This window comes from Pungitius pungitius, chromosome 13 (assembly GCF_949316345.1).
Source record: "Pungitius pungitius chromosome 13, fPunPun2.1, whole genome shotgun sequence".
Classification (NCBI taxonomy): domain Eukaryota; kingdom Metazoa; phylum Chordata; class Actinopteri; order Perciformes; family Gasterosteidae; genus Pungitius; species Pungitius pungitius.
This window is the reverse complement of record NC_084912.1, coordinates 16,619,736-16,690,005: the sequence shown is the minus strand read 5'-3', so window position 1 is coordinate 16,690,005 and position 70,270 is coordinate 16,619,736. Positions and strand designations below refer to the sequence as shown.

Sequence of the window (70,270 nt, the reverse complement as noted above, 5' to 3'; positions counted from 1 at the left end):
AGATTCAGGTCACGTTTCAAAGGGTCGAGCCTTTAATGCATTTTCAATGAGGATTTGGGGCTCGCACTTACACGCTTGCGCCATACGTCACTGAGCAAAGGGAGCGAGGGGGATGGGGATATTTTCGATCAAGTAACTACTTAGAATCACAATCTGTTAACTTGTTAGAATGTTAACTTGTGTATAATTCCCAATTTTTATCGATGTATTTAAAAAGGAGATGTTAGGTATTTATTTAGAGACGTTAAACATCGAAATTGACAAATTGACCCCAAAAGTAATAGGAGGGTTAAGACCATCACACCACATAAACCTAAACATCTATCTTTATGAGGACAACGACTTACGTTGACTTCAACAACCCCTACAATGGCAATAAATACTATATCCGCATATTCTAACCTAAACCTTAAAACATAGTTTGAAATCTTAAACAGCTCTTTTAAGAAGTGTACTTTCAAAGCGCACTTGTCCTCACAGAGATAGAATTTTAGGTACACACACACACATACACACGCACTCACAAACCACATTCATTGTTACCCAAACCAAAGCCAACCCACTCCTGACCCTAAGTGGTCAGAAAGAGAACTACCCTACCAATCCCAGTCTAACAAAGATACACATGTACAGCTTGAATAGTCTTTATAGACAGTGGTAACCTTCATGATCGTGCCGCCTCATTGCATGTGAACGCAGAATGATTTTGAGATTTTCCTGGTTTGATTCGATTCTTTATAATACAGATTAGTGTGCTTTATCAATCTATACTACTATGTTCACACACACACCTCCCCCGTGCCCTGCGCTCCCTCACACACACATATCTCAGCAATGTAATTAATGGCAGCACCAGCACTCTAATAAGCCTTCTTGTGATATTTAATGTAGCGTCCTCCCCTCTGCAAGTCTCTGTGTGTTAGTTTGTGTGTGTGTGTCTTGCCAAGTGGCTGTCAGCGGTGCTGAAGGAATCGCAGCAGGGAGGCGCAGGAAAGTGACAAATGTCTATTATCAGGGAACAAGGCCGGTGACAGATCGAGGGGCGACAACATTACTGGGTAATGAAACCAGATGGTTGATCCAGCAGCACCAGTTCCACTACAGCCACTCACAGCTGCACTAATTTAAACCAGAGAGAAGGAACAGGAATAGAGGGGGGAAGACAAAGCTGAGAGTGTAACAAACGCTGCAGCATGGGCATCGGTACCTGCACATGAGCACAGCCAGTGAGACAGTCCAAAAGGGTTTTAATTTTAAACCTGGCAGATGACGACATTATCATTTACAGGATCTGTTCACCTTCAGAAAAAAAACACAAGCAGAGGCACATGGAAATTCAGAATGCATAGAAAATGGGGCTCAGAGGATGGAGGTCAATGCAGCTATCTTCATTTAACCTCTAGAAAATATATAGAAAATATTTTCTCTGTATTCTGGACGTCCACCTTAAAACTACCATCATTCACCCCTCTAATAACAAAAACTGTTTTTGTGTTTCCCGGCCACATGTGTATTTTTCTCTGACTTCGTCCCCCTCGCTCCTCCCTTAGGTCCCGGCCTCTCGGGGCTGTTGATGGTGGCCGTGTAAATGTTCTGGCAGATAGCCGATGAATTTGGCACTTCTCTGCTACAGGCTGTAAGTGTTTTATCACAGAGAGCGTTACGACTGGGCCGGCCCATTCTTTATGCTGTAGCACAGCACTGCGACACAGACAGACATGGGAGTCATTGGAATGTTGCTTCCTTACTTCAGCACTTCCTTCTCTGGGATTACCTCTATAAGACTGGACCTGCTTGTACACACTGAAGAGATGGTTGAAATAGAAATTATAAAAGGTCACAAGATGATTGCAAAGTTGGGAATTTTTTTTTTTTCTTACAGCAAGCCAAAATGTGAACCTTTGACCATGTGAACATCCACTTTAAAGCACTTAGAAGGAGGTTAAACGGCCTCCATAATTTAGCGAGACCCTCAGTAAGAAGAGTGGCTACTTCTAATATAGTCATCTACCTAAAAACAAGACAAAAGCAAAAATACAGTTTTCATGTGATGAACAATTTAAATGCTGCAGTATTGTTGCTTATCCCATGAAGTAATGATTTGGCTGTTGATAATGTGTATGTGTGTGCGTGTAGCAGCACCTTATTTACAATATCACTAATATTACAAGTGACAAATTGGCCAGCAAACATTTTTTTTTCAGATGAGATGAAATTTTAACATAGTAACGCTTGACAGAAAGGTCAGGAACAAGGTCAGACATACAATGAATATTATGCACACAGAATATACCAACAAAATAAATGTACACAGTAAACAATATGAGGGAGGCATAGTCCTGTCCAATCTTTGTTGGTTTGTGTCTTAAGAAATGAATGTTTGACACACAGTTCATTTTTGTAATCTACTGGTGAAAATACTACATAAAGTTTTAACATACAGTATTTTACAATATAGAAATATTTGAAAGCAGAAATGATTTAATAACAGATCAGTTAAACAGTAGAAACATGGCGTTGAGTCTGTAAATTTGCAATTGGCAATGGCAGTGTTGTGGTTAAAGCTATTTGTTGTTTTGTTTGTTGGGTTGTGTAATGAGCAAGTGTTAAGGGTTCAGTCTGAATGTTTCAATAAGAAAGCAAAAGACCAATCGCCGATTTGGTAGCTACATTAATTGTAGGGGACTTCTGACAAACAATTAAAAGTTAAACTGTCCCATTTCAATATGTTTCATTATTCTTCAGAAAAAGAAACAATTTCAACAGGATCACAATAATAGTCATTAAGCTTGTTGCATTTCCACCCTACTGAGCTGTTTTGTGTCTTTGAAACATTGCATGATAAGAGAATGTATGAAATAGATATTCGCATTTGGCCCTTCTGCAAAGTCTACCGTACTGCCATAGGTCAGGTATGAGCTGTTGTCCCAGTATCATTTCACCAGAGATGGGACGGATGGTGCGGGTATTTGGGGGTCCTGGGCCGGTTTTAAATGTAAATTACCACTACCTTGCCCTGGGGGCCACAGACATGGCCACAAATGTCAGAATGCTAATGCAGGCGAGCCAATAAGCATCCGAGGCCACTCCCAGAGCTCAGGCTGGTTTCTGCCAATCGCTCCGCTACTCACATGTTTATTCCCCCACATCATTAAAGGCAGTCAAATGTTGATTGTGACCTTTCAACCCTCAATGTGTATGTGTTAGGGCGTTTCTTCCACCTGTTGGCTTTGATGTGGATAAGCTGTGTGCGTGTGGTGTTGAGTGGAAATGTAAGGCAGGTCAAAAGTTAATGATTAACCATTTAATAGTATCCTAACTAAAGTGATTTGCATTAAAATGCACTTAATAGTTTAGTAGCCATTTTGATTTGTCATAGCAGCAAATGTTATGAACATCAACAAATTGAGTTGTTTAGGCTAAATGACTGATGAGAGGATGCATGTTACTGTATGGCACAAAGGCATTTGCTTTGTACATTCATTTTTATTTTACCAGATGTTTTCCTGCGTTACACAAAGACACATCCCGAATGTTCGCTGATATTCTAAGCTTTAGTTTCTTGTCTCCTAATTCTATGTGTTTATCCAAAGAAACAGTGACCATATCTACGTAGAGTGTGTATGACAAACCTTATTCTGGGACAAAATGCTCCTTTAGAAACATTTCAATGAGCCACACTGTAGATCATTTGGAGTCAAACCCACGCTCAACGTACTGCCGCTAATAATCACTAGTGCACCAAAGTAATCGGCCTGTGGAAATAGTCCGGAACCAACCCACTACTTTGGAGTTGACAGCTACAGAAATGATTTGATGAAAGACACACCGTTGGCTTTTCACAAGAACTGTTGACAAAAAAAGAGTATTGAAATGATCTCTCTATTCTATTCCATACTGGAAAAACGTGTCTTATAGCATCATCGAACCATACTGAACATAATATTTTTGTGGGCCAGGAAACATGAACTCTTGAATTGTGAGCTCTCCAGTGAGTATTTAACCAAGTCTTTACTACTAATTATCATGATGCAATGCCTTGCCCTTGCTTCTGTGGATTGATTGTAAGGGCCTCTGTAGACATCAATGTGGTTGCTTCACTTTATAAAGTTATTTGTAAGTATAGAGTACATTATTAGGTTGAGGTAGTGTACTGGACTGCACTTAAAAGAAAAAGCCACTAGGGGACACTATCGATGTATTGAAACCTGCTTCATGACACAGAAGAAAAGAGCAGGTGGAAGTGGTACAAGATGTGGAAACAACAGTTCATTTAGACTGTGGACCCCGTCCACACTCCCAGACTGGCCACAGGGCTCCTGTGTAGCGTCCTTCTATTTGATTTCACAACACTGCTTTGCGGGGTCACAAAAACATCACCCCGACCCTCCTCCAGTTCAATGCCCTTTCACTGGCAAATATGGCATGGAAACGTCATTACTCTGTTCATTTACGACTTGAGCAGGACCCCGGAAGAAAACAAATCACCAATACGCTGACCAATACGCAAGGTGGCCCTCAGTGTCTGTGACCTGACGGGCCCGAGCCCTTCCATTGTGCGAAAGGGAGTTTACCTTGAAACTCTTATTTGAAGTCATTGTAACTTGCTGCGGGTCATTGTGTTATAGGCCCCATCTTAACAAGTCACAACAATTCACAACTACCTGTAATGGCGGCTCCCCCCCCCCCAACGGCGCTCAAAAGGGAGACCTGGGTGTCTGCCTCTACGAATAACAATACAACTGTTTCCCAGTTGTGGGGCCTCTGTGCTTGGGACATGAGATCGCAGTGGGTCTATTGGGCCCTGTGAACCTGTGAAGCCTCTTTACGGCCACTAATACACAAGTCACAACAATAGCAGCCTCTCCCGATGCCACCCTGATTGGCTGTGCTGGGACTTGAGCCCAGCTGTAAAAATACCATCATCTCTTTTGGGGCTTTGGAGAGCAGAATGGCCATTTGATTGTGTGTTAATAGTGGTTATGTTATTAGAAGTATATGTTTGAGCTAATTGTCCAGAATTTACTGTGAACAAACTGTGGTTTGTTGAATAAATGGCTTGTCGTTGAATGGTTGGCATTAACACATGTATTTAATGTGACACCACTAAATACCTTTAACCACTATTTTAGGGAGTTCACGGATGTTCTTCTGGTTGTTTGGAAATCTGGCTGCATGATGACGTCATGATAACAATGACAGTTCTGACAGATCTCCTGTCCTGCTCCTATAACCAAAAAGTTATTCATGACTCAAATGGGTGCTGAAACTTCTGTGCCACTTTTGCCACTATTGTGATATATGCCAACTATTATGTCATGCGTGATGTTTAACCCTGTCTCTTAAACTGTCTCTGTAAATTCTATGTTGCCAAGGTGTAGCGCAAAAGTGCTGCTTGGTGCCATTTGGGCTTTTTTGCAAAGGTTTCAGTTCAATGTATTGATTTATTTATGAACAGCAAAAATCATTCATGCCAGCACACATTTTTCCATTTCTAAACATACCGCAAATTCCCATCAGCAATAACGAAGCTGCGTCATTATTTAAGAAAAATATATTCCATCCCCTTCAAAGCACAGTTTGTCTCATTCTCGTGATTCCTGTGAGTTTATATATTTTAGCTTGGGCAAAGGAAATGCTCCTCCGGTCCTCACTGACTTTCTGCTGTCTTAAAATAAACAAAAGTCACGCATTCGAAATCTTAGTAAAAGCGAAAGTGTGTACTGTAAGTACTACAGCTAAACTGGATTTATTCTTCAGCACACTAAAACGTTTCCTTACTGGAAACTAGTAGTGAAATGTAATTTGCCTTCTGTAAATTATGAAAGTTTAACTAACAACACACACCATCGCTCAAGAACTAGTATCTATTCAATTGATAAGTAAACATTTCAGATGAATAAAACATTAACGCAAGTATGTTTCACACAAACATTTGCTCCGTGCAGGAGCTCAGCCACGGTGATAAGGCATAGGTCGGACAGAGCTTGGCCATGGGTAGCTGTGGTCAGAAGGTGTGTCCAACCTCTAAGGGGAGGAACACAGGCCGCATCGAGAGCCTAGGACCAATCTGAGACTGTGATTCCGTACTTGGCCCGGGAGATGCTTCTTTGATCCATGAGTTACAACTAGGTCAACTTCATTCTCTTCTCTTTCAGGTGTACTGCACTCCCATCAATGGACTCTAGGTCAGCAAATGATAATAACAACATAGCAAAGTTCTCAATGACAACAGCAAATGAAGTTAACTTAAAAATAAAGGGTATAGCCAATGATACGTTGTATCGCAACACAGTGTTGTGTTGTCAGCAGAGTCAGCATGCACCTGCAGACAACTTGTGTATTCACAACAGGTATGACGTCTCAGTTGAAGACTCGCAGGTCTTGGCAGCAATCAACATACCATAGAATGCAGAGGTGTTGAGAACAAACATGTAGATACTTCACCAATGGTGGGGTATATTATGTTATCAAGCTAATTCCTCCTTTATATCAGTCTTAGGTTTCGTTCATACAGGTTGCAGGTTGGATAGCAGACCTACATATTTTTTTTCAAATAGGTCTGCTACGTATAGGTAATGCTACAGACACAGGCCAATATAATACTCTTTTTGTCCAACACCTGACACAATAGGCGAGGTTGATGTCAAATTGCGAGGCAACAGACATTGGAATGGGTTTAAAATTGTCCTGCACATTGTTAAGCGAAAAAGACGTTGCTTCACATTGAGCCCCATGACCATAAGGCTCTTTTGCATAAATCAGGTAATGCTTTCAGATTTAAACAGTGACCGTGCAGAGTGACAGTGTGGGCCCATGGTAGTTCTGACTGCCTGATGGAATAGCAGCAGGCCTGCTTGGATAAGCCGGTCCTGCGACAGAGAGACTTGCTCCCGGTGCCTTCCCCCATCTGGAACAGGTGATTGAGGTAATTGCCCCTCGCCACGCAAAACTGATAAAAGATGTATTAGTTTAAAGTTATTAGCTAAAAGATATTTAGTGTTAAAATCCTGGTAGTGGGTTCCGAAATGTCCTCTGTAAGCTCAAGTCCTGTCCGACTGCAATAATCAGCTAATATGGAACAGCTGTGTGGCACAGACAGAGATAGAGTGCAGTGCATCTAAGTTACCACGGTAACAGCGCATCAAATCCTGCAACATACTTAATGGCAGGTTGCAATACACTGTGGTTAGGCATTGTGTTCAGACACCAATGATACCATTTCACAATAAATTTGTATGCTTACCGATCTTCCAAAAGTGGATGTCTGTGAACTTAAACCAAAATGAGTCATTTTTAATGCAAACAGGTAAATATAACGCTCATTGTGACAGTTAGATGCTAGAATAGAATTAGGGTGGAAATCTAAACTTTCAATCACAAACTATTATTTTAAATAATAATAAATAAATGGTTGCACATACCTACAAGTTACAGGAGGAAAAACTCTATTACATGACAGATGCGTAATTGCACTGCTGCCATCAAGGTAAAACCAGACTAATGACACATTTAACTGGCTCATTGACATGATTGCATGCCCGACCGAGGATCTCTCCATCACCTGACTCTGTCCCTGTCTCTCTCCCTGAGGTTCTTCAGGCGTGGCCCTTAAAATGAGGGACAGGTAGGTCGTGCAGCCTCTGTGGCTTCATATGTGTCATACTGGAAAGGGATTTAAAATGTACGGACATGGTAAAAGGACGTTACAGTATCCTGCACGGGCTGTATTGAAAGAAATTAAGCTTTTACCTGATGTAGTGTTGGTGATAGTATCGATGTAATGTTTGAGTGTAATCATTTAATTTAAAAAAACAAGAAAACGATTAATAACTTTTGCCTCATCTTACCTACATGATAATGCTAACTAAGCTAACATATCTATGTAGTTAGAGTCCTCTTTGGAGACACAACATGAGCCCACATGAAAGGGGGCTTCATGTGAACACAGCTGCCTTCTATGTCACTAACAACATATCATTTATTCTCAGTTTGTATATTTTTACTTACAAACTTTATTTTTGTTTACAATGCAAGACATTTGCTCACGAAACATTTTTTTGTTTGCATAATAAAGACACAAATCTACCTTCATACTTGTTTTGCCTCATGATGGCGTTTCAGCGGGTTCTGAGCATATGAGACACTGGTGCAGTACTGCAGTAGGATGAATGAACAGAAATGAGTGCGTCCATTGAGGATGAAAGGCTCTACTTTTGCTGTCCTCTTTTCTTTTCGTTGCAGAGCGCCATTTGTTTCTCACTTTTCTTACCCGTCCTCTCTTTCTTTTCTTCCTACCATCTTTTTGTTTGTAATTTGTCGCTACCTCTCTCGTCTGTCCGCAGTATGGAGACAATATCATCCTGCCTGTAAGACTTGATTGGTCGAGAAGTATCATGTGGGATGGTTTAACTTGAATAGAACTGGTCTGTGCTTTAAGCCACTACCGTAAAGACAACCAAAGCTGCACCAGTTGAAAACATTTAAATCACAGGTGTCTGTTTTTAGCTTTTGTTCCGGGTCCGGATGGGACAGCTTCTGGGTCCGGATCCGGACCGCCAGTTAGTGACCTCTGTACTAAAAGCTTGGAGTTGTTCAAGAGACGCTGGAAATTACAAAGAAGATCGCAGACGAGGGTGAAGAGTAAAGTGGCACAAGGACAGAGGACGGTGCAGGGGGGGTCAACCAGGACACAGAGGCTCCTGGCAGGGCTCCACGCACCTCATACACATTCACACACACACACACACATGCATACACACCCACACACACACGCTACGAGTGTGTTTGTAACTCAAAATGCTGGTCTATGCTGTGTGTCTCTCCTGCTTCACACACAAACTGCCTCAACTTTTTCATTCTCTCCCCTTGACTCCAACAGATCCTGTACCACCTGTTTCCTCATGTCCACTTCAGAGGGATGTCCAATGACGTTGTGACTTACGCTGCCTTGCTCCTCCTTGAAGTGAAGTTCAAGTACGACTTTCTTTTCAGAAATTTCTTTTCACATCGTGATGTTTTGAAATACATTTTTTGGAATGCAACTTTTCAAATATCAATCAAAGATCCAGTCGCTAGATTTTCTTACGTGCATCGTCTTGAAGTAAACCTCTTACGTAGGTTATATCTTTTTTTAGGTTTGCTTTGTTAGGTTTAAGAAATGATTTGACAAACTACGTTTCCTTCGCTCATTCTGATACTTTGCTTCAAACACTTCCATTTTTCAACATCCATCCATGATATCCAGAAACCCATAATTCCAACACTCCCCCCTGGCATACATGAATACATCCAGTAGATTGGAGAGCTTTATGATAATAATATGGTGATCACATTAATAAGTTGAAAGTAATTTGGTCTTGATTACCTGATTTGATTTGTTCATTTTGGTGGAACATTTTACTTTCAAACTTGTTCATAAAAAGCCGTAATAATTGTCAGGACACACTAACTGTACACACAGAAAGTTAGAAATGTCACAAATTCTGCAAAAGAATTGGTTCAGTGCAGCGAACAGCAGGATAAGCTTAACATAACATCAGATATAAGAATACGCACGTTCATTGACTTTGTCGATCAATCCCAAAAACTTTTCAGCCAGCAGCTGAAGTGTGTGTGTGTGTGTGAGCGGTGATGCAGTGACTCCTCCTCATTAGCATACATCTCCAGCGATGGATGGATTGTTCCCTGTGCTGGTCTCATCCTACAGGTGATTGATCTGTTAACAACTATTTCCCTTACAGACCTTTGATTGAGTGCTACTTGTCTTTTGCCTGAAAGGACCAGTGTGTGTTTGTGAGCATGTGTGTGTGTGTGTGTGTGTGTGTGTGTGTGAGGCTGGAGGACGGCCTAGAGCGGCCTCAGCTGGGTGTCTTTCAACTCTCTATTTATGAGCTCTTCTTTACATATTCATTCCGCTACTGTTAAACAATGGCCACACATGGCCTTTCTCCCTCCATGACAGTAGTGCAGTGTGTGTGAGTGTTGAGCAACAGAGATGAGAAGAATGAGGAGGAAAGAGGGAAGATGACTTTTTTGTAACTTTGCTGCCATCATTCATTTGTCGATCAACAGATACAGTCATAGGATTGGTTCCCATCCAGGATTCATGTTGTGGAATAGTTCAATATTAGTTCTTTGAAACATTTTAACCAGATCAGACTTCGCAGGGTTGGTTGTCTTCTTGTTATGTGGGATTCGCTGCAGGTTTTGTTTGATATAAATATGTTGTGAGATCTATCTGACAGGGCCAATAACAACCAACTAATTTATGCACATTTGTTTTGCAAAAAGGCACGTACGCTGTGAAAACACCTCACAGGGTCAACCCGGTCAGACTGGGCTGCAAGTGGCGCTGGGAGTCCAAGCTGGAGACAAGCGCAACACAAAAGCCAGTTTCAAGTTTTCATGCAAATGTTTAGTGCTGAACCCAAACATCCAGAAAATAAAGTGTGAATGGATGTTGTGGTAAGGGGGATTAAAAGAGGTCCACTCAATGTATACAAGAGGATTTTTAAAATCAGAAAATAGAAGACGGACCGAAATTTTTGGACCATCTGATATATCAATTTGAAGGAACTGCATGGGTTTAAGCCCTCCTTTGATCATGGACCCCCGTAATCATATCCGTTGTATCTTTGTTGTCATCTTCTATCAATTTACTTTTTAATTGAACCTAAAAATCTGTTACTTACACAATACTTTTTTTTCTCCAATGAAATGAAAGATTTTATGAAAACCTATTTCATCATTTTATAATATTCATCAGCTCTGACACAGTTGAACTCTACGTATGTTGAATATTAAAAATGTTCCTATTTAGGCATAAAGGAGATCAATATTTAATTCCATTCATTCCATTCATTTTCTTAAGCTTTATTATCCTAAATGATTGATATGAGATATTTGCGTCATTCTCCATGTGACGCATCTCATTTCATCCCAGTCGAAACTCATTGAAGAGAGAAAGAGGTAGAAAGAGAGAGAGAGAGAGAGAGAGAGAGGGAGAGAGGGAGAGAGAGGGAGAGGGAGAGCTGACAGCTGGGAAGATAACAGGGCCCTTGTTGCCATGGTGAGGGGCTTTGATTGGCGGCTGGAGGGGGTAATAGGGGTTGATGGATAAGGACCCCCCTGCTATTTCAGTGACAGCTCCTGTCAGAGGGCCAGCTCGTCTCACATCAGATGTATCAACTGGTACAGCCCGCTCCCACCCCCAACATACACAATCACAAGCACACACTGAGAGAGCAGCCAAAACATTTAGCGTACCCACCCTTAGCCAACCCATTAACTCCTGCCACTGATGTAATAATTAATACCGCTTCAATATACAAATGTTTCACATACTTCCTCACACTTACATAAAAGGGTGTGCACTGAACAGTTTACGTGAACACATGTATTTTTGAACGTTTTGCATTTAGACCATCATGGGAAACTATCAGACGTTTGCATCAACTTTCCAAAAACGTCCAGCACATTGGATTAGCTTTAAAGTTCAGATAGGTCAGGTGTCAGACTGAGCTCTGTGGTGGCTATTTCAGTCTGCTGATAGGATAAAACACAGACGGAGGGCACACATACTGACCGGACTGTAATAACTCGTCTTTACGTTGGGCTTGAAGCACAAACCATTTGCAATTCGAGTTAAACCATCCCATGTGATACCACTCAACCAATCAAGTCTTTGCATTACAGTCTCATTACTGTGGACAGATGAGAGAGGTAGTGGGAAATTACCAATAAAAAGAAAGAAGAAAGAAATTTGAGAACAAGGAGAGTGAGATGGAGAAAGGGAGAGCAATTGTGGCGCATGGAGTATAGTGGTGCACTGGGAGCCGCAAGGTTGGTGGTTCGAATCCCGGCTGCCCCATGTGCCATGTCGAAGTATACCTGAGCAAGACACCTAACCCCTTATAGCTCCCCAGGCAAAATGTAACGCATGGGTTATAATGCAATGTAAGTTTCTTTGGATAAAAGCATCAGCTAAATGACATATAATAAAATGTAAAAGACAGAAATTTGAGAAAAAGGAGAGTGAGATGGAGAAAGGGAGGGAAAGGGACAAAATGGACAGCGAAAGTAGAGCATTTAATCCGTAATGGACAGACTCGTTTCTGTTCATATCTCCCCTTGAACCAGTGTCTCATCTACCCAGAACCCGTTAAAATGCCATCATAAGGCTCAATGGACCCTGATGCATTAAGACCAGGTTTAAAATCCTGGCAGGAAAAACCCTTATTCTCCCACTTACCAAAGACATCCCTGAAAACAAAGAATTGGACAAAAAACAAGATTTTATTTTGAATAAACGTACATTTCCATTCATTGTAGGTAGAAATTGTAAAATACATAATTTTAAAAAGTATAATGCTTGACGTATTAAGAAATACTACCTTTGCACATGTTCATTGCATTAAAGGCATTGAATAAACTACCTGTTTTAACGCGAGCAACAGATACTCCATATTTTGAAGATGTGACTGCTGGTTGAACCTTTCTCAAACCACACAGCTTGGCACAGACTTGTGTTCAGTTCGAGGGCTTCCAACACTGAAGAGAAGAGAAAGATGAGAAGGTGTGTGTGGAAGGAGTGAATGTCCTGTCAGTCTGTCTAACTGCACAGTGAAGGCTTCTTCTCGGGTGGGTCCGTGGGGTTATCAGTCCTTCTCAGATATGAGCGACCTTCTCTGTCGCCACCAAGGAGTGACAGGGCGGAAAGGAGATAATGGATCCGATTGACAGACCCGTCTTCCCCCGCTTGACTGTAAGCGCTCGTGCCCTGGGAACCTTCCCACACCCTTCAAACCCCCTTGTGCTTCCACAGAACATTCCAACATGGCTCTCTTAATGCCAAAATACAAATTGGTGACAAAAGAGTGCATCAGAAACAAATAATTTTACTTTAGGGCCAAGAGTATGTATTCTAATGAATTTGGCCCCTCGGTTCCCTGTGTGTAACACCACCGTGTAGGTGTCAAAGGTCAATGTAGCATGAAATACACTGACAAGGCCCTTCATCTAAACATAATGTAAAATGTAAAATAACACATCAAACATTAAGCAAACGTTACATTTATTTCAATAACCAGCTTGTTCAAAATTAGGCACAAAATTACTCAAATGTGTATTTTGAAAGGTCTTCATTATAATGGTCAATTACAATTAAAATACGTAATACTTGTACTTAAATTACAATAAGAAAATGTACATCTTGAATGAAGAAAGAAATCTCAGTACCTGAAACAAATTAAAAATTGATTTCTTTCTTAGGAAAGAAAACATGAACTTTGCGTCCAAGAACAACAGAGACAAATACACAGTTGATATATATATATATATACGTATATGTCATATTTCTATCGACAAAGGTGTCTGTGTAAATCAAATTTGAGTTTGGAGGATACTTGGCCGCTGTCCTTCCTTGACCTCTAATCGAGTGCCGTTAATTTTAACCTCCAGTTAAAATGCTAAAAGATGCGCTCTATTAGAATTCGGTTTTAGGTACAAACAAAACAGCATCTGTACCTCAGTGCGCTTATTGGTGACCACTGCTGTAAACTGTGTGTGTGGGGGAGGAGGGTTAAGTTCTATTGCTTTAAATTCCTCAAGGGAACAACTAAAAAGTCTGGGCTTCATATTTCAAATCCTTACATTGGCTGCAGATTCACAAAACCCATTGTGGTGCACCTTATTAGCTCCTCACGCCGGGGCTTCACAAGCACGCACTTGATCCACAGTCTGTCAGACTCACTGTCGTCAGCAGGTTCACCTGGAGTGCCACGCTGAAGCCGCTCCTCCATCCCCCGATCGGGGGCGGTCCTGCAGCCCGGCTCCTTTAAGAGCAGCGCTCCAGCTCCACCCCGTCAGAGCAGCGTATGGTAAAGCCATCAGGGCTCACCGTCCCCTTTGAAGAGGGGGACCCAAAGAAACACAACAGCTCTGAACACCACGCCGTGTCTCGCATCTCCCCTTTCCAACGGCTGTTTTTTCTTCTTTTGAAAACTTTTCCTTTTCACAAAAATTTCAGCAAGACCCTGTATTACTTTCTGCTTTTTCAATTTCTTTTCCCTTTCGCTCCCTGCCTGGTCTCTCCCTCCCTCTCGGGCTCTCACTCCTTTTACTTAACCCCAACCTGCCTCTTGATTCTGCTCTCACTTTCAGTTTTTGTACCTTTCTTTGTCAGCACTAACACCTACGTTGTTCCTTTTTTCTGATCAGTGTAAACGGTGGAAGAAGGCTGTACATTTTTGTCACAGTGTGCCGCTCTAAAACAATTTCAATTAATATCTTTCGATTTTCTACGGATGTACTGGAACAGATAATAAAACCAAAGTCAAAGTAAATTCTCCATTCGAACTACTTTCACCACCGAACATAAACTGAAAGATTAATGTGATTATCATCTCGTCATGAAACATTTGGGTCAGTATTACCAGTGTCTGTGTTTGTGGTGCTTGTGTCACACATGCTCATCCACTCAGTATTAGGCCCTTTTGGTGGTCGTCCTCTCAGGAATGCAGAGACTGCCGTCGACCTGATGTGTCCCTGTGAGCCTACTAATGTCATTGTCATGGCAAGCAACTGCACTAATTGACACTTTAAAGTGTCAATAAGGACAAATCTCTATCATCGTAAATCATGTATGTTTTTAATAAGTTGAAATGAAGTGACAACTGAGCGTCATACTGTGAGTAGATAACCTTTGCTAAACAGTTGCCTCAGGTGATTAGGGAATTAACATTACACTCCCTTTCATATCCCAGTGTGTGTAGAACAAACAATCATGGTTATGTTTTAGAAGAAATCACGTAGTAATATGACCCTAATCCGAGCCAACTTTGCCATAAGGATCACACTAGTTCACATTTTTCAGTGAACACAAAATCATCAAGCGTTACAGATGAAGCAGCCATGCAATACTACAGTTACTGGAAGAAATCAAAGATGATATTGCATTCCATTCCATTCCAGCAGTTGTTAAACTCATCACTACATTACAATTATTGAATTCAGAATCATTTCGAAACAGCCATAGCATCAGCAGTGGCGATATCGTAGTCTGCACTCAGCCGTATCACAGTACAGGTACTTTGCTACAGCATTTGATTTGGACGAAACATTCACTGGTTCAACGACCATCATAAGACGCTTTCTTACAAAAAGGTTTTGTTGTTGATATCTGACCTGAACAGGAAAAAAAATTGTTAGGTTTAGGCAACACAACTACGTCTACCGTGAAAAACCAGTCCTCGGACCTGATCTGTGCCGCGATCTGTTTGAGAGTGAGCATCTTGAAGATCAACTCCGGAACAGCGCGGTTCAAACTGCGGAGATCTATTATCGGACGCAACCCCCATCCTCCTTTGGAACGGTGAAGTAGCGGCTGTAATAGCCCGACTCTCTGTCTGGAGGAAGAACTCGTTCTGAGGCTCCCATCCGCAGCAGGGTCTGTACTTCTCGCTCCGATATCCGAGCCTGCTGGGGGGGTGCACGCAGCCCGACGCTCTCCTGCTGCGCCAGGTGGTGAGAGCTTAACGACGGCCTCGAGCAGCCCCGCGGACGTGGCGTCAACGGGCTCTTACGAGGTAGCACCATCGTATGCAGGCAGGAAGCCGCCTGCCCTGCCGCCGAGCCAGGGCCGCATCCGCGGCCGGCATGCTGGCATAGCCATGTCGCTTAGCCTCCGCCACTGACGAATACAAAGCCGCACGCGGGTTGTAAACGCCAGCGGAGACCGGCTTCCCTCAGGACGCCGACACCTCAGCGTGGACGTCCGGGAAGAAAGGCAATCACCGGTGCGGAGGTACTCTACAGGAAAGGCAGAAACCGTTCATGCAGCTTACCAGAAGCAGTAGGCTGCTGTTTACCCGCCGGCCGCTGATATGAAAACCTGTCAGCGGCTCGGGTGAGGACCTCCAGCCTCCGCTGCCTCTACGCTCACCACGTCCAGCTCCTCTGAGCTGGAGGAACGTGAGAGCGGCGTCTCGTCCGGGGTGGAGGAAGCCGCCGAGCGTGCCTCCGACGCCGGAAACGAGCGCCTGGGTCTCGCGGTGAAGGGCCGGGAAAAAGGCCTCAGCCGTCCCGGAATCCCCCCCGAGATCCATTTGTGATCCCCATAAAGACATCCGCCGCTCTGCCTCAGCACGAGCTGGACCGGAGCCGCGGGGAGCGCGCCTCATCGAGCCGTCCTCAGCAAAGAGGGCTCGAAGGGAGAGACGGGAGTGCCATGACAGTCTGCACAGCTAGCCCCCTCGAGGGCTAGCTGAGCGTGCTCCAGGCCCAGGCAGACAACACACAAGGCGTGCGAGTCACTGCCCGTAATGAAACGCGCCGGGGACAAACTGGACAAACCGCTCAGCCATTACTACTAGGAAAAACTAGATGAAGGCACAGAGATGAATGATCTTGCCCTTCGGGTCCCTTTATAGCGCCCTGGTCCCGGCATCGCTCGCCTATGACGTAGAAAAGTATTTTGTTTTCTAGACAAACAATAATTCAACAACACTATCTGACTAAGTGTGTGTGGAACAAACATTCATGGTTATGTTTTAGAATAAATCAGGTACTGACATGACCTGCATAGTAATATGTTGAATTTCAATAAAATTCTTTCTTTGAATAAAATTGAATTGAATAAAATTGAAGGACAAGCCGGCGTTCGATTGGTACAACAAACCGCTATTTTTAGTCAGAAAACTTTTTTTTGTCTAATACAAGCACAGAAGAAAGCACGTTTTTGTATTTGTCATGTAACTTGAATTTACCACTTGCAAATCTCAGAAGTAGTTGTGTTGCCTTCACCTAACTAAGTAGGAAAACGCAAGAAACAAAGGGAGACCTGTCGTAAGATATCGTATGTTACACAATTACAATAGAAAGTTGGGTCGTTTGTGTTTTGGGAGAATATGTTTTTCATCAAAGTGCACATGGGAAAGAGTTTCACTGGTGTTTGTGTTCTGTGTGAAAACAGATGTTAAGTAAAGTAATTTGAATTATGTAGCCGGATTGGCTGCTATGCAGAATAGAGCCCTGCTTCTTATTCAGGGAACACACATTGGCTGTTCTCAAACTTCCAGGTGTCAGTCCACTGCATTCAAACAGGTAAGCCGTGTGTGGGGTTTGTGTGTTCTCGTCACGGACAGCACACACCGAGGTCATCTTCTTCTCTTGTGTGCTCTTAGGGCCAACAGCTCAAGTCATGAAACACATGTGAGGCTCTCTGAAGAGACTCTTGACCTCTGCATCGACATGATCCTGTGCCACCAGGTCAGAGTCACAGTGCAGCTTTGGCTGCATGTGTGTGTGAGCGTGTCAAAGGACAGCTTCCATTTGTGTCCAGTGTAAAGATCTGGATGTGTAATTAGATGAGTGTGTGTTTGTCGTGGTTACTGTGGTAGTCCACAACCCTCCTGTCAGTAACTAGTTGACACCCACAAACTGAAAGAGCTTTAAAAACCTTGAACAGGCATTTGTTTCATTAACAAGTTGCAAACACTGACATCATTTGCAAACACTTAATATTCCTTTTTTTTACCATTGTTCATTGTTCTACTACCATTGGAACATTCCCACGAAGCAGTTTAAGGGTCAATAATCAAACTAATATTCTCGCTCACATGCAGCCGTGCATATTCCAATTCATGTCAAACACACTTAGCGAAACAATACAGCTGGATAACAAGTTGTCTCTTTCCCTAACAGGATCATCTGGTTCATTTGAGTAGTGTGCCGAAGCCTTGTCACCAGTGGCCGGTAAAATCACACATTGACTGTGTTTAACATAACATTACATGTCATTTAGCTCTCGCTTTTATCCAAAGCGACTCACATTGCATTATAACCCATGCATTACATGTTTTGCCTTGTCTTGCTCAGGGACATTTCAACATGGCACATGAGACAGCTGGGATTTGAGCTGGGATCCCAGCGCACTACGCTACTCCATGCGCCACCATCGCCGGAGGTTGAGGCCCTAAAATCTCCTTCATACCCGCAAACTATGGAAAAGCCATGCAGCTCCTCTCCAGAGAATACTCCTTAATACCCAAATAATATAGCTTTATTCGGCATGTTTTACTTGGAGAATGCCAGTGTATTCTGCTGGTATCATCGTATCATCGTTTCCCCTCCTCTGCTCATTAAAGACTTTTAAAGAAGACATCGCATAAAGACATCCCATCTGCATTTATAATCATATAATAATTCTGTAAGTGAAGTACCTTACCTAAAAAAACTAAGGTAATAAAATATGTTATTATGTATAGATATTTCTCTTGTTACGTTACTGTTGTTAAGAGTAATACATTAGGTAACAAAACTTCAGTAAAAAACATTTTACCTATATAAGCTGAGTTTATTATGTCACATGTGTTTATAAATTATGTAAATTACTTAAGCAACATAATGAAAAATAATGTTACATAATTGGCATTTGTAACATGCAGTACACATTTCTTTTCAGTCCAAAGTTTGGAACATTTTCGCTTTCAATTCAATGACAAAGTGTGTCTAAGCTTTTGACTCGTACTGTAACAAAACTAAGGTTACATAGTGTGTTTATTTTAGTCAATTCTTTTTTTCAACATAACTGGGGTTAGTGTTGACTAAATGATGTAACAAAAATGAAGAATAATTGTACATTTGTCATGTAGAAAGTTTGTTGGGAAACTTGAGTAGGTCATTTAGTCCACAAAAGGTGCAAAGAAGCTAGTCCGCCTCAACAAATGAACTTCCAAGTCTGCCATTGTACACGCGTCTCATCCGCCTCTCTTTCCCCTTCTGTAACCTGTCATTATCTATTTTGAAAGCGCATGACTAAGACAATCATGATTAAAACCATTGCTGACTACCTAAAGACCAACATAACATGCATCCTGACTACAAGTCAGCACTTGACAGAAATATTACGGTGGCTGAACCCTTTAGATGGAGATGCTCCGCTGGGTTTGAGAGGTTTGAAAACGTCCAGATAACAGAGAGGCAGAACATGGGTTACTGCTGAAGCTTCTATACTAGCTTTAAATGGTCATATGGAATGGGCATTAACTAGCATGTGCACCTTGAAGCAGGGTATATTTGGTCAAACCCAGTAAGGCAATCAAAGTCGCACTGGAGTTCAGGATGGAAATGTCTGTTAGTTCATAAATGCCAGGCTCTCTTTCTCTCCCTCCAGATGGATAAGCGGTTGAAGGAACACACACACACACACACACCATAATGCCTGGGGCCTGAGAAAGTGACTGGGGGAGAAAAGAGTTATCTCGAGGCTCCTGGCTCGACTCTGTCTGTTACTTGGATGGTTGTAATTGTTTTTGAGGCAAAGCAGAATAATAGGTACGATGAGGGACTACTTTGTAACAACTCGGTATGATATATCTATATATATATCTATATATATATGTATATATATATCACCTTGCTTGCGGCCATATATAAAGAGTAATAGTGATTGATTAATGAGTCGTTACTACATGTGTGGATGCTTCATAGTTAATCAGCGAGGTAAGAAAGCTTCCCCTGCAGATTTGCTTCTGAACTAATCCTCACTTGATAATTCATTCATTTAATTTCTTTGTTAATGCGGTACCAGTTTAGTATTTAGTATTAAATATATAGTCTTTGGTTGTGATATTCTCACTCTGATCATGTTTTGCCCCTTGTTATAAAATGTTAACAGCTTTACTACAAAGAGGATTTTCTTTCACAATTAAAATTTAAAATTTTTCAAAAAATGTCACTTTTTTGTTATTGTCCTTGGTTGTGGTGCAAGCTTTTTATTTTCCAAGACACTGTATAATGAATGTTACAAAGCTTTGCCCCCTGGATCACAAACTCTCCGCCGCAGTACCTTGATTATATGGAAACGGTTAAACTGCTCCATGTGTCATCAAGAGATGTTGGAGAGGGATTTTGGCACATCATGTGATGGGGTCAGGAGGAGGATGTGTCAGCACACACCTGAACAGTGTGAACACTCGGAACAGGTTTAGACGTGGTTACGTGAAGCACTTAATTTGAAGCACATCTTGGGTTGAGGTGTAGGGAGAGATAGAGAGAAATTATTGGATGGAAGAAGAAGAGCAGAGGGAGATGGCAGATGGCCGCATGTTGGAGAGAGAGGTGAACAAGGTACTGACTCGAAGAAAGGGGGGCTTAAAGGGAAAAGGTTCAATGCTGTTATATTTCGAGTCTTTTGTGTGTGCTCTGAGAGCTGTCAGGGGGAGAGTGACTGAGATGTTTTTTTCTATAATCTTTCCAACCCATCACCTAACAGAAATGCTGGAATTTCAAATTCCAATCTGCAATACATTGCACTTTGACATTTCTGAACCAATTAATCTTCTTTCATGACGTGCAACATAGATATGACATAGATATGACAGAATATTCTTTTTTGAGCATGTTAAATGAAATGGACAGCAGTGATGGATGTTTTTGTTTAAGTTGCTGTGTATATATGTGGTGCTCTTGTCATGAGGAGGAGAGAAGAGAGAGAAAAAGACTATAGAAAAGAGGGGGAGGGTGAACTCCAACCCCACCCGTTCCCTGCAGGGCTGCTGATGGATGCAAGGCTCCTGGGGTTAAGGGGAGGGCAGCCAGGCCCTGAGCCAGGGTACAGAGTGGCAGCTACCTGCAGCTCGTCACACATACTGCCAAAAACAGCAACAAACTGGTATGCACCTCACCTCACAAGCACTGACCCACCTCACATAATGTGTTGGTTAAATTTAATATATTTAATGATTGCTAATATTTAATATATACAGTCAAACACACACAATCACGCGCACACACACACAAGCACACACCTGTACATAATGAAGAAGACGCTATTGCCATTTACGGCCGCACCATTGTCACATTTTACCCGCCCCTTCTGGAGCGCCCACTGGTGGCTGCACCCTGCACGACATCCAAACCAATCCTGGCTGCTTGAGTCAAGAGAACACCCCCAATATGCCTTAAAAAGATGCGCCAAAGTCAATGTGACATTATTTATTCAAAGTTCTGCAGCTGTCTAATTGATCAAAGGCAAGTGTTTTTTTTTCTGCATCTGATGGCCCGGGCAATGGGTATTCTCAACTCTGCTGAGTGCACACTATTCTTCACAATATACAAACAGTCTCTCCAGTTAATTGAACGACACCTTGAATGCTGTTTTATCAATTAGACCATGCTGAGTTTCTGTGTCTTATGAAGTGGCCGATACCAATCGGTCTAATTAATGGCTCAACAATCAAAGTCGAAACCGATCCGGTATCAAGTGTGTGTGGGTGATTAATGTCGAGCATCTTCCTCTTTTCAAATCTGTATTAACCGGGGGCTTCATTGTTGCTTTGTCTTGTCAAGATAGAATAAGTCATCTTTTTAAAAGCCTGTTTGTTGAGGTGTGGGGGTGGGGCGGCTGGGGTGTACTAATCGCCTGTAATCCTTTTAATATGTCTCACACATGGCTCTGTCAATACACAAAACTGGTCACGCAAATGCCCCCCCCCCCCCCCCCCAGAAAACCCATCCATGGACATTTAGGAAAAGTATGAAAGTATTGTGTGCTTTTACAATATATATGTATTGTGTGTATATATACACACAATACATATATATATATATTGTTTTTATAGCCGAGGCTCTCTTCCCCCTCCCTTTCTTAGTAAGGGCAGCTCCTCAGGTAGAGCGAGGGGGGGGGGGGCTGTTTGGGAGGGGAGAGAGCGCTTTTGTTCCGCGAAGGAAAGAAAAGAGGGGGGGGGGGGGGGTATGAGCGGGATCGCCCTGCAGTTTTTTAACTGTGGGTGGGGGCGTATAGAGCACGACCGACCAACAGGCTTTGACACGGCAGCGGCGTGTGGGATGGGAGCAGAGAGAGAGAGAGAGAGAGAGAGAGAGACACACACACACACACAGACACACACACACGCGCGCGCAGCGTCCAGCCCCTGCAGTCCTGCCACAAGCGAGCGGAGAAGCAGCAACAGCATCGAGCACTGAAGGAGTCCCGAGTCTCCACTGGATCTCACACACACACAAACACACGCACCTGAGGGCCGCAGAGGATTACAACCCGCGAGGAACAGTCTGACAGCCTGGGATCGATGTGTTTGTTAACATTAATATGCATTCATAAATATAGGTGGACAAAAATCCTGCAGCGCTTTTCCAGAAAAGAGATAACTTCCAGCTCCGCTTTTTTAAGTGCACTTAGACTTTACGCATAGCCTCTCTGACCCCAAGTCTCCATCCAGCCATCACTGCTAATTTAGCCAGTTATGGACATTTTTTAGACGAGGAGTGTGCCCGCTACGTATGCATGAGCACCTCTCTGTCAGACCTCCTTTTTTTGCTGTTGTAAACTGTTTTCGGTGAGATCTTTGGACTTGAGGTTTGCTGGACTTTGCAGCCGTGGGGAGAACTCACAAGAAGAGCTTTTTTTTTTAACCTCCATCCAAAATGCGACCCATTGCATTCAGGCTGGGCTATCTGTGAGTGCTTCACTCCATCCATGCACCTCCACCTACTTAAAGCGTCTCTAATGCTCCTCCAGACTAATTTAACTTGTTTCTCCTTCTTTGCAGGTGTCTACACTTGTTTGCATTCTGCTATTTCGCTCAGGTATGTCACTGCTTTTCGTTTATTGTCACATGTTATATTGTTTTATTTTATTTTGATCGTTAAAATGCAGGATTAGGTTGAATTTAAAGAAAAATCGTAACGCGCAAAAATAAGGTGAGGGGTTTATCGGAGGTTGGCTCGCGCGGAGGGGAAACACTGAGTGGCGGAATATGGTGCGGACCTGAGAAGTAAGCAGGGGGCAACGTTTTCAGTCATTCCATCACAGACGGGAAGATGAAATGAAGTAGCCCCCGCGCCCCCGGGTGCGCTTTCTCTCCCCATGCGTACAACCTGTAATTACATCGCGCGTCTGTTTTGGAAGCCGTTCATTTCGTTTTGGCAGCGGCGCTTCTAGAGGTTGTTACCCTTCACTCGGGGGGAGGTAAACAACAACAAGCTGTTGGTGCGTTAGGAATATCTCTCCCCGCTGTGAATCCCAGTAAGCGCGAACCGATTCTTTTAAATGTCAGTTAAATACATGAATAGAAATATTAAAAAAAAAAAAAAAAAAAAAAGACGAATGAACACGTACTGATGATTATGGTGACATTTAATTTCTGACAGGTAACCAATCAGTCCCCGCCTAATTTCACGCAGCATGTAAGCGAGCAGAGCAAAGTGACGGACCGCGTGAGCCGCAGGTTGATCCGGGTCTACCAGCTGTACAGCCGGACCAGCGGCAAGCATGTGCAGGTCCTGCCCAACAAGAAGATCAACGCCATGGCGGACGATGGAGACGTGCACGGTAAGAGAAAAGTCCATGACACCTGCCCATCTGCGACCAACCCCAACACTGTTAAACACCTTTTAGAGTTGGATCTCTCCGGCCTTTCATTTTGTGAAGATTCAAATAATGACATTTCTTCATCGTATCTATACATCTGTTCTTAAAATGTCCCTATATACAAGTTGTATTGGATGTATTTTAAGATGTATTTGAAATCCACGCCAAACATCTTTAATTGCCCGTTTTGTACAGAGCCATTTTAGTTTGGGGTTAGATTAAATGTTGTTTAAAAATCTCTCACATGCTGGCCTGCAAACCGCATACCAATTTACACTATTCATTTTTTTTAATGTTATCGACATTTTATTATTAAAAAAACACCCTACTCTTATCACATTTTGTTTTTGCTTTGTGATTGAAATTATTCACAGCATTTATTTTTCTCTGTTCTGGTCCCAGGCCAATATTGTAATAATTGTACTAAATTAGTGCAGAAGGCGTGGATCATATCTCAGATTTGAAAATCAAGTACTGAATCTGCATAATCAGGGATAGAAGGGATAAAAAATGGTTCCATTAGTGTATTTCCATCCAGCTTTTTAAGGGGACAAGACCCCCCCCCCCCCCACCTCCTTATCATCAGCATTATGAGAAGGCTCATCCCCATAAAGCAGACAGTGCACTCACTGAGGTGGTCTTCGGAGTCCAAAGTCTGTGCTTCCTCGTGGTTCGGAAACCGTCCTCCGGATTGTAAACGGTGCTGGAGGTGATCCTCCAGAGATCAAGCCCTGGTCTGGAAGAGCCATTAGATGTCATCTCACTTCTCCACCGTCCAAACATTTCCTGCTCATTCCCATCGCCCACACCGCTCCTCCACCTCCATCCCCACTCTGTCCGGCCTCAATCCAATGGATCTTGTTGAGCTTCGCAGTCTGTCTGGACCCTACGTTTTGGGTGTTTAATGACACATGAATAGCAATTAGAAACGGTGTGTTTGCTGTCTTTGTAATGGTGTCACATCGTGTAGCCTCAAAAGTAGAGCTGTTCAGGTCAACAGAATTCAACGAGAGAGTGTGAACGGGGGGGAGAGCCTCGTAAGTCTGTCTGTGCCTGCAGCTCGGCTCCGTAGGGCAGCGTGGAATCAGTAGGTAGACTAATTACTCCTGTGCTCGATGACACGGATCCACTTTTTTGAAAAGGGGCAAAAAGATGTAATGTTTCTGGGTATAGGTTGACAAGAATGTCATCTGTCATTCTACAAGAATTCATAGAATTTATTTTTGACGAGCCGCGTTAAAATAAAACACAAACTGTCTGTGTGTCTTTCAGAAGGTCACAGGGTATAGCGATAAATGTGGAGCTTTATGTGTGAGGTCAACGCAAATTCATTTAAAGAGGAATCCTCCGAGGGTCTGTCATGGTCGCTCTCCTTGAGCTTTCAAAGAATCCGGAGACACGTGGTTTTATCATTCAGCAAGAACTCGCTTGCACAAGACCAGTCCTATGGGCTCTTTATGCCCAGTGTGCACGCTGGGATTCATTCAGGACTTTAATATTTTAAGAATAATAAAGAAAAAAGGGCACTTTTACTAAAAGTCTTGTTTTTGTTTTGATCCCTTCAGCCAAACTCATCGTGGAGACAGACACGTTTGGGAGCCGAGTGCGCATCAAGGGAGCCGAAACGGGTCTCTACATCTGCATGAACAAGAAGGGAAAGCTCATTGGCAAGGTGAGGAGAAAATACTCTTAAATAATCTTCATCAGCGCAAGTCTACTGGCAAAACTGGCATTCTCAGTTTTTTGTGCTCATCCAGCATCTGTACAGTTAGAAAATGACCCTTTCAGGGAGGAGGTTGTGCTCGATGATGTATGGTCATTTGGTCCCATTTAGAGGGCTAACAGTACCATGGGTATGTGAGCTTCTTGGTTCAGGTATACTTTGGTCCTGTATGTGTATTCCTTGCTGTCATGCTGGTGTGTAGGTGTGTGCATTAGAGGTTGAGGCTATCTCTCTGTGACAGCTAAGAAACAGAGCTGCCAGCACCCCCCACCCCCTCACACACACACATATACATACACACACACACACACACACTAACCCCACAACCCACCTAGCACCCTGCCTCGCACACCATCTGCCCTGAGTTACCAGCCCAGTCACAGCCTGCCCATACTGTGTGTGTATGTGTGTGTGAGAGAGTCAAAGTGAGAGAGGAAGAATGAACAGAGTGTCTTTTTCGGGCGACTATTTTTGTCACTCTTGTTACAGTAGACCGGCTCTGTCAGCTGACCCATACTGTATATTTCCCCCCGCCAACCAAAGCGTCACACCCCACACACAGAGCTGTTTTATAGGACGGCTTCTCGTCCCCTACGAGCTGCACACTGTCCAGTGTGGGGCCCTAAACCGAACGCCTTCAGTGGCCCCGGGGTAGCCCTCAAGTTTAAACCTCAAATGCAACAGGAGATAAAGTGACACTTTAATGATGAGAGGGCTAATTAAGACTCTGAGGCTGGAGAACCCAGCGACTAAACCGCAAAGGGCCGCTGGATGTTTGCTGTAGTGGGAAGCGGACTCTCTCTGATCTGTAATGGCTGTAGCATATGCCGCATGCACACAGGGGAGCTGTGTGCGTGTGTCCCCCCCCCCCCCCTCTGTAGTTCACTAACCCCGTTGCCTGTGCTTTCCCACGTGCAGAACAACGGACACAGTCGTGACTGCATCTTCACCGAGATCGTGCTGGAGAACAACTACACGGCGCTGCGCAACGCGCGCTACGAGAGCTGGTACATGGCGTTCACGCGGCGCGGGCGCCCGCGGAAGGGCTCGCGGACGCGCCAGCACCAGCGCGAGGTCCACTTCATGAAGCGGCTGCCCAAGGGGCAGCAGCCCGCCCACACGAGCCACCACCGTCCGTTCGACTTCGTCCACTACCCCTTCAGGCAAAGGACTAAGCGCACGCGCTACTCGTCGCAACGCTGAGGATGCTGGGAGATGGAGGAGAGAGAGAGAGAGAGAGAGAGAGAGAGAGAGAGAGAGAGAGAGAGAGACGGACTCACGGGACTGACCGAATAACCTAGCAGCCAGCACGCTCCTGTGCCCCCACCCATTCCCGACCCCCCACAAAATAAAACAACAACTCAAAAGACATTTTTATATTGAACATTACTATAGATTAATATGTAGATGGTTTTCTATTTTTGTCAAAGTAAAACGCTGTACATATGAAAACATGAGGAATCTATTTTTGTACTCCAGACTTAGAACTGACCTGTGTAACAGAAAAGAAAAAGGTTTGAGGTAACACTTTCTATTATCATGTCTAGAATGCATTGTAAACATACTTCATGTGTTATTATCTTCTGATGTATTCCATAATAGGTTTAAGTACTTATTATCACGGTTATAATGCATTATAATGGGATAATCTCAGTGGTCACTTTGCTTTATGTAAAGAGGGAACATATTGAATAATTATATTTTTTCTCCCTATTTATTAAATCTAAAATGACCAATTTTCATTATAATGCATTGTAAAATATGAAATATGGGTTATAATACATTATTATCCTCATTCAAAAATATGATGATTCTAATTATAGAAATTACGAATACTTAAGAGAGCTTATGACTGTAATTATTCAATTTTTAAGCTGATTATAACACATCGTTCTTACAGGTATTCTTTAGGAGGCATTAGAGACAGAGTTACCAGGTTCCTTTTCAGATGCACATAACTAACTGTCTGACTTATTGGGACATTTTAGTATAGCTTGTTTTGTGTTTTTTAATTTGTTTTATTTCATTATGGCCACTGGAGTCTGTTTTTGGACTCTCGCCTGCTGTTCGAGGAGACTTGAAGGGCCCTGACACAGCGCACTGCTGGGAGCACGCCGTGTGTGCCGAGCATTCCAGACCCTGTCTTTTCTCACACGTTGGAAAGATGAGGCAACTACATTTGATAATCACAGGGTTTGCTGCTGTGACTTTGCTTCTGACATGTACAAAATGCAGTGTGTAAGGACTACCCCCCCCCCCCCCCTCCTCCTCCTCACCCCATTCCCCACACCCTCTCGCGTCTTTTTTCCCACAGAATATTATTTTTTTTACATATATAAATATATTTTTATTTGAGGATGTGTAAAATAATTTTAAGGATGGAATATTTATTTAAAATGTGTAATAAATGTACATTGAAATACTGATATTAAAGTATTGTTTGGTAAATGCTTGTTTTGGGCTTGTTTGAGAAAAATAACCCTGAAAAGGTTTGTCCCTCCTGCAGAATCATGTGTGCTAAACACATCAAAATATAACAAAGTTTAATACTATCTTAAAAGGACATCAAAAATGTATTTTGGACGCCTCAAACAAAGAGTGACTCAGCGATTTAAAACAATACATTTGATATTGTGTCTTGACCATTTATATGCATAAATAATTTGTATTCATTCAAAGGAAAAATTGCGTTGATTTGTTCATTGTTCATCAGTGTCTTTTTTTGCAAGGCTCCTCTGTGCACTTGCTGCCCTAAAATATTGTATCTTTTGTTTTTTCATACATAATATCCCAATGTTCTTTTCGAAAAAAATAAAAATAAATAGGTGTAGACAATTACTTTCAGATTACAATTCCATCTTTCTAACGACTTCCCGATGAATACCATCCTTCTATCCAGAGCAACAAGGCCTTTTTAAAATTATTTCTTTAAATTAAATGTACTAAATGAGCGGCTAACCCAGTTTTACAACATGAAGTAAAACAAGTTAAACTAACCTAAACCTAAAACTAATGGGCAATTTTGAGTATTTTGATTCTTGTAAATGACCTAAAAACAAACTAGTTGTGACTAATTAAGACAGCAAAATTCATCAGCCTACTGTGGTTTGTTGCTTTTGTGAAAAGAATTCTCGCTTAAAAAAATAATGAAGTTGGTGTTTGACTGTGGACATGTCATAAAATTAGATGGAGTTTACTGCCTGCAATGATCCAAAACCAAGTAAAAGAAATTGGCAAAAGAGAGAGCGATAATACCGATAAAAAGTTAGTCTGGGAGATTAAGAACATTAACCATTTGACACTGTGACAAAAAAAAGACGATGCCTTTTGGTTGTGGTCTGGTTTGCTAAAGCAAAAGAGGATAACGAAGGCCAAAAATGAAGATGGCGACAGCCGAAGTGCAAACCTTGAAAAGAGCAGGACACAACACAACGGGTGACACTCACAGTAACTATGTCCACTAGTTGTACGCAGCCCGTGTTGCAAGCCTATAGCAGGTGCGCTATTAGTAAAGCTAACTATGCTAACCTCGACTGCTCAATACCGCCGCGTACACGTAAACTCGGCGAATCTGACAGCCCTTTAATGTAGTCTTTGGGCCACATCTACACCGCTGATGATTCATTTACTGTTTACATAATGTCAGCTTGTTTGTTAGTCAGCTGTATGTGGTCAGCTATCCATCACTGTCTCATTGGTATGTCCACAGAAGCAAAAGAAGCATAGTGATTAGAGGTGTTAAGAGAGCTTAAAATGATTGGATACTGTACCCTTTTTATTGTGAGCTGTATTTCTTATTTGCTAGTAAGTAATTACATTCAAAACACAGGTGCGGAAAGGTGGTGCGAGACACGTAACTGTGAAATGATTAAAAGGTGCTTGATTATTTAAACATTACATTGTAAATTTAATAAAGATACGTAATTTTTACAAATCATAGTTGCTGTAAATATTGGTACGTTGTGACATAGGGCTAGTTAGTTATATTGAAGTATGACATTAATCCAAATTAACAGTGACTGTAATCCATGATCAGTGCATGTGTTGGCAGTGAACCTCTAAAACCAAATAGATTTGGTGTCTTGTGAATCAAGCATTCATTAAGCTGTCTGGAGTAGGCCCCTACGTCACGGGGCCCCGTTTTGTGTACTGCAGACAGCCTTAGACTAATGAAATAAGTCTTGTACACTTATTTAGATGTAGACCAAATTCCACCGCTGAGATTTGGACATTTTTGAGCTAAAGTTAGCAGGACTCACGTAGGAGACAGTTTCAAACGTGTCTTGCAGATTTAAATGGACAAAAATATAGCTCGCCGTCTTTTTGAGCTTGATTTTGAATTTTGGGTGTGTTTGTGGTGACACTTTGTGACTCAGCACCTTTCAGAGGAAATCGGAGGGATTGCTCTTGGCTTTTCATCCCCATATTAAACCTGACCAGGCAAAGCTAACAGAGAATGTATTCTTAGCCTGATCCCAAAAATGATAACAAGGTCAACCCTCCCTCCCCCCCAGTTCCCCCACCTTCCTTTTAGGAAGATAATGGCATGTCAGTGTCAGAGCGCTTCACTGTTGTGGGGATGATACTGCCTGTGTTTGTTTTTAGGCTTTAGCTTCCATCAGGTTCTGTAACTCTCACTATCTTCACTGTTATTTTTTCAACTCCCGCCTTTTTAACACCCTAGTGTATAATCTGATTGGACAATCCCATCGGGCTCTGCTGTTTGTGTGTGTGTTTGTGTAGGCAGGTATGTTTGTGTGTTACACAGAGAGAGGACACAACACAAATCTGCTGTTCCATCAGTGAGGTCATCTACCTCTGCTACGACAATAAGATCCGCTTTGATACATAATACATTTTTGAATCAGCAAAATCTCTGTTTCATCCCTGTGTGTGAAAATGTGTTTTTAGTGTGTGTGTGTGTGTGTGTGTGTGTGTTTGTCTAAGCCCAAGTCTGTTTCTCTGTGTCTGTCTTTGTGTTTGTTTGCCAGCTGGATAGCAAATAGTTCCAGCATTGCTGACTTTAAAGTTGACCCTATACATTTGTTGCAGTGTTTATTCTCATCTCTTCCATTGTCCCGCTGCACTTCTAAGAATCATGCAACTTGCAACGCTATAAACTATGAACATATTATAATAATAAATAATTACAATCTACAATAATCAAAGATAAGTAAATGGAGCGGTTTTAAACTAAACAAGCAGTGTTCATGGTACTTTATTGGCTTCTATAATGATAACCACGGTACAATGACTCTATATGCTGTGATTGTTTGTGTGTATACCGTGACCAAGTTCAAATCACATGAATTATTTTATTTTTACAAAGATTAACAATATGAGACAACACTGATTTTCATGTAACAAATTACTTTAAAATACATCAAACCTTTTCTAAAAACATTATTGATGGCCAAAACAAAAACGCAATTTACACAACGTTGAAGTAGTGTTTATTGCTAATAATTCTGGGACAAGAAATTTAGAAATTCCCAACACGGACAGATTGAACACCTTTTTTTATGGAGTTATTGATGTCTTTTATAAAAAACATTTATAAAAATGCCATCACCATTTCCCCAAGCACAAGGTGACATTCTCAACAGTCTTCATAAGTCTTGTTTTTTAAGTCAACCCCCTGTTATGGATCACATATCCAATCACTATTTTCTAAAAATTACCGTTAAGATAAAAAAAAACTTGTGTGACCCCCGTGCTCCTGGACGAGTTCCTTCATTAGTTAATCCTGACATATCAAAGGCTGTCCCAAGCAAAGCACTGAATTAAATTGTCTTGACAATACATGACATTAATCTGCTTAAATCCTTCCACATTGGATTAGCAGACGGGATTTGTCCCTCAGGACTTCCCATAGAAGCTCACAGACACCAAATCAATCAATTAATGCTCAGTGCTCAGTGATAACTCAATGAGGCAGCCTGATAATAAGGGGGGAATTACCGGTAAAATACAGTTTGGTTTAAAAAACAACAAGAGTATGCAGATGACTCCATGAGTGTCTTCCTGAATTCAGGATTTGCAGACCCTAAGAAAGGCCAGTAGACTTTGTGTAAATTGATTCAATTAGGGTTCCAGTCTGCCCCCCTCTCCATTACAGCCCCCACCACAGCCTTCAGTGTCTGTAAAGTCCCAGTGAACCTCAGTGAGCTGGCTTGTGGGAAAAATCACACCTTCTGTGTTGCCAATGCTGCCATGCAAATGTGGAGCAATTCCAGTGCCGAAAACAGGGGGGTAACGTTGCTTTCATCCATTTTATTGAGCAGCAGCCATCATCCTTAACCCTGGATAAACAAACAGAGCTACCTTCTTCATTTGCTTAAGGAGCAATTTAACCCCTGCCTCGACCCCCCCTTAGGAGGCTGTAGAATACCAGGGTTGACCGGAGAACGCGACCCTGCCTCCCTAAGCAGCTTGGAAAAGCCACAATCCGACACAGAAGCTGCCCCCATTAAAAAGCACTCGCAACCTTGTACGCTCTCAAAAAGTCAGGAAGATGAGGATTTTTCCTGCTGTCGACCCTGTGCTGTAAATTATCATATAACATTAGTTTTCTGAACTTCTTCCAGCATCTTTGTCAAGAATATCAGTGGCTTTTTTTGGAAACTGTTGTTCCTTAAAAACTAAATTATGAATAGATAAGCTAGACCAGGGCTTTGAGAAGAAACTATTTCTCTTTAACTTTACCAGTGATAATCAAAATCCATCAATTGCTTTAGGAATAATAAAACATAATACCAACTGGCATGAATGGGATATATGCTTCTTTTATTAACTGGGAAACCGCTGTCAGGTTTATATTGGATGCTGCTTGCAGCTAAGATGCACGTCTGAATATAATTGATCTAATATTATTTCTAATCTTCTGAATGCTGGACTTAAAAACTGTTTTTTGTAGTGAACTTAAAAAATAACTGTCTCAAAGAACTCAAAACCGCATGAATATAGATGGATGGTCTGCAGAAAGTAAAGTCTTTCAATTTCAAAAACTGTGCTGTTTAAAATTCAACATATAGTTTCTGACTTTTCTTTATTATTCAGTGGTTCGTTTTCTTGTATTTCTGTTTTCTTTTTTATAGTTTAATTAATGTTCAACTACACGTATTTGATTTACAAATACGTTCAATTGTAAAAATAAAAAATAGAATTTGCCAAAACTGTGTCGTTTTAACAGGTTTAATCATTTTATTATTTTTAAAAGTTATTTCACAATAAGCGGATAAATTCCATGTTGTGTAAAAAGAGGAATTAGTCTTTTGCACATGAAGTGTTATCATGGCAGTGTGGGAAAATCCTTGAAAAAAGTCTACCATGCAGGGATAGGGCTAGTGTCCTCCTCTTGAAAAGTGCTGGCCTTTCATACCCAGCTCAGGTAGTTTGACCGATCAAGATCATAAAATATGGTCTTTTGTGGTTCTTCTAGGTTTATTTTAATGATCCACATCAAGCATTTAAATATATGGAATAACAGGAAATTCCAATAAAGGAATCCAATATACAAATGAGCAAAACAATAAAACTGGAAAAGGAAAAGAAAAAAAACAAATGTACAAAAAATTGGATATTTGATGGAATTGTGTTTTTAATTTAAGAAGGCTGTTTTCCTTTAAAAAAATGTGATAAAAACACTTTGTATCTGACTAGTGCCAAGTGAATTAGTACTGTTCTGAGCCTGCTAACACTTAGATGGAGGATGTTCAGCTAAGGTTGATGGGTTCTCTATCAAAAATGACAGGCGTCCCATTAAATACAGGCCCCCATTCAGCGGGGTTAACAAAAGCCACCAGTCCAACCAGGCTGGATAATTGAAAAGCAAACAACTGATCAAAGTGGAGCTCCAGCTCGTCAGCTCCATTGTTTGTGTACAGGCCTTATGCGGGACCTGTTGACTTTTCCAATTGGAGCTGTAAACTTTTGTTTGTACATGCATTTCCAAGACTGATCCGATCTGAACAATTACCAGCTAAATGTGTTTGCCAGTGCAGGCAAAGCACCCCCCTTCGTCTTTGCTGCCCTAAAAAGATCAAAAGGGGAGACCCCCCACCCGCCCCCTTGAAACACCCCCACTGCAGCCCCCAAACGTCCCCTCCACTCCCCGTAAACCTCCTCCCAACCTCTTCATTTCCTTTTGGCCATGACAGTTCAGCTGGAAAGCCAACCATAAATGATTTTTTTCGACGGCCCGGTGTTTGAGACATGGCCTTTTTTAGAGAGAGCATGGCTTTCAACAACGTGTCTTAAAAAACGGCAAAGAAAGAATGAAAGAAAAACGATATGCATATTTCAATTATGTGCGGTTGTGCTCAGCTCATCAAAGAGATTTGGGGATGCCACTCCCGACTGCAGGCTTGAGGACCCTCATGATGTGAATGAGCACAAATTGATGCTACTGATGCTAACGGTTAAGCGCCTCACGAAATGTCATGAGGTCAATCAACTTTTGGTAGTCATTTGACCGTGACACAACCTTTGCGGTTTTAGTGGCTGAACAGCACCCCAGGGCCGCGCTGGGTTGGGTTCCACTTTCATTCTATTGCTTAGTGTCTGTACAGATCACCATATAAGGAGAACTGGGGAAGCTGGTGCACATGTTGCACCAAACAACAACTAGCAAATAATGGTTCACTTAGTAACCACACGCTGAGAAACACCACCCAACTAGATATTATCATGAGTGGGAGTTATTATTATGAGTGGGACTGCAGTTGAAAATCCTAGAAAACACATTTTTGAGATTTCAAAAATAAAGTTTTTGTTTAGGGACTTCATATGAATATATAAATGTGGTCAATCGTATTTAATTAATTTTAACATTCAAGTCCATACTTTGCCTACAATGTGACCATAAAATTATCAATACATTTAATACGTTCATTTTGTTTTTCAATTTGTATAAATCTAAGGAAACGTTGGACTTCCAAGCTGAGCTTGAGTAAACTGCACTGTTGACTTGTTGTTGGCAGCATACTTTTAGGTGTGGTGGGGGCTTCCTCTTGTTTCCCTCTGGAATGACCACAGCCTATTCCCTTATTCCCCACCTGCCCAGGAGTGTGTTCCCACCATAGTCACCTGATCCCCTTACAGCACATCCATTCCCCTTTCCCTCACTATATACCAGACCACTTTGCACCAGCCACCTCAACTTCAGACAATGCGAATTTGCATCTGTATTCGGCGTTGTGTTTGGAAGTGGAGACTGGTTGAAAGTTAACATCGCTAACCAGCTGCGACGCACACAGGACTGTGGTGAGGACACACAAGCAGGACGTGGATGAAAAACGGGGACATTTTATCCAAAATAGTTCATTGTGTGAAGTTTTGTTATGTTAAATATTTAACTGCAAAGTAATAATGCGTGTTTAAAATTGATTGGCTGGCCACCAACAAAAGAAAACACCAGTCGCCAATGGTAGTCACACATCTCAACAGCCTTGTTCGAGGTCATTCTTCTGCAGGGATTGTTCCCGTCAACATGGTCTAGAACCGCCAACAGCAAGCAGCAGATTTCTAACTTCGATCGATGATTCTTTAATTTCAACGTTTGTGTTACCTGGCCTTTATATTCTCATCCTCCTTGTAGCTCCACTGCTCAATGGGTGAGCCGGGGGAGCTTTAGAGACTCAGCCTCCATCCCGATCCTCCCAGATAACAACGGTGGAATCAATCTGTTGGCCCTTTCCCAATATATAAGGCACATAATATCCAATATCCAAATCAAATATAAAACTCAAGTTATTGGCCACTCCTAGGACATTAACGTTTTATCTAGATTGTTTTAAAAAAACAAGTAACGCTCCATGATGATAACATTATAAACATTATCAGCATTTATAAGTCAGTTTTCTTAGTTTTTCTGAACAGGTACCAGCATAATCATGTGCTTTTGATCTGGGAGCAGCATAAAGAGTCAATTTATCTATCAATAATCTATGTTTAGTAGCAGGTGTCCCTGTTAGGGTGATGTGGCCCAGCACTAAGTACACATCTGGGATTTACTGTCCAGGAACCTTTCCCTATGTTTGTAAAAGATTTTCTTTGGGCAATCTCAGTCAAAAAAACACACACATTCATTCACTCAGGTTATAAATAACTTTGATTCTGTCAACTCTGCCGTCTTCTCTTTCTTGTTTCGGTTCATGTGAGTTTGAAGATCCGAACACCCCTCCCAAACCAGACCAATACTGATCAACATTCCACCTTTCAGTAACCCATAGTTTGTCTATGTGTGTATTCAGAGCAGGTGAGCTATACTAAACTAGACTTTGGCTGTTTTTTTTTTTCTCAAACCAGCAAATCCCGGCAAATTTTTCAGTCCATTTCTCAATACTATTTCTACCCATCAACCCTATTGGCTCCTATCCTGAAGATTTTGACTTAGATTTGCACTAATTTTTCACTAACACCTAAAAGTAAATAGACTAATTTGAAGTGCGGTTCAATCTACGTTTGTTTCTCTAGTGAGTATTTGTGTGAGTGGGACAGTATATGTGGCATTGAGTCCAAACAGGACCAGCTTGGATCCTTAGACTGCTGGTTGCGGTACTCAACGAGTCCATAGTAGGATCAAATGCTGCGTGGGTCTCTGTTTTCTGAATGCTAATCCATGTGTTGAAAGGTATGGGGTCACACAGCTACTTTTCCCCAAAAGTGCAGGTACCCGTAGTAGCTGCATTTTGGCCATCATTTTGGTTTCAGATTCAAGCCAGGCAGCTACCGGTTTGGTCAAGTTAAGCCAATACGAAGATTCTTAAAACCTGCATTGTCTCTAATGATCAGCAGGGGGCAACTCGTCTGGTTGCAAAAGCAGTCTATGATGACATGACTCTCCTCTCTTGATTATGTAGATATGAGTTTATGGTCTCACTATTCAGGTTCAAGTCATGTTCATTTAGGTTTACTAAATGAATGCGAATGGATAATCATAATGACTATTTCCACTTATGCAGTATATGATAACTACGTGCTATGACATACCATTAGCCGAATAGGCATGAGTGACATGAAATGTTAAGTCATTTGATAAGCCACAGCTGCTGCACGGCCTTAGACCCTCTGTGGCTGTTTTGGTCTACTTTTTCACTGTGGAGGATAGCGGTGCAACCTCATGCCTGGGCATCTCAGATCTCCCCTTCTGGAAATGAGATCTTATACAGCCTTTTCCCCACCTTACGTTTAACAATCTTAATATATTGCCGTGGTCTAATCCTAAATTCTTCTCTCATGTCTCATTATTGTGTTATGTTTGATAGTTTCATTTAATTGCTCTATTGCCACTGCTAATAGAAATTGTCATATATAAATGAATATGGTCACTTACAATACTAAAAGGTAGATGCAATCGTTAATATAAATAAACCCATTGATTTCAAGAAATGCACCTACTATGACTTCACACAACATCACGAGGATCACAACATAGACAATGCAATGTTTGGACAGACAACTGTCTGAGACGTACGGCACCTGACGTCATCACGTCCAGGGACGCTTCGGAGTCGTCATCAGCTGTCATTACTGAGATGACTTCCTGTTTTCTCTATCATGCTGAGCACATAACAGCCCCGCTGCTCTCTAAAGATGAGATATTTTGTCGACAGCGTTCATAACCCGTTCCCACAAAGCAGCCCCGCGTGCGCCTGCGACACGCGCCCAAGACCCGGAGCGCGCCACGAGGCCGCGGCAGCACTCTCAGCATGCTGCTGTCGCAGCTGCCGGAGGATGTTCTCTATCATATCTTGTCTCATTTGGACTACAGATCACTTAGCCGCCTCTCTCAAGTTTGTAAAACCATCTACCACTTTGTGAACCGGGACGCTGTGTGGAGGAAGATCGCTAAAGACTTTTTAAACACTGGAATCACTCGGAACGGGACGGACATGTGAGATGACCGTCGCACACTGATGACGAACTCGTTGTGTTTGTTTTTAGCTTAGCGCTTAGCCTGATGCATTGACACTGTATTGACTATCCATCTTTTGGTCACGTTTACTGTATTTTTGCTATTAGTTTGTTTACCTTTCTGCGCATAGTCGCAGATGACAGTATACTCACAGCAGCAATATTCTTACAATAAGGCTTGTGCTGATATTCCCAGAATCTGATTGTGTTGTGGTGTAATGGGACCTACAAAAGGGTAGTGTCCCACACACATGAACATAAACCTCTTTGAGTAGAAATGATCTGTGTGGGAATTAGCCGTATTTGAGCGTTAAAAGTTTAGAAAATCAGTTAATACAGTAAAAAACATCTCGAGGTCCTTCTCTTGTCTTATATTTTTCCTCAGTTGTGCATTACACCAAAGTTAATAATCATTTTATAATAAATCAGCTCAAACAGGTTGACCGACCTGACCAGACCAGACCACAAATACAAATGATGTATTTTCATTATTTATACAACAACGGTTTATCTCACAAAAACTGAACATGTGATATGTGCATAAGTATGCGTTTAAGTAGTAATTTATAACACCTACTTTTGCAGCCATTACTTCAACCAAATGTCTTCAGCTTCAGCTCTATCCACAACATTTCTATTGGTTAAAGGACCACACTCGACCAGGATAATCCAGAGTACAAATCCTTCTTGTGCTTTGTGGTTATTGTCTCGATTGGCGTCGAGTTCTAGGCAGAGTTGCTGTCATGTTGAATTTACCACTTTCTGAACCGATCCATCCATCTTACAGTGGGTGGATGGAGCTGGAATCTTTTGGAGATGGTCTTAGCTTTCCCCAGACGGATGTGCTGTCAATACCTTCTTTCTCCTTTCCTCTCGGCTTTGTTAATCTGTGTGGGTTCACCTTGGCACTACAGTAGTTTGTTAGTTTCCTCATTTATTCTGTGTTGCCCAACCCTTTCCTAAGGATGTCTCATTTGATTGCTTAATTGACTAATTAAGCACCCAAATGTGTTTTACCTGAATTTGTTATATACTTGACTTTACCAATGTAGCTGGGGGTTCACGGATTTATGCACATATACTAATTCAATGTTTCATACAGTTTTTTGGATACCTCCACAATTTCCTCTAAAAGAGTACAGACAATTAATAAACACACACATTCACTAGACTTTTCAGAACTTGTCATGTTCAGAAACCAGTTTGAAATGATATGAGCTTTGTGGCATGGGGCATTATCCTGCTGGAAGTAGCCATCAGAAGATGGTGCACTGTGGTCATAAAGGGATGGACAAGGTCAGGCAACAACACACAGGTAGGCTGCAGCATTTAAACCATGCTCAATTAGTGCTGAGGGACCCAAAGTGTGCCAAGAAAACATCCCCTACACATTACACCACCAGCAGCAGCAGCCTGAACCGTTGATACAAGCCAGGATGGATCTATGCTTTCATGTTAATGCCAAATTCTGACCCTACCATACTGAATGTTCAGTTGAAATCGAGACTCATCAGACCAGGCAACATTTTCACAATCCTCTATTGTCTAATCCTGGTGAGCCTGTGTGAATTGTAGTCTGTTTCCTGGCTGACAGGAGTGGCACCCGGTGTGGTCTTCTGCTGCTGTAGCCCATCTTCAAGGTTCCACATGTTGTGTGTTCAGAGATGCTATTCTGCATTTCTTGGTTATAACAAGTTAATTTAGTTACTGCTGCCTTTCAATCATCTCAAACCAACTGCCGCTCACCCAATATTTCCTCTTTTTGGGACCATTCCCTGTAAACCCTAGAGATGGATGTGTGGGACGGTCCCAGTAGATCAGTAGTTTGTGACGTACTCAGAGCAGCCCGTCTGGCACCAACAACCACGTTTAAAGTCACCCGTATCCCCTTCCCCATTCTGATGCTCAGTTTGAACTTCAGCAAGTTGTCTACATGCATACATGCATTGAGTTGCGGCTGTGTGATTGGCTGATTAGCAATTTGTGTTAACAAGCAGTTAAACAGGTGTACCTAATAAAGTGGCCTGTGAGTGTAAATGTGGAGTCCAAAGTTTGGATACAACTTCTCATTGAAGGAGAAGGTTTTTATGTTTGTGTATATTTGTACTGTCCTGATGGGCATGTTGTAAAACTAGCCATCATTTCAGCGCTTGTCTTAAGCCCTCGCTGTCTTTGCAGATATCCTTCCATCCCACTGAAGGAGAGGGTGAAGGTGGCTCAGAACTGGTACGACGGGGTCTGCAAAAGGGCAATTTCTCTTAAATGGAAAACAAAGTGAGTATTTTGTCTATAAACTATTTGAACTCTGACATTTCAGAGCCTTTGTTCCACACATGATATATTTTAGAGTAGGAGTCATGTTAGGCAGTTTACCCTACCTGAACAGGTCTGGTTTAAAAAGCCTACAATAGCTTTATTTAATGCTATGCTTAGCAGGTGCTGTTTCTGACACTAAGCTAGAGGCTTCTAACGAACCCTCCAAAGTGCAGTGCTATTATTTCTGCAATCACCGATCTTTCCTCCAGACTGTTGCCGTGGTTGCAGCTGGATGGGAACGTCCTGTTTCTGTCTCAGGCGGCTGACATTGGAGCATACCATCTGCGCCCGGACTCTGGGAGGCTCCAGTGCAACCCGTTTGAAATCTACTCGGGTCACAAGGGTGATGTCTGCCGCTTCGCCCTGACGGACTCTCACCTGATCAGCGGCGGAAGGTTACCCAGTGCCCTATTGCTTCTTCCCCTTTCAGTTCATAACACTCATACAGTGATAGAAGTGCTTCAACCCATGCTGGAAGAGGAATTGCTTAGATTTTCCCTCTCAATGACTGCACACTTCCCCCTTTCTCAGTGATGGCAGGATCCTGGTTCACAGCAGGAGGAGGGACAAGACCCTGGAGTTGTCTGGTCACAACCAGGAAGTCAACTGCCTGGACTCTAAAAATGGACTCATTGTCAGTGGATCCAGAGACCAAACGGCCCGGGTCAGAACAACCTCTTACAATCGAGATTTAGCAATGAGATGAAGTTCGAGCCACATTTGTCTCACAAAGATGCATAAACGTTATGCGTTAAGCACCACTGTACAATTCTTCAGAATGAGAATATTTCCGATTCAGTTCATATTTTAGCAGCAAAGATTCTTTTAGAGCAAATGTCTTTAAGTTGTAGGCAAAAGTTTACACATCAAAAATGTCATCTTGCTTCGTTGTTGGCTGCATTCATTGAATGTTTGAGTGTGACTCACCTGCACACCTTTGCCAAGACAAGCTATGATTAAAGTCCATTGCTACTAGCTTTGCTAGCCCTTTGCTACTCATGGGAAGGTGTCTACTCGTTACATGTGCATAACACAGTATGGTCCTACTGGCTCCAACAACCCCACAGCCCCTTAATAGTACAGTGGTTACGCATGATAGTTGGATGGATTGTCTGGTCTTCCATACATTTTTATATGTGCTGACTCTGGACATTTGTTACTTTAGATTTGGAGTCTGACCTCCAGCTGCCCCAGAGACACCATCCTCATGTATGACAGAGTGTGGTCTGTTGCTATTAGTCCCACGTTGAGGTAAGCCTTTACTCAGCATCACGCATCTGGTCAAAACAGAATGAAGTAGTCAAAATAGACAAATCTTGAAAAAAACAAACGGGTGACTTTTGTTGATCAGACGTTGACGTAAAAGGGAAATGTTTTAGATATTTCTATTTTTATAGTTTTTGGGGAAACTATTAAGATCCAACTTTCCCTCAATAGGTAGTGTGAAATTGTACTCTTTTTATATTATTGCTCTCTAATCACATACATTATTTTCACAATGTTTTGTGTGTTTGCATATACTTGTTTTTATTTTTTAAAACCATTACTTCGGATGACTCACAACCTGCATGTCATTCATTGTAATACAAATAAAAGATATAATTCACCATATACATGGGAATTATAGGATACTTTTAACCTTGCAAAAACTAAACTTGCAAAACTAAACTTGGATTGCGGTTGTGCCATATTTTCAAAGCTTGGGATATTTTTTTTATAACCTAACCCTGCTTCATACAATGTTTCCCTGAGCTGTTTGGTGGGTCCTTGGTCTTCACGATGCTCTTTGTTCAGTAATGCTTGCTAACAAACTCTGAGGCCTTCACAGAACAAGTGTAACTGAGATTAAATTGGAGACAGGCGGGCCTTATGCGTTTTATATTGAAGGGGGTGAATACATAGGCACTCAACACTTTCTGTAAATCATTTTAAATCATTTTATCCATGTAAACTTTCCTCTGACTTCCAGATGATGGACTAGTCAGTGGTGGTCCATTGCATAAAACCCAAATCCATTAAATTTGAATCTCTGATTAAGCCATGACAAAATGTAGAAAAGTCCAAGGGGGCTGAAAGTTCCCACCACGGCGGGGACATAACCGGTGTGTGAGATAAAAATACAGTTAAAGGTACTGAACAAAATGGGCTTGAGAGAGCAGAACCCAGCTCTTTGTAGTGGTGCTTTAGAGGAAACCCTTTGATTCCTCAGCCATGTTTATACACTTGATAACACACTCCATTGACAACACGGAGGCAGGCTGATGCAAAGCGCTGTAACAGTATCTTGGCTTCACCCACCTGCCGATCCAGAGACGGGCTGCAGAGTGGAAACATCAAGAGCAAACCCTATTGTTGGAGTCAGCGCCCCAGGCTGTCGCATAGCGACAGCCTGGCCTATATGATTCATTTTTGGGTAGTTTTTGACCAAATTAAGAAAAGGCTATATGGCTACGGTGTATTCCCTGTCAGAACTCAAACTTCTGATATGTGCTACATGCTTGACGATTGGTCCAAAAAAGGGGCTCTTTTCAGTAGTGTTTACCTTCCAGTGTCTCACAATGTAACAAATAGAAATATGTTGATTGCGCTTCCCAACCTCCCCCTCCACTTTCTTCTTCCCTACAAAAAGGACGTGGTACTTCCTACATTGTCTCTGCATCATAGAGACATTTGATACAGACAGTGTCTTAAGCACCGAGCTGCTCTGGAGCAGGTCAAACGCTAATCCATTTGACTAAGATTTCCACCCCAATCCTTAAATGCTAACCATTGTCCAGTCATACCGCATGGCCCTGAAACCGTTTAAATAATACCAGAAGAACTGTTGCACACGAGGGATCAGATCCAGTGTCAACATGCATGCATGGTGGCTTCATCCGTCTGATCGCAGCATCCCTCAGATCTGAGAGGGGCGCGCACATTATCCACATCATTAATTTCTCCAATTTGCTGGCTGAAATAGCAGACCGTGCCTCAGCCCTGCCACCCCCTCAAAATGGAAACTACCTCTCGCTGACCAACGGCCTGGTTAATTACAATCTCATGGAAACCAGGTGTCAACTAACCTGAAAAACCTGTTCAAAAAACTTCTGCCCACGTTGTTTAAGCACGGGCCGTGAGTGAAATGCGCCTTCTTACAACATTAGGTTACACACTGTACCCCGTGAGAGCTAGATGTTAAAGGGCTGTCATTCATAAAACAGTGTAGGATCCATAATTAAAGTGTACATGTGCACAAAAATGGAAATTCCATACCTGCAGGCAATGTTCCTTTTTATAACTCATAGTCCACTTCAGCACTTAGCCATCAATGGCAATGGCTTTGGATTGTCTTCGCTATGCTAGGTATGGATTCCAAATCTGAGCAAAATAGCCAATTTAAAAGTCACCGACACTTTTGTGTTCTCTCGCCGCCAACTCCGGTTGCTCAAGCTGTGAACTTGAACAGTGGCTGCAATAAACACTAAAAAAGGGAAATCTAATGACATTTCCCCAACGGGCATATTTCTTAAAATTTGACACATCCCCTTGGAGATAAGAAGTAACTGATTAGATTCAAATTCTCAATGGTCAAGGTCGCTGGGACCTCACCCCTACGACTTGAGGCAGGTGTCGTTATCATCTACCTGTAAGACTTTGGCATGTTGTGTTAAACCTTTTCCTACCAAATGAGCGTGTCTTGCAGGTGTATTTAAATATTGGAGAACAAATAATAAACAGGCGAATGATTCCTTCCCATTGGCAGTCTAGTGGCTTTGAGAAGCTTTTAAGGAATATTTCTTTACACGTGTAAACGCAACCAATTCAAGATTTATTTTTCACCAAACAGCCTTTGGTGAAATTGAGGAACTTTGTGTATCTGACTGCGATCGGTTGGCTTTGAGCATATTAATTGGTATTTCTATTTGTTAATGAATTATAATCATTGTCAAAATACCTGTCCGTGATGTTATCAAACCTTTCCCACCCAAGCCAAAAAACAGATGTGTGTTGGTCCAGTGACAAAAGGGACTTTAGAACTGTAACTGTCCCTGCTTCACATTCCTCCTTTGATCACGTACAGTGAATGAATACAGAAACAGCACTATTAACCATGCCATGGATAGAGTTCTACAACCCATTCCCAAGTTATTCACAGCAATGATTCAGATCAATAGCCATATAAAAATAACACTTAATTGTAAAATAATTATTTTGAATGCTATCAGATGTATTATTAATCTGCAATAGGTCATATTTTGTCTCAACCAGAATTTTCATATTTAGGCTTTGTTTTAGATGACTGAAAAGTAAATGGTGACGTCACTATTTTGTATCTGTGGTAGAGGCGCCTGCTGGTGTACATCAAATATCATTAATGACACACCGTGCACTCACCTGGACAACAATCCATTTGTGTCAAACTGACAATCTATATACATGTCATTTAGCAACTTAGATTGCATTATAACCCATGCATTACATTTACTACCTGGGGAGCCACTCCATCTACCACACACACACACACACACACACACACACACACACACACACACACACACGTACACCTTCTCAGCCCACCTCTGTTTCCATCACTGTGCTTGTGTTGATCCACTGGATATCCTCTCAAGGTCTGTGAGCAAGGGTTATGTGACTGCGAGGAAATGCCAAGGCTAGCAGGACGGCCGCCCCCATCCGCGCTGCCTCGGAAAAGATATCGATCCTATCTGGTCCCCCCCCCCCACCCCCGCTTATTCAGATTGTTTTTCACGATTCTATTTTTTTTTCCACACAATATTATGCCCTGACTGCCCACTGATGGAGCTCATGTTGGACAGGTTCAATGAACTATGACGGTGCACTGCAGGAGGTTGCTGGGGTGAAATAAGGTCAAATACGTTTTTCTCACAATGTTCTCGTCACAACTCGTTGTTCTTAACATTGTGAAAAACATGTGCTTAGGTTTAGGAAAACAACTACTTCATAGTCATTCCAGTAGTTTCCCAGTGACTTAAAAAATTCAAATGTAAAAATGTACTATACAGACAAATATAACACTATAGTATAACTATAAAAAATGTTGGGACACAACCATGAGTCTACTTGTATAAAGTGCTGCTTTATTTGACCTCCTCACAAAGTAGGCTTACTCTGTCTATATGAAGTTCACATTCCCAGAGCCTTTAAATGTTGACATGGGGGGGGCGGGGGGTGGGGGTTTGATGCTCTTGATACATCTTTTTACCTCTTTTCTTTTCAGGAAATTATAAATGATTGTGAAAACATTTTTAATTTATCAAAATAGAAAAAACAAATTTAAAGTGTGCAACGTCTTTATTGGCATACAGAAGACTAAAAACCATAACGTGCTTTTTATTGCTCATTCAGGCTATAAAAGCAATCCAAAATGATAGTTAAAAACATAGTTGTTGATATAAATGTCAGCTTTTGTTTAAATAATCCCACTTCATTACATCATTTAAATTGCAATAGTTATCTATGTTGACAGCAGAGAGACTCGGCCCTTCATTTGGAGCAAGCTTATTTTTTAACAACATGTATTTTCATTTTCCCTTTCACCATGAACAAGGCAAAGGGAAAATGTTGTTTAACCATTGTCTTGTTGCAATCAGTATAATGTGTCAATTTAATCAGCAGCCAAGAGCAGGGTCTATAAATCTGTAAATGCGACTTTTCGCATTGGGACGCAAGGACGCGTCCCTCGCAGAGGCTGGACGTCCTGTCCTGGCAGCACAATGCTCTTGGGTAATTAATGGCCCGTTGTGCAGCGGGACCCTTCGCTCTACTCATTTTCTCTACCTTGCTGTATTCACCTTTCTTTTTTTTCTTTGTGTCAAAATCAACCAGATATGGCGAGTGCTTAATTCACTTATGTCAAACTCGTGTGTCCACGGCCCGCAAGGTGACAGCCGCATCACACACCCCCCCCCCCGTGAGCCAACCGGTCGTCAGTGGCCCGCATTCGGTCGAACTGGCCTGTATCTGGCCCCCAACCTGAAATGAGTTTGACGCCCCTGTCCTACAAGTTCTTAACGTGTGTTCATCTTTTACACACCGTGACTCTGGTCAATCAACTCCCTGTCTTATTGTTTTTTTGTAATCTGCAATCTGTCATCCAAGCTCCAGAGTGACTGCAGCCGGCTGAGATGAAAGGCATTTCTGGCCAGAATTAATGTTCTGCTCCAAGGCCCTCGACTGCAGAGACGCAGTACGTACACATGCAGGGGTCCCGTTATTGGGGCTGAATGCCTTGCTGGTGCAGCCATGCTTTAAAGCTTTTTGCAATTCTGACAATTCCACTGCTCACAGGCAAATCAATGCAGGTTCAGTGGTGGTGGGGTGACCCTCAGGGTGCTGTCACACATCTCTTTGGTATATATTTAAGAGAGAGTACCAACAGCACAGTTGTGAGTGTAACATGAATGGAGTCACTAAATGGACATTAAATAGATTTTCAATGTCAACCATGAAAGTACAGTATTCATTATTTGTATATCGGCCTTAGTTTGAGATGATGATGGATAGGGTCTATTTGGAATGCTGTTTGTGTAGGCTCTACCCCTCTCTGCTCTCTCTCTCCTGCTGGATACCTGGTGTGTGCGTGTCCAGGCAATAGGAAGTGGGGCAGGTGGTTAGCTAATAGTTGACTGAGATGTTTCCTGCAGACCCTGCTGTCATTCGAACAAGACTCAACAGGTCGGAGTGGGCCGGGCAGCTACAGATAGCATAGCAGCGGTGGGTCAGCTCTCTCAGTGAGTCATGGGCGATTAGGTTTCTTGGACTAAAATGTGCTTTGAGCCTGACTGGGTGCTTTTCCAGGTCATAGTTGTCTTCTGTTCTAAATTGCTTTGGGATTTTATTTCGTTTTCTTTTTAAGTCTGCATCCAATGTGCGGCTTCTTTTGTTGATGAGTCTTTAAAAGCTTGGTTAGTGCTCTCCTCAAAGACCCCGCTGCAAGCTCTGAATGATGACATCCCATAGTGCCAAGCTTGAATGCGTTTACCAGTTTTCAGGCCATCAAAAGATAATCAATTGTCTTTTGGTACCTAAAATATGCCGCAACTCGTTTGATAATATTTACATGTTTGGACTCCAAAGTAGTTCATATAAAGAATGCAAATAATATTTTGTCTCCATAAAGACAGTTATAATAATTTCCGCTATCCACCAAGGAAATAAATAACCACCACTTATGTTCATTATTGGTTGTGTGAATTATCCAAATGTCGGAACCGCAAACAGTGTTGTGTTCGGGTTTGGGGCATCATCCTTCGCCGCACAGAGCTTGAATTTCACCGACTCCTCCTTCAGTCTGACCAGCAGCCGGCCTGATGACCTGTTGCATCGGCTCAGTGCCAGTGTCTCTCACCTGTGAGTTAGACACAACTAACTCACAGGCTCAGTCCCAGCTTCATCAACTGTATTCACGCTTTGGCAGCAGCAGCTCAACGCTGATTGGTTTTCGCAAATTTTTAAGCCCAAAGTCAAATTTTGCGAAAAGGCGATTTATTCCCTTTGCTCCATTGGCGCCGCCTGTTTAAAATTTGCTTCCTTTGTGACCAGTCACCTCTGTGCATTGACTTTTACATGGAATCTACTCAAAGGGTGTGAACGCAGCTTAAAGTCTAGAAGGCTGTAGACACCCAGTGCCACATATAGCGGGCATTTTGATGAAGATGAAAGTAGCTATGCTGCAGGTACCTTTCACAAACCGCATAGAAGTGGACTGGTTGACTGTCATTATGGCTTATTTAGTTTTTTCGCTCTCACCAAATTATGAGACATTCCTGGGTGACCAAAACGTTAAAATGAATTTCCATGAACTAAAAATACACTAATCCTAACCTGAAACTGGAAAAATGTTTGCATTGGCTTTACTTTCCAAACCTGGCGGTAACTGTACAATTCACCGTCCAGCAAAATGAGAAACTCGTACACCCATCACACAATAAGATTTAGACCGTATCCCGAGTAGTAGAAACCCAAGAGAGGAGTTACCATGCGCTGACCTGCCAGACAAGGCCAGTATGCCGATTTGGAGCGTAGTATTTTTGGGGAAGGGGGTACGCTACACTGACTACTAGTGTGGAGAAGGGGGTGGAGGACGGCTGGGCAGTGAAGGGAGAAGCTACCCTGAAGAGAGGTGAGAACAGGGAGGGGCACGGGGGTTACAATTGTTTTGTCGAGAATTCCTCAACCACAACTACAAAGATGTCGCAGGGGCCAAAAGCGCTTTTGAAAGTCGCCAAAAGAAAATGATTGTTGGATAAACCGTCCTCGATTCGCCACTTTCTCACCACCGCCGGGGGAGGACAACCTTTGACCTCCGGTATCAAAGTACAAGGTGACGCCACAGAAGCCACCCAGCCAGCCAGAGACGGCCCTTTCTCAGACTGCGCCCCCGCCACCGCCGCCACTACCACACACTCCCCCACTGCTCTGCCCCACTCAACCGCAAGAAAAAGCCCCCAAATTCATGTCTCTCTCTCTTTGGTCTCTCCCGGGCCGTCCCTGTGGCTCAGGAGTCAAGAATTCAATTAGTTAAAAAAAACAGAGAAGAAAAGAGCGAGGCTGCAACAATGCAGCGATAAGGGGGCAGAATCTGCGTTCCCACACGCTAAATACAGGGCGCTTTCCCTGGGGCCCATAGAGCCAGAGGACCCGCACCACAGGAGGCGAGAATAATCACAGCTCCCTCTGAACCCCCTCATTACACACTCACACACACACATACACACACACATGCACACCTTACATTCCTCTCACACACAGGTTCATGCGGACACGTATTACAGGCAGACATTCTCTTGGAAAAGAGACACACCTTACAGACTCCCTAATCTTACTGCACACATAGACACACACTGAGAGAAACTTCCAGCACACACCACACACACACACACACACACACACCTCGGCACATAAAGACCCCTCATTACGTGCTGGCTTCATACAGGTGTTCTGGGATCTCAGGTTTACCGAGGAAGAGTGTTTTCAGACACACTCATGTTAGATTAAAAAAAACAAAACAGCAGCCCCAGTCTGGGACAAAACAACTGATAACTGCAGAATAATCACCGTGGTGACGTTTTGTCCAAGTACATAAATAGCACATCGTAGAAAAATGAAAGGCGGCTTGTTAAACTTCTGCAATGACTGCAATGAAGTAAAGGCAAGCGTTTGTTTCTGCTGTGGTCTGCCGTGATGTCGTTGATCCATGGCCTGGAGATGGGTTACTTGTTCGTGGGGGCACATGTCGTACACCTTACACCTCCATGAGGAGAAGAATTCCTCATTCGAATTAAGGAAATGAGAGTAAGGGAGAAAATACAGGCTGGTAGATTGTGCATGGGCAAGTAATTACAAAGGCCTGCAGCATGGTCTGAAAAGTGGTACATGGGACCTTAGAAACAGGGTCTGATAGAGAATGATGATCAAAAATGACATCCACAGATAATGTAGTCCAATTGGTGTAAATGGATCTCATTAGTGTATTTTGAAACCTCATAAGCCAAGCAATATTGTCAGTATCCATAAAACTACACACTGTGGGTTATGCAGCAAATACTAGCTTTCATTTTATCAACTGATTATTATTGTAATAATGAATGGATCATTTCAACCGTAACATAGGAATTGCATTTTGAAATCGTAGTACTTTGATGTTACATTGAGCCATATTGAATAGGTGATTTTAGTTCAATGAACAAATGATCTTTGGTTTTTTTTAATTTTATATAAGCACATGAAATGTGTTGCAGTTTAAAACATGCAATTTGATAATTGGTTGTGAGTTTTGTATGAAGAGTTTTGAAAAATGTCACTAAAGGTTCGGAAATTGGCCGCAACGTTTTTGTAATAACGTTTTTAATTCAAGTAATAAATGTTTATATTTTTTCCATTTTGTTTAACACCTTAAGCGCACCCTGAAGCCGGATGGTGTCGTACACATTTAAGAATGAGACGGTGGCTCCAAAAGCGCGGGGCTGGCTGCCCATTGATCAAACCCCCAAACAGTACCAGATCTGATACTTGAAGTCCAGGTGTAACAATGTGTGGGACCAGTGCCTCCCTGCTCCTAATTCACTAGCAGTGTGCACTAGTGTCCATCGGCACCGACGCAACTGGTCGTCAACCAGGCACCAGATCGTAAGCGGGCTCCCCAGGGGAAGCTTTGAAATTGACGGAAACAGCTAAACCCCCCCCCCCCCTTCCCCCCCCGATAACATACCCCAAGCAGACCAAGCTTGTTGCCAGGCGAGAGTGAATCGGGGGGTTGAATCTCAGCCATGTCACCAAATGTCTGATTAATGCTTGACGTGCTTATACAAGGTTTAGTTACACCTGTATTATAATATTCCCCATTTATAGAGTGAAATGTTTGAAAACAAGATACCTGAGGGCTGAAACAATTAAACCGTTTATCGAGATAAAATTATAGTCATTCAGGCATTCACAACATTTTGTCTCTGTAAATTGTGAATGAATTTGCTTTTGACTGAATATGGACCTTAAGGAACGATATAACAACAAGGGAACGACAAAGTAGTAAACATGGGAGAATAGTGCGTGTATGTGCATGTCGGTGTATGAGCCCCTTTGAGATGAAAAACATAAAGGCGGGTAAATTAAATAATATGTCTGTGAATACGTGGCCGTGGGGTTCCATTTGTTTCCAGGAAAAATAAAAATAAATAAACAAGTAAGCAAATAAAATAACACTAATAATTTTCAATATCAGTATGATGGCTAGTGTCATGTTTGCAAACACCTAGTAAAAGATGACCAGATGGAGTGGTGTTCTGTTGTATTGTAGGTTATGGGTCGAGGTAGATTTCCTATTGAGATATGATCCAAGATCAAGTTTTTCCACTGGGCGAGTGGGTGTACTGTTCCTTGATTTTCAGTTCTTGCCGATAGTCATGGCCACGAGGAGCAATCGGCGGTTTGTTTTGCACAGGTTTATTGTTGAAATGTCCCCTAGTAAGCATAGCGCGTGAGACAATTGGACGAGGCAGCCCAGGAAAACTGAGAATGACCCTGTAATTTTTGCCCAAAAGTGTTTACTGTGTTTAATTGTTAACAGGAATATTTTACCAATCTCCATATAAAAAAGAATTTGGGAAAATAATGCAACATCATGGTTACTTATTGGAGGGATTGTGTCATTACAATTGTTTTACCCTAAAAGTGCTGAATGTTTTTTTTTTTTCACCTAATAAATAACTTTCTTGTTCGGACAACATCCGACTATTTTTATTCAAGGACATAATTCAGTTGTTATTCAATGAAAGCTTACAAGTTTATACAATTACCAGTTTGAGCATTTTTGGTTTAAGCAGCCGGTCGGCTCATTTATGAATTCCTTCATAGTTATTTTCCAATTATTTTGGATATTTAGTGTTTACCTTTTGAATTATTCAGAGAAGTGTGTGTGTGGGACAGCGTGAGAGTGTGCGTTGTGTACCGGCGGCGCTGTTATTCATACAGCACATTATCCTAATGAGCGTCACTCCCACCACATTTCGAGCAGGAGAAAGCTCTGTGATCACTGAAGCTCCGCTTCTAGTGGATCCCAAATACTAAAGACTAAAAAGTTGTCGGTCGCGCTCCTTGCTGACCCCGGCCATACAAAGACTTGTCACAGAGCCCTCCTTTCACTGACTCCAGACCAGAATGTCACAGAGTGATTGTGACTTGAACTCTGTGGTTTCCTCATTTGTTTCTCCACAAATCCTTCTCAAGCATCCATTCATCTAGGGGCTGGTTCAAAGGCCTCTTTTCGCTGTGCTCTGTTCTTCATAGAGGTAGCTCAGTGCGGTGAAGTGTGTTTCCTCCTGATGAAGGCCTTTGCTCATTTCTGAGTATCCATTGATTAGTAAACATCCATCCATCAATCAATGGATGTATACATGTATGCATTATAAAGTTAAACACTGATTAACCCAATGATCAATTCATTTTGAACCTCAACATGTGACACATACCAGCCAAGATGTTTCTGGTAGCGTCATAATAAACCTAATTAATTGATTTTCAATATAGGGATTTTTTTTGTTGATATTTTAAGTTGTACAGTGGATATAAAAAGTCTACACACACCTGTTAAAATGCCAGTTTTTTGTGCAGCACAAAATGAGACAAAGACAAATCATGTCAGAACTTGTTCCACCATTTATGTGACCTGTAACATAAACCATTCAAATCAAAAAAGGAAATCCTTTATGGAGGAAAGCCCCCACCCCGTCGTTGACCGTAATGGTCTGGCCCACATTCGGTCAAAGTGGGCTACATCTGGCCCTGGAACCTGAAATGAGTTTGAGACCCCTGTGTTATGGTCTGATGAAACCAAGGCTCAACTTTTAGGCCAGAATTCCAAAAGGTATGTGGAGCCCATCAACATCTACACCATACCCACAGTAAAGCCTGGTGGGGGGGCAGCATCTACCCACAGTAAAGCCTGGGGATGGCAGCATCATTGAAGGCCGGGGGGGCAGAATCATACTTTGGGGCTGTAACCGGGCCCTTATTGACGGTGGGGAGGGGGGCAGGGTTTAGAACAGTTTCAGATACCAGTCAAGTTTGGCACAAAACCTTCAGGCTTCCGTCAGGAAGCTGAAGATGAAGAGGCCTTTCCCCTTTCTTCAAAACAAGTTTCACCTTTTGGAATGAACCAACCAGAGCTGAAAACCCAATTTCACTGAACATCCGCGGGGTGACTGAGGAGCCCCGTTCACAGGAGATGCCCTCGCAATCTGACACACAGATATGTCTTATATATATATATATATATATAGATATATCTATATCTATACACCATATCTAACGTTATGGTGTTGTTTTGTCGTGTGTGTGTGTGTGTGTGTGTACGGTTATGCGGGGACCCAGTCTGTTCCAGCCGGGTGAACAGAGCCGAGGGGCCGGTTGAGGAATGTCCCGGTGACCCTGCACACAAGAGACCCAAACAGAAGCCAAAAGGGCTACGGGGGTGGGGAGGTGGGGATGGGACAACAGTGTCCAGGCATAGATGTGTGTGTGTGCGTGTGTGTGTGTCCCCATGCATAACAGTGTGAATTTGTGAGAGAAAGTGCATGTTTGTGTGCATGCATATGTTTGCCCATGCATATCGGTGTGTAAGAAAGAGCTGGAGGGGGCCAGGGAGAAGAGTGTGGGAGTGAAAGAAAGAAAGAGCGAGACTGTGTGTGTGTCAGCGGGGGTCAGCTCCTGCACCCTTTGGCCATTGTGTCCCTCCCTGACCAATATAAAAGCATCATAACCCTTTGAGCTCCGACATATTTAGAAAGCAGATAAAAGCACTTTTTACAAACTAGATACACGTCGGGCACAAAGCCCGGGGTCAAGCGCAACAAATTAACAACCCTCATTCTGACGGGAGGTGGGGGGGCGGCGAGTGGAATGGGGGGGAGCGGGCTGACGGGGCAAAACTAAACCCCCGCCCTCGACTCCATAGCCAAATGCCTCCACATTCCCAGCGCCGGGATGTGGGCTGTTCTCTTGCATTCATGTGTAATTGGTCCTCGGGCAGAGGCTGAGATAAATGCACTTACTTTTTTGTGTTTGTATTATGTCCTCTTAACAGAAGACCTGTTTGGAATTCCTTAATTCATGGAAGGCGGGTCATTGTGGAAGAATTTAAATCATTTGCCAGGTTGCCGACATTGAAGTCCCAAACTTTTGACCTGTTGTTCCAACAGTGCATCATCAACCTACTGCATCGATCTAGGATGCCATTCAATTACAATCAAACGTCAGCATTTCCACGTCTGTGCTTTCAGGACAGATGTGTTTTTATTCCTATTAAATGTGGATTATCAACGAGAGAGACCACTGAATTCGTCAGTATGTCCTTCATTCTCTCAATTTCTAACAGATACTGACATCATCTTCACTTGATTCATGTCACAGAAAATGGGATGAAGTGAACTCTAAGACAACCTCCCAGAGTAGAACATTGCGATGAAGTGCCACCAATGAGTACCTTACAGTGCAGAGAACGTAATTTAATATCTCTAGGATTCACATCTATTGGAGAAAATCTAACAAAATATTTATTATTAACGATTATTGTTTCAGTGGAAAAAACGTCTACTAGGATGTCCTTCTAGTGGAGAGATCGTGATGTAATGGTCTCTAGGGTTCACCTCCACTCGATAAATGTCCGAGGATAATCCTCACAGTGGAGAGACCATGAAGGGCCCACTAGTATATTCCTCCACTGGTTAAACCATATACAGCACCTCTAGTGGAGAAAACGGGACAGTGCAGTCTAAGATGCCCTTCCACCAAAGAAAATGTGATGAAGTGCTGGATCGAATTCCCTCCCAGGCGTGAAATGCAAAAGTGTTGTCTGGGAGTGTTAAAATGGAAAAAGCAGGCGTGTTGCATATTGTCAGAGCCGCAGGTCAAGTCTTTTAGCTTAGGCGCTGCAGGACTGTAGGTGGGGAGACATTGGAGCCATAGGATTTTACTTGCAATCTAAAATTGCATATCTGTGCCTAACAATCTGCAGAGCCACGGTTTCTTATGCAGCCTAAACTCCTACATGCATGTGTGGCAGGGCTACACATTGCTTTTGAGGGCTGATGTGGGGTTGTTGAATGCTCACACTCCTAACAGCAGCACTGTGTTGGGGTGGTCTTGGGAGAGCGGAGCACTCCCTGTGCGGCCAGTGTGTTGATTTGGGGATAATAATGTTGGTACTGTTGGACTCAACTCCCAGCAGGTGCTCTCGCACTCTGTGTGTGTTATTACTGTGTGTGTTTGCGAACATGACATGTGTTGTGATCGTGTGTAGATGTGTCTCCCTCCCTCAATTTCTGTGATTTGTGCTTCTGTGTGTGCGTGTGCATGTGTCTGCTTGAGGCTGGATCCCCACTGAGGACACCGTTAGTTTGTGTGACCCTGCCACACAGGCCCTTAGATAATACAGCCAGCTGATGAGGTTACCCAAACGGCAGCAGAGGCCCAGCATGCTGCTAATGATGAGAGGAGTGAGGTGGGAGGCACACATCGAGGCCCTGTTTGGTCAGAGATATGACGTTGTGTGTGTTTAGGGGGGGCACTTGCCCCACATTAGGCGAGTGAGGCTCTGACCTTAGCAGCTATAATATCAGTGCAAGCTCTGACCCTGGATCAGGCCTGGTTGGCCCTTCAACGGGCCGAGTTTTGGGAGACATGGGGGGAGTCATACTTTCATTGTATGGTGTCCTCTGTCCTCTGCCAGCACCACAACCTAGTGAGGGGTGAGTAATGTGAGTAATGGAGAGTAATAGGGTCCAGATAGTGAGTGTGACCGTAACCCTATTGTATCCTGTGTCAGCGGGGTCAGAGGTCACCCACCATGCATACTGGTCCCGGCCCCACCCGACCCATCTGGGCCATAAATGAGTTTATCCAACACTAATCACTGAGGGACTGCCGATGGGCCACATTGCTTAATGGGCCTGACAGCTGCCTGTATGCCGCACTTAGACATCGTCAACCCCCCCCTTCCTTCACCCTCTCACCCTCCCCGCCCCTAGTCCTGCCACCCCTTCATCCCCACAACATGTCTGACTGCTGGTCGGTCCCCTCGGTGTGTGTTGATGCTAGCAGTGTCGTGGTTTGCTACATGGACTGCTGTGGGGCCTTTCTAGGTTTTGTGTCATCGGGAGCCTGTTGAGAGTAATTTTCTCTGAATGTGAAAGTTTTTCTGAAAATAGCGTGCTGTGAATGGATCGGGTCCAGTCTACATCCGGGACATGGTCAAACCCTACATGGTCAAACCCTACATTCCAACCCGCACACGCCGCTCTGCATCTGCCAAAGTGCTTGTTCCTCCCTCACTGAGAGCATAAGAAGCTGCTAAATGGTGGAATGGGCTCTCTGATGACATCAGGACTGTAAACTAAAGACACACCTCTTCAGACTATACCATGACAAAAAACACAAAACAAACTGTAGCACTTTAATTGTACTTATAACGACACGTATCTATAGCAAGTTGTAAATAGGCTTATTTGATGAAATTGCACTTTCTTGTTCTCGTTCTTCTGAGTTTGTATCCTTATGGTTGAAATGAACTTATTGTAAGTGATTTTGGATAAAAGCATCAGCTAAATGACTGGTATGACAACATGTAATGTAAAATAGAGCACACAATTTTACATGGTAAACGGAGTGCAACACATTCCTGTCCACATTTCCATTTCGGTGGAGAATGTAGCCTGTATGAAAATTGTCAGTTGACATTGACAGTATTAAGGAAGTTGTTCTTGCATGCTGGCTCTTCTGGAAAGTAGCACACTACAGTGAAATAGCTTTTTGTGTTGAGGACATACTTGCCAACCTTGAGACCTCAGAATTAGGGAGATATTCAAAAGGACCGGGGGTGCTAGCGGTCGACGGGGGGGCGGGGGAGGGGGAGCTAGGGGTCAATGGGGAGGGGGGGTGCTAGCGGTTTTCTTTGCAGCGCCAGTCTCATCTTTTTTCGTTCTAATCGCCGCGCTTGACTTCAAGGTGTAACCTTTATTATTGTTCGGTCTGAAACGGCGCGCCCAGTGACGGATGGTGCAGCAATATTTTGGTGTCCGGGTGGAAATCGGGAGAAATTCGGGAGAAAGGTCGGTCCGGGAGATTTTTTGGGAGGGGCTTTGAAATTCGGGAGTCTCCCGGAAAAATCGGAGGGTTGGCATGTCTGGTTGGGGAGCCTTAGATGGCATTGGGGATTTATGCGATGACTTTTAACGGCACCATCCCATGTACCTCTTGATCCTACTGTTGACACTTAGAAGCTTGCTGAGTTATTTCAGATATCTTAGACAATAAACTGACATTCCAAGAACCTGTCAACATAAGGAAACCCCATGTGCAACAATGTTAACCCGTGGTTTTAGGTTTCAGGATCATTCTCATAGAGGAGTCGCCCCCTGCTGATCAGTAGAGATAATGCAAGTAATAAGATGGAAGGAGTTTACAAAGAATTATAACAAAAAAGAAGACACAACATACGAAAAGGTCTGTTTGGGTAGCAGTACCTGATCGGGCCTCACAGTTGAATAATTCTCTTCATAACACTTTATTTTTTACTCAACAAAGTGTCTCATTGTCGAGATACGTAAGCGAGCCCATCCTGTTGGTAATTAAATTACCACTACTACTGGTGAGGGAAGCTACACTTCACATTCTGATGAGGTCACTCACTACCATCATCACTGTGGGGCTCTGAACAAAATACAAAACATCTGTGATTCAGTAATTCTGTCCAGAGCTCCATATTTATATTTTAAAGTATTACTAGTACATGGCTGGTGACAACATGACAGCAGTAGTTGTGTTTGAACAAAAGCACAGACTCTGGTCACATTGCGACAGTGTTCCTGACCCTTGGCCTGGACCACAGCTGGAGCTAATAGCTTCCTTCCCTTCACTGTGGTTAAGAGACAGGGAGTTAACCTTGGGGTCGACATAAATGTTGTTTGTGCTTTGAATATATACTATATTATACTACTTGATGATGTATCAGTTTATTCATTTTCTGAATGAAGAGGTTTGGGTTTATTTATAATGAAACATTATAAATAAACATGGTTTAATTTGTTACAAAGGACTGTTTAATCTGCAATGATGCCCAATATCAACCATTTGCTTGAACCGAATCCTGTACTAGATGTAAAATTGTGAGCTTCTCGGTGTAACTAGGAAGCCATGAATGATTCCGCTGAAACCAAGTCACTTGACGACAGTTCTGCCTGGACTGAACTGCTGAGTCCTGAACGCAGAGCATTAGAGGGGAGGAGAGGCTGAGAAAAGTAAACGGGCCATGGTGGTGCATGGAGCCGCAAGGTTGGTGGCTCGAATCCCGGCTGCCCCATGTGCCTTGTCGAAGTGTCCCTGAGCAAGACAGCCAACCCCTAGTTGCTCCCCAGGCAAAACGCATGGGTTATAATGCAATGTACGTCACTTTGGATAAAAGCGTCAGCTAAATGTAATGTAACGCTTAATATATGTAGTACGTTGAGTCTTCCTTTTTCCTCAAAATCGGCGACACTTGTTTGAACTTGGTTAAATATTGGCTTTATAGGTTCGGGGGTTAGGGTTGATGTCCGTAACTCTAGAGGGCTTGTTTTGGCCCACCAGAACTGGAGGTCACGCTGGAAGCAACGTGTCAGTGTTGATGCTTCAGAGGAGCTGGTGTGTAAACCTGCTGCAAGAAGTCAACATATATGACTCTCCCTAGCCATCTTCCTTCTGTAGCCGCTACAAGAATCCAGAGAAATGGTTTTTTTTCTGCTTCCGTGTCCTCGGTCTGCAGCATTCATCATCCAGCCAACAGCACACATTGGTAACTATCTCTGTGTGTAAGAAGTGGGCCCTCCCCCCTGTCCGTCAACCCCGTAGGAGGGCGCTAAGCCCTGAGACTCGGGCCAGGCCCAACAGAAGCCCCCCTACCACCAGCACCCCTGGCCACCACCCCACCCTCTACATAGCTGCTAACACCCAAACATAACCTGTCAGCCCCACTCCCACAGCGCTCCTCCCCTCTCCTTTCACTGCCTCTCCACCTCTCCACATGCATGGTATTCAGCGTGCATACCTAGGTTGCTAATTCCAACCTGCCACTCCAATCAAAGGATCACGACTGTTGTAGTTTTCTTCCTCTTTTCTTCTGCTGAGAAACAATGTTTTAGGTGGATGGAGGCAGGGACAAGTGTGTGCGGGCCGGTGTGTGTTTGTGTGTGAAAAGCTGCTCTGTGACAAGCTTTGTGTTTAACCCCAAAGTGTAAGACAATTCCTACATGAAAGTGTGTGCATGTTGTCTGCTCTGCATGCCACCTGAAGTGCATGTTCACGGGAAAGGTTGATTACAGCAACAAGAACTAATGTTGGTTGATAACGTCAGCCAATGTAGTCACGAACAGCTGAACTGAGACAAGCAATGAGCACATCCACAGTGCCCTGACACCGTGAGGCAAGACCAAGGCCGGATGCAGTGAGAATACTGCATTTTCTGCACTGCGTGTCACACAATCACTGCATATTCAGCCGTGTAATCAGACCGTTCAAGTGAGTCCGATTTGTTGGAGACCAAAACACGACAGACTATGAACGCAGCCGATTCCGAGAGGAGTGCCAGCCGGTTACACACTGATCTTTCAATGAGAGATCCTTGAGGACAATGACACTACTCAGGAAGGGGGAGGGTGATTGAGTAAAAGTGACGTGTTGCATGAGGTTAAACATTGAGCCATCTTTAAGCCGGAGATACATTTTTTCCCCCAAAAAAGCTTGACATATGAATAAAAGATCAAATAAAAAATAATGCTTAGCACTTTGAGTTCAGCTGGTTTAAGTGGTCTATATTAGACTATTCATTCTCTCTCTCTCTCTCTCTGTGTGCACAGATCCTTTGTGACGGGCACTGCGTGCTGCGAGAACGTCTCCCCTCTGCGCGTCTGGGACGTTGAGCGGTGGGTAAAGAGCGCCTCTGGCCTGCTGCGACGCTGCTGCAGCCTGCAACTTGTTTAGTCATTGCACACAAGCCTCCTGATGAACGATGCATGCATCACGACAAAAGTTTTGGTCGCCATGAACCACGGTTAGTCGGGCCGCTGAGGAGCCTCAGGAGGAACCCTTTGTTGGTTCTAAAAGAAACTCCTTTGAATAAAAAAGGGTCATTGGTAGAACCCTGCGAGTGGGCTCTAGATGGTACCCTTTGGTTAGAAAAGGGGTCTCAGCAGAACCTGCCCGGTAGGTTCTTGGTTCTAACTTTTAAAGGTGGAGAGGTTTTCTGAAAACCTCACAGATGGTCTCTAAATAACTCTTTATATGAGGTTTATCTATGGGGACAAGCTAAAAAACACCAAATGCTCAAAGATTGATGAGTGAATGGTGATTTGAGGCCGGTAGTATTATAGCTATATATATTATAGCTTAAAGACCAGCCCAAACTCCGGAATCACAATTTAGACTCAATATTTTAAACTGTTATTGTATCTACATTGATACTATGTGTCAATATCTCTATCTATTCATACACGACTGAGATGTTTGCTTAATTTGAAATGCTACTTATTTTATCAAAAGCGAAAGTGAATGAATGAATTGGGTCCATTCTAACAATAACAAAAGTGTAAATAGCAACTGAACACTATAAACATTCATCATTTTTGACATTAGTAACATGCTCAAGTTAAGGTTTCTTTTTGTGGGTTATTTCATTGTGGACATTACTCATAATCTAGATTAAACATAGATGGAAGCTCATACCTTAGTCCCTCCATGTTTAACTCTATAATTAAGATCTCAATAAACCAAAACACTGGCAACAAGTAACATCTTAGGTGTATAATAGTGACAATAAATATTTATATATTTATACCTATACTAAATCCTCTGGTGTCTTGTGCCTAATTTGACAGAATACTGTCCCCACATGGCTTCTGTTGATGTGACCAGCGTACGATATGCTAATGCATCAGTGCGTGTCCACACACACAGCGTGGCCCCTTGAAGCGCCGGTCTCACATCACCGTGGGACGCGCTATTCTTGAGCGAGGAGCAGTTCAAAACCAAGGGGCCTCTGAAAATTCCTGTCTCTGAAAAGCGAGGCTTAAACCTGATACATCCCTCTGAGGCCGCTGTAATTCCCAGCTTTACCTGGGACAATTCAAACAGGCTGACGCGACACAACACAAAAAAGGCTGCTTCCTGCGCCCCAAACAGCTCTAGAAACCCGAGGAGGGGAGAGGACGGGAAACCGGGGGAGCAGGTTGGGCCACAGGTGGAAGGTGGTGGGAGAGAATTGACGAGGTGTAGCAGACCTGGAGAAGTCCAAGTGATTTATTTCTGTCGCTTACTCGATCTCCAGTAACTACACGATGATCCATCCTTTTTATCTACTATTGCTCTAAGATAAAAGCTGCCTCAGTTATCTCCGAGTCAGATGAAAGCCGTGTGTGTCTCAGTCACCTCAGTGCATTAGAAGTGGAGGTTACTGTTACTGTTGTGGATCACTCAGGAGAAAAGAATGTGGTCTTAGGATTGATAAAGGAAATAGCCAGTTTTCCTCTTCTTTTTGCCTCTTTAAAAATAAGGGTTGTTGACAAATGGCAGGTAGACAGGTCCTTTGTGGTCTTTGCTGTGCACCCTGAGGGTTCCTCACCCAGGCTGCATATGACTCTACCGTCAAATGAGTGAAAGAGGTGCATTCTTCATGTTTACTCTCATCGGATACAGTACCGGTTCCCACTCTAGCGTCAGTGGGATGCTTACTACTAAAGGATTATGTCTTCATAACTAAGGTAAACCTTACTGCGATTACGTAACCTAGGTGTACTTAGGTGATTTTGTTATGGATAATTTTGTGAGTGGAGAATGCTCCATAACGTGTCAGTTGGGAGGAAGACCAAAAGATGCTTTCCTTCTCCCCTGGATGACACAGCACCATCGACCCCTACGCCCGCACCAGCATTGGCCTCCACGCTGTGCATTAGTGCAACAGCGCGTCCCTTTGATCCGACAGCCACCCGAGCCAAAACACTGCTACACCTGCAGCGACAAACAACGAGCGGCCAGAACAGCTGCCACCGCAACGGCAGCCGGACCACAAGCTTCCAGCAGCCACTTCCTGTCTCTCTGTGGAAAAGCATAAGCCCTCATAACAAAAACCTAAAGTTTTTACTCTTATTTTTCCATTTGACAGAGTTTAAAATGAGGGATTTTTAACCAGCTATAAAAAGCAAACTGCTCAAAGAAATATGATTTACCAGCTCATTTTGATTGGAAAAAACCTGAGAGCTAATAAGCAGGTTTTTATCAGGTCTTTCTATTTTAGAAACAATCCAGCCATCATCTATTTTTCCTTTGGTGCGCACCGATTGGCTGACGGCAGTTGGGGAAAGCTTCCACGGAACTCTTGTGACTTTCGATTTAGATTCAGCACGTTCTTTTTTTTGTTCTTTTTGGGTCCCGGTGGCACAAAGAGCTCTTATGATCAGCCATGTAGAGGATCTCACAGAAGTAGCGCCATTGGAGCAGCACCCAGACTTTTTTTTCACAACGTCTTCGCTCATGGCTAAACACAGAGGGGGTGAAGACGGCATCAAAGAGAAAGAAGCCTAGCCATTGCTCTCAGCTCCCAAAGGTCCCCTCTGTTCCTTCAGAGGAGCCCTCCTTCTTTTCTTTCTTTTTTTTTCACGATCGAATGGCCAGGACAGGATTCCTCACATTCCGGACACTGAAAAGAGCGGAGTGAAATGTCTGCGTCAGCGTGGACACTCTGTTTTACAAATTGTAGCGGCCATTGTCTTTATGCCCGCTCACGTATGCGACTTATTGTTTTTGGGAAGGTGGTCTTTACCGATGCGCCCCTCCTTCCCCCGCCGCCGGGAGCCGAGCATCTGGGTAAATTGGGTTGACGTGCAGCAGGTTGCTCCCCTCTTGTTTGTTTTAGGGAGTAAAAACCTCAGCGGGGCGTCTTTTTCTACCTGTCTGACGAGGTTTGACGAGAGGGCCTGTTCCCCCAGTGTGTCCCCCAGGCTCCTGTTTAGAGCTCAGCCGGCTAAACACACACACACACACACACACACTGCTTTTCTTTGGCTGTCCCCACAACTGAAGGATAATGCCCTCAGCTTCTTCTCCTTTTTCCCTAGACATTGTCAGTTCATTAATGATTACTTTTACACCTAGTGTGTGTGTGTGTGGCCCCTATAAAGCCAACCTGACTCCTGCAGGGAGACCAGACTAGCTTAAATCAGGACCCTGTATGTCACACAGCCAGCAGCCCCCTCATAACAATCACTAAGTCAGCCCCCCCCCCCCCCCCCCCCTCAGCAGGGGCCACCAGTCTGCCCACCTCACAAAGCTACTACAACTACAATAATTCTCTTCATTTACATTTGAATCTTTATCATTTTTACATGAGGCTTAAAGGATCATTCTCCTTAGATTACACTCTGTCCACTTTTCTTCATAGTTTGCCTTTGTGCGTTTGTCTTACAATGACATTTTAAATCCTGCTTAGTGTATGTACTGCTCCATATACACTTCACACTGTAAATTTATTTAAATATACTCTGCACTTTATCTGCTCTCTTGCACTTCTGGTTAGATGCTCAACTGCATTGCATTGTCTCACTACCTGTACTGTGCAATGACAAGAAAGTTGAATCTAATCTAATCCAATTACTTTTATTTGAATGTCCCAGCCGGCTAACTTCACCTGGGTGGCATCTGCTATCTATATTTTCAAATTCTTTGTCCATCAATTAGCACTTATTTGTTCATATTGTATTCTTTTGATCCTATTGTCTCCCCTATTGTGTCCTTGGGATTCAGATTGTGTAGGCTTTGGGAAGTCGAGCTTCTAATGACGACCAAGACACGTCCGAAGTAATCAGGACGCAGTCGACATTTGGTTTTTCTACGTAGTATTATTATTATTATTATCATCATGGGCAGGGGCAAACCGTTCAGCCGGCCAACCCTAACCCATTTCAGGGGGGGTAACTATGCAGCCAAAAAATGTGAACCTGTTTTGTTGTTGAACATTGAAAAATACAATATTTGATATTCACTGTATTATATTTTTCGGTTGCAGATTTTATATTTTCAGATTCTAAACTTTTTTTCGCGTTCGGATCTTTTTTTTCATATTCAGACTTTGAGACTGATGTGGGGGGGGGGGGGGGGGGCGGCGACGTTCTCTCTCTCTCTCTCTCTCTCTCTCTCTCTCTCTCTCTCCCTGTGTACCAACAATCCCTCACAAACCGCTACAAAGTATAACTAGACACACACAATTGTAAACTGTGAGTAATTGACATGTGACGTGGCCCTCGGAGTTCATAGACCAGAGCCTGCATGTCCCAGAGTGAGGTGGTGGTTGTTAGAAGGTTGATGCTTTGGCACATAGCTCACAACATCCGGCCCACAGTAATGCAATTCAATTCTGTTTAGAAACATGTGTAATTATAGGTGACAAGGTAACAAGGTGTTATAGGTGTTATTATAGGTAACAAGGTGAATAAGTATAACTTATTCACCTTGTTATTAACACAATTTCATGCAAATCAGTTCATAATCAAGCAAGTTACAGTCGAGGAAGCGGAGAAGCACTGCATCTCTCGATCCACTACACACATGTTTGTTTACTTGTTTACTGCTCATTGTACAGCTGATCTTACAGACAAATCTAATGTTAGACAACTTGATAACAACAACAAGAATGCCTCTTTATGTCTGTCAATCCCCAGAACTCAAGTGTGCACCGATACAACGGATCTGAATTGATTGAGTTTGCAGCTTTTTCACTTCTTTTTTTTTTTTTTTGATCCGGATGTTTCCAACATAATTTACATGCAGTACGACGTCTGTACATTTTCCCTCCTAGGTGGGATTAATGAGTTGAACAGCAACGTGGGCCAGCTCACCGCCTGTGATGTTCTTGCAAAGTTCCTCTCCAGCGCTTTGAGCGCCTCAGCCAATACGCGGTGCTTTTTTAGGCTGCTTCAGCTCGCAGTATTCCACAGTTCTGGACCCGAGACGGGCCAAAAAGATGGTCAGATCAGACGCGCCGCGCCGCATGCTCACTGACAGATACAGTCATTTTGACAGAGTACACGCTCATGCCTCCATCCTGTAATCACACGCGGCCTCATAAAAGCCGGCGACCTACCAATTTGGGAATCCCTGCTGTTTTTGCGCTGTGATACAGCTCGTTCACATGGTGCTATTACCGGCTTTAAGATCCCCGCGCAGATGTCGGCTCCATTTTATGGAAGCCCGGCTTTCAGTTTTCTTTCACATTTGGGTGTCTGTAACTGTTTTTGACTTTCAGAGCTGAAGAAGGCTTTCCACGGTTAGGGGGGGTTATGAATTCATGATCTCTTTTTAGTTAGAGTGGCCCGTGCTGTGATGGAGACATCATTATTTAGTTATGAATGAACCGGCTCGTATCCCTTTGGCTTGAATGGGTTTTTTTTGTGTGGCATGCGCTAAGCTCCTTGGTTTTAGTGGTAAGAGGAAAATGAGGGGTCACTACCCCACACAGACGCAAACCCGGCCTCATCATAGACTCCCCATTGGCCTGGGCTTAGTCATGAGACCCTGGCAATGAGAAAGCTCTCACCCAATAAGGTGCCCTGTGGGGAAAGCCCTGGTCCAATAAGAAGGCCCCCCTGGGGTAATACTGGGGGATTACCAGCCTGAGCCTGCGGATTGAGCTCTAGGGCGAGGGAAGGGGGGCACGAGGCGCAGCGCGGGGGCTACTCGGTCGCCAAGGACAGTGGCCTCCTTTAAATGGTTGCTACGGAGCAGGTATCAAAAGTGTGAGAGTCGCACACAGTCACGGTCATGGAGGGTATTAAGTCGCAACAAAGAGACAGTTATTCTGCAATAATCAAGAGGCGAGGAGCAGGTGGGACAGAGCCGTGATCAGAGAAGCATAGTGCTGACTAGCACACACACACACACAGGTCGGAAAAATAACGACATGTTATTATGACATTTTGGATATTTTAAGGATTTGACAGTTCAATGGTGAGATTATATGCATTTGCTTCAAATGAATTTACTGGAATAGACATCAACAAGGGTCTTCCAGGGAGTCCTGCGCCACAGATTCCACTTGCAATCTTCAAGCAGAGCTTCTGCAGGGTCAGAGGTCAGTGGGACCACACATTGACGACGCGGCTCTGTTGGCTCAATCAGTACTTGCCGCGGCGGGTTTGCATTCAGGATAAGAGTGGAGGACTGAGCAATTTCACATATCTTGCAGTCTTGTCTATGTGGACGATCGGATTGGTGAGTTGTCAGCACTAATGGGGAGCGTGGAAAGGGTGCAATATGGTGCACCAGTCGATTTATGACCAGAAGGAGACCCCCCAGTACCCAGAATAGGAGTGAAGGGTTGTATAGGTCGTCATGATGGGAACGCCATTAGGAGCTGGTAGATGGATGCATCGTCCGCAATGAGGCGAGATTAAGATTAAGAGTCTTAATCATGTTTCCTCCATAGATCAGCATTCACTTAATATATTGTAACAAAGTTTAGTCAGAGTTTTGGATTTTAATTGAAACCAAATTCATTTTTAGTTTAGACGTCGTAATTTATAGCGAGTTTTTTTTTGGTTATTTGTTGTTTGTCATTAAAATATATTGATTAGATTATTAGTAAATAGTTTAATGAAATCATAATTAAAAAGGTAGAAATCAAACAACTATGTACCTTGTGATTTGTGAGATGAGTTCATTGAATGTTATGAATGTTAATACATTTTAAATGAGGCAGTAGTTTATTTGTATTATTTATTTCTATGGAAGTAAATCCGTGTCATCGGGGGTTTATTTATAAAAAATCACTGCTAAAATATTCAGCCCAAAAAATTCATTCATTCTACCGTAGTGTCCCGGATGTTGGTGTCTCACGGCTGAATTTTTTGGGCTGAATATTGTAACAGTGATTTTTTTTAGGTTGAATTTCTTTCAGTGTTTTAATGTTGAAAAACATTCAGGTACATAATTTCAATGCATAAATATTCAGTGCTAGAAATTCAATCACCTTTTTATTTCAACCCCCGATGACACAGATTTACTTCCATATATTTCTCTGCCCATTTTTATAACAGCATTGTCACATATATTCTTTCATTCTTGATCTCACATGTAGGCATATGTTTTTACCCGGATGTGTAACATGCCATTGATCATATCCCTCCTCCACCAGGTGCGAGTGTGTGTGCAGCCTGGGCTCAGAGTTCCGCCGCGGGGCCGGTGTGCTGGACATGGTGTTTGAGTCTCCGTTCCAGCTCTTCACCTGCGGCTATGATACCTTCATCCGCCTGTGGGACCTGCGACTCAGCCCACGGTACTCCACTCCATGGTGCTCCCCCACCCGGGTCTGTTTCGTTAAATAGTGACATCTACAGTGCGTCAGCTGTACAGTGCTCCAGACCTTTACCACACCACGATCAACTCCAAATCTTCTATAAAGGAGGCTCATTATGGGAATTTGGGGTCTTAACACTAGATTTACTTCCTACCACAGCTACAAAGCATAATTGTAATATATTTTATGAAAACACAGTAAAGTGAGTTAAATGTGCATTCATGTTTGAGATGGCATTGTCAGTTTGGTATGAAAGCGATTCAGCAGGTGGATTCTTTTGCTGATGAGTCATCCATGGAAGCAGTTGTAAAAGTATCATTTGCAGAAGATAAAATGATTTCTAAAGTGAAAGCAGTTGAGCTCAGGGCTTTTCCTGCATAGAGGAATTTTTTTTGCAAAGTGGTTTTAGTCAGCGGCAAAGAAAACATCCCAAGTGCCAAAATGTAAGATGCACCAATCAATGAGGTACCGGTTGACATGTGACTGGATGGCCCAGGCACACAGCCTAAGCCCCAGATGAGCTGGAGAGGAACAACCTTCAACGCAGGGTTTTGACATCTCTGAGCCCTTTTGTTTTACTCTTTCCTTGACTTGTGCTTTTATCTGCAGCAGTGTGAGCACAGGGAGCCTCCCCCTGCTGTAACAATATTAATGCAGCAGCCCTGATTGCAGAATATGGCGGCAAGGTGACCAGGGAAGGAAGGCAGCATGTATTTTGGACAGCGGGGGTTAGAGGGGTTTCAGGTCTTGTTTAGGAGGGGTCAGTCAAGTAGGAAAAATCCGATCTGATTGGCAGATTGCTCTGGGGACTTAGCGAGGGGCTGGGTCGGGGCTAAGGTTGACAGAGGGGGGCCCCTCTTTAGATATCAATAATTCATGCGCTCAAACCAAACTGGCCTCAAAAAAAGACTCCCAGGGTCTTCCAGGAGGTTCAGGTTGTCTGGAAGTTGGGGGCTCACCGCCATAACCAAATGCAGTGTGACAGATCAGTGATTCCCATGATGATTAAGAGATCTAATGAATGATTGTTGTCCTCTCCTCTAAATGAACACATATGTCTCAAAAAATCATTCTATATTGTTAAAACTATGTATTTCTATGTTGTGACAGAGTACATTTACTTTCACTAACCAGCCTGGGCTGTCCGTCTTTGGTTTATTCTCCAAATGGTGTCACATAGATAGAAACCTAATATTTACATAAATCAAGTTATAAATATGTACTGACATTCTTATAAAACAAAACATTTTGTCACTTTATATGTACCCAAGCATTGTGATGTATAAAAGAGTATAATTTGGGTGATACAAATCAGATATAATGTCACGTTATTGATAATTAATGTTACATTTTCAGTAATAATAAGTGGAACACGGCTCAATGAGTATGAGAAGTAACTCAAGTGATTTGTATGTTGGATAAAGGTGCTATAGAATTCAGCTATAGAGGAGACATGTGTTCCAACATAGCTTAATAAGGCATTTAACATTCATTTCACTTTCATCTCATTACTAATGTGATGATATCATGGTGTCATGTTATCCTTCTGGAAAGACGTCTACACTAATGATCCAAGTATGCCTCCATGCTTTGACTAATACATTGCATGGCAGTAGAACATCAGTATACTATATGTGTGAAATGTATGTTCATTTTTCTTTCTATATTTCATACCACAATTGTTCGTGTTTTCTTTTTTTTACATTTTACATAGTTGGATTGAAGTGTGTGTTTCACCTTCAGGATGGAAGGACAATGGGTGACCTCCCAATGTTCTACAATTAGAGTGTGTGTGTGTGTGTGTGTGTGTGTGTGTGTCCAGACGTCTCTGCTTCCCCATTGTCTGCTCCTGTGTATCTCCATCACTTATTGATGAGGCTGCACTAATGGAGGATCAATGTCTATTGGCAGAAAATACTCATCCCCAAAATACTTTCCCTGTCTTAAGCCACGCGCACCGCAACCCTGTTTCGCTCTTCACTCTGCAGCGCGCACGCACACACGCACACACAGCTTGACCTCCTTGTTGACAGTGTACATCTTTGTCTGTAAAACTCTACAATATTCAACCTTTGTTCTTTCAACTGGAACACTTGAATATTTTTTTCTTTATTTTATTCCCCCTGCTATCAAGATTAAGACAAACTGCTGGGGCCCTTAGTTGTGTGTTGGAGACATGACATTTATGTTGTTTCGGCTGATATCACTTTATTGTATGAGTACAATAATTTCTTTTTAATTCCTTGCTGATATGTGATTATAAATGAAAAGGAGGTTTCTTTAAAAACCCTTTAGCCGTCATTGGGAAAATAAAGACATTTTCAATCAATTAATACCAATTGTTTACTAGTATAACCTTGACAATTTAGCACATATCAACGGTATTGATTTTCTCTCCTTAGTTTTCAAAAAAGTCCTCACTCTAACACTGTTCTCAGTGCAAGTGCAGTGTGTGTGTGTGTGTACTCAGGGTTGGTTGATAACAATGACTCGTATCACCTTTGTTGCTCCATATTCTCAAAGGGCGGAGAATGAACCAAGAGTGGATTTCCATAAAATCTTCAGCTCTGTTCAGTCCACAAAAAGGCTGTTTGTGTTACGGCGAGACGTGCTTTCACACGTGAGAGGGTGTTTGGGGGCAGAGTGTGTGGTATTATGCGTACAAGTTTCAAGCCGTGGCATCTTTGGCTAACTTTATTATTTTAGTTCAACATTAGCATAACACTGGGACTATGACTACAGGTCCATACAACTCCAAGTGCCGACAGCCGACGGTACACGCCCCCCCTCAAATAACACCTGATCACTCCGCATGTCCATGAAATAGTCCCATTACATTACAGATCGGACCCTTTAGCTTTTCCCGACGAGTACCTGCATGAGAAGTATAGATTTACTGGAGATGGAATCAGTTATTTGTGCAGCCTGCACCCCACACGCCAACATCTGCTCACTTTTAAGGCAAAGAATAGGCTAAATAAGAATATATTTTATTCATATAGTGCTTTACATGACAGACACTTTACAGTAAAACCAGCACATTTAGCACATGAACACAGATACAGCAACAAAACCAACACATAAAACCTTTTGACCACACTGTACGTACATTTTTTTGTCATGGGGCATGGCATAATAATTGATATGTAATCATTGCCGGGGTCTTTGTATCTAAAACGATAGATAACATTAACATGCTTTAAAACAGTTATTATATCCTACTCCTTTCTATCACGAGGCGCTTTGTCTTCAGAGAGCGTAAACGACCCCATCCTTTTCATACAGGAAGTGTGTGATGGAGTGGGAGGAACCTCATGACAGCGCGCTGTACTGCATCCAGACGGATGGGAATCACATGATCGCCAGCGGCTCGTCGTACTACGGTGTGGTGCGACTCTGGGACAGACGGCAGAGCCAATGCCTGCAGGTAACGTCCTCAGAGTGGGAGTGGGCTACAGTACCATGTGTTTAGAAACACATTGGGTGAAGCGAATGGCAGATGGGGAACAATAAAATAGCCGTACGATGATGTGATTGCAGTTCTTCCAGCTGAGCTCCCGCCCCGTGAGCAGCCCGGTGTACTGCCTGAGGTTCAGCAGCTCTCACCTCCATGCAGCCCTGGCCACCTCCCTGCACTCACTGGACTTCAGACAAAACCCTTTCCACATCAGATGATACACACACACAAACTGTTCAAATACATGTGTTCAATAAAAATGTATATTTTCCCACTAAAAGGAATGGCTTATTCTGTTCTGTTTTCACATTTTTGTTTTTGGAAGAACTGAGTTATTTGTACATCAAAGTACTAGGAGTTTGGATTCCTAGTACAGAAATTCCTATAGTGAAACCAGATATCACTTTTCATTGGTTAACGCCATTGGTTCTGAAAGGTAAAGCTAGTAAGAAGTGCCTTCACTGTTTCTAATTGTCATCAACAATCTATAGCCACTTCCGTGGTTTGTCCCAAAAGGTACAGAACACTGTTATATGTGTATATATATATATATTAGGGATAGGCACGTTAACTCCAACA

At 42.9% G+C, this 70,270-nt stretch overlaps 2 protein-coding genes across 3 annotated transcripts; both read left to right on the top strand.

Moving 5' to 3' along the window:
• Nucleotides 1–21,834: 21,834 nt before the first annotated feature.
• On the top strand, nucleotides 21,835–26,380 carry fgf8a (fibroblast growth factor 8a). 2 transcript variants are annotated; one of them, XM_037466564.2, is made up of 5 exons: nucleotides 21,835–22,478; nucleotides 22,572–22,608; nucleotides 23,206–23,353; nucleotides 24,958–25,064; nucleotides 26,034–26,380. In XM_037466564.2, exons 1-5 carry the CDS (start codon nucleotides 22,447–22,449, stop codon nucleotides 26,316–26,318), a joined length of 609 nt encoding a protein of 202 aa, XP_037322461.2. In that variant the 5' UTR covers nucleotides 21,835–22,446; the 3' UTR covers nucleotides 26,319–26,380. The 2 variants fall into 2 exon arrangements, with proteins under 2 accessions (XP_037322461.2, XP_037322460.2); XM_037466563.2 differs by having other exon boundaries at nucleotides 21,840–22,478; nucleotides 23,173–23,353.
• A 10,226-nt stretch (nucleotides 26,381–36,606) lies between these two features.
• Nucleotides 36,607–69,962, top strand: fbxw4 (F-box and WD repeat domain containing 4). The gene is made up of 9 exons (XM_037465885.2): nucleotides 36,607–37,011; nucleotides 39,210–39,305; nucleotides 39,557–39,742; nucleotides 39,879–40,011; nucleotides 40,513–40,598; nucleotides 58,751–58,816; nucleotides 66,073–66,213; nucleotides 69,520–69,661; nucleotides 69,775–69,962. The coding sequence occupies exons 1-9, from the start codon at nucleotides 36,827–36,829 to the stop codon at nucleotides 69,907–69,909; spliced, it is 1,170 nt and encodes a 389-aa protein (XP_037321782.2). The 5' UTR covers nucleotides 36,607–36,826; the 3' UTR covers nucleotides 69,910–69,962.
• The last annotated feature ends 308 nt before the right edge of the window (nucleotides 69,963–70,270 follow it).

Coding starts and splice junctions, on each gene's coding strand:
- fgf8a (XM_037466563.2), top strand. CDS start 22,447: ATGCGACCCATTGCATTCAGGCTGGGCTATCT. Junction 22,609..23,172: donor CATTCTGCTATTTCGCTCAG/GTATGTCACTGC, acceptor AATTTCTGACAG/GTAACCAATCAGTCCCCGCC. Junction 23,354..24,957: donor GGACGATGGAGACGTGCACG/GTAAGAGAAAAG, acceptor TGATCCCTTCAG/CCAAACTCATCGTGGAGACA.
- fbxw4 (XM_037465885.2), top strand. CDS start 36,827: ATGCTGCTGTCGCAGCTGCCGGAGGATGTTCTCTATCATATCTTGTCT. Junction 40,012..40,512: donor CCAGAGACCAAACGGCCCGG/GTCAGAACAACC, acceptor TTGTTACTTTAG/ATTTGGAGTCTGACCTCCAG. Junction 66,214..69,519: donor GACCTGCGACTCAGCCCACG/GTACTCCACTCC, acceptor CTTTTCATACAG/GAAGTGTGTGATGGAGTGGG.